This window comes from Lichenostomus cassidix, chromosome 5, assembly GCF_008360975.1.
Source record: "Lichenostomus cassidix isolate B80296 chromosome 5, HeHo_3.0, whole genome shotgun sequence".
In the NCBI taxonomy this organism is placed as follows: Eukaryota; Metazoa; Chordata; class Aves; order Passeriformes; family Meliphagidae; genus Lichenostomus; species Lichenostomus cassidix.
Window position 1 is genome coordinate 43,797,074 of NC_139486.1, and position 72,089 is coordinate 43,869,162.

The 72,089-nt window shown below is 38.4% G+C and overlaps 2 protein-coding genes across 8 annotated transcripts in view; one reads left to right on the forward strand and one right to left on the reverse strand.

The window, feature by feature from the left end:
* The first annotated feature begins 5,625 nt into the window (after positions 1-5,625).
* CPT1A (carnitine palmitoyltransferase 1A) lies at positions 5,626-44,312 on the forward strand. Of its 6 annotated transcripts, none has more exons than XM_085062693.1 (20): positions 5,626-5,763; positions 18,799-18,877; positions 19,019-19,173; positions 19,656-19,795; positions 20,200-20,371; positions 23,529-23,630; positions 24,291-24,428; positions 25,277-25,354; positions 26,021-26,128; positions 26,994-27,081; positions 29,413-29,608; positions 30,144-30,332; positions 31,341-31,446; positions 33,259-33,375; positions 34,251-34,415; positions 35,149-35,283; positions 36,365-36,517; positions 37,568-37,672; positions 39,530-39,622; positions 41,187-44,312. In XM_085062693.1, the coding sequence occupies exons 3-20, from the start codon at positions 19,033-19,035 to the stop codon at positions 41,271-41,273; spliced, it is 2,313 nt and encodes a 770-aa protein (XP_084918819.1). In that variant the 5' UTR covers positions 5,626-5,763; positions 18,799-18,877; positions 19,019-19,032; the 3' UTR covers positions 41,274-44,312. The 6 variants fall into 6 exon arrangements, with proteins under 6 accessions (XP_084918819.1, XP_084918822.1, XP_084918820.1 ...); XM_085062696.1 differs by having other exon boundaries at positions 18,799-18,866; XM_085062694.1 differs by having other exon boundaries at positions 5,723-5,743.
* Positions 44,313-70,748: 26,436 nt separating this feature from the next.
* The window catches only part of GAL (galanin and GMAP prepropeptide), an 8,040-nt gene continuing 6,699 nt past the window's right edge, over positions 70,749-72,089 (reverse strand). For both annotated transcript variants that reach the window (XM_085062700.1, XM_085062699.1), the window contains one exon: positions 70,749-71,063. In XM_085062700.1, coding sequence (XP_084918826.1) covers positions 71,011-71,063 — 53 coding nt within the window. In that variant the 3' untranslated portion in view covers positions 70,749-71,010. The remainder of the gene's footprint in view (positions 71,064-72,089) is intronic.

The following is a 72,089-nucleotide window of genomic DNA, read 5'->3' on the forward strand; positions in this document are numbered from 1 at the left end:
CAGCAGTGTTTTCATCCTGGTCTTACTGGTCAATATGTATCAAAAATAACGTGGAGAGACAGTGAATTGCTTGGAACATAGAGTATGCAGATGTCACTTAATTTCTTTTGCATTCTTCTGCCAAAGATGCTCAGGCACTTTTAGGAAATCTCCATGGGGTCTATTCATGGCTACTTCATTAAAAATTTAAACTTTCCTAAAAAAACTTAGGTACCTGCTAGGTTTACAGACATTTTGGTCAGTAGCGTATTAGATCCATATTTGCTCACTTCCCAATGGATATTGATTAGAGCCTGCATTCACTTGGTTCCCTCTTTGGTCATCTCTCTGGAGGTATTGTTACTCAGTTGTTCAACACAGTAATACCAGAGACTGGGAACTTAACCACGGTCATGGAGAATTATTGGAGATTTCATTTCTAAAGCAATAACATGCTACTTATTGGTGAAATGGCACCTGCAAGTGTTCATTTCCAGACAGACTGCAAAGCCTATTGGGTTTGACAGAGCACTGTATGCTTGTTATATTTGGATTTATAAACTCCAGAAATTGTGACATGTTCTGAGTGATCACTTTGCCATTCCTTAAAAACAAAATGCCTGTCTCACTCAAGAAAATTAATAAAATAAAAGTGTTCTTAAAAGGATACTGGTTAGGAGAAGAGGGACATATTTATTTACCCAAAACATCTTTCTATTGTTGCAATCACAGATGCACACCATATGTTCTGTGCTAGATCTGACTGTCACAGGGTAGTCTGATAACCCTGCTCACGACTCAGATGAGTCAGGTTAGTTCTGGTTAAAAAAAAAGCAGTGCAAGACATGGCAAGATACTCTGTCCTTCTTAAATATCTGTTGAATTGTTACTGCATCTTCATGAGAAAGTACTTAGAACGGAAAAAGATGAAGCCAGCTCAAATCCCATGCTGGCAGAGCTTGGTGTTACTCAGTATAACAACAGTGGATGAGATAGTTGATTCATACCAATGATGGCTTGGGAGAAAGGATTGGTCTGGAACACATAAGAAAAGGAGGATGTGGCAAGGCATAGGCAGTGTTTGTGGTATATGAAATCACTCAATGATTTTCACTGGTCAGTAATGCGCACTACACAGTCTTGCAACATTTTGACCCTGGCAAAACATCTTGTCCCTTTTGGACATTACATTTTGTAAGGACCTTCACAGAAGCATAGAACATGCTGAGTTGGAAGGGACACAACAGGATCATTGAGTCCAACTCCTGACCCTGTGCAGGACACCCGAAGAATCACACCATGTGCCTGACAACATTGTCCAAACACTTCTTGAACTCTGTCAGGCTTGGTGCTGTGACCACTTCCCCAAGGAGCCTGTTCCAGTGCCCAAACACCCTCTGGGTGAAAAACATTTTCCAAATGTCTAACCTAAACTTCCCCCAACTCAGCTTCATGCTGTTTCCTCAAGTCCTGTCACTGTCACTACAGAAAGAGATCAGCACTGCCCATTCTCTTCCCCTCATGAGGAATCTGTAACTGCAACGAGGTTTCCCCTCAGCCTCCTCCAGGTTGAGCAGACCAAGTGACCTCAGCCACTCCTCATAGATCCTTCACCATCCTTGAGGCCCTCCTTCGGACACTCTCTAATGACTTTATGTCCCCTTTATGTTGCAGTGCCCAAACTGCCCCCAGCACTTGAGGTGAGGCCACCCCAGTGTAGAGCAGAGCAGGACAATCCCCTCCCTTGCCTGGCTGGCAATACTGTGCCTGATGCACCCAGGACACACTTGGCCTCCTGACTGCCAGGGCCCTGCTGGCTCAGATTCAACTTGCCATTGACCAGGACTCCCAGGTCCCTTTCCACAGCACTGCTCCAGCATCTCGTTTGCTAATCTACACACACAACCATTGTGCCCCATCCCAAGTGCAGAATCCAGCACTTCCCCTGGTTAAACTTCATACAGCTGGAGATTGACCATCTCTCTGACTTCTCGAGGTCTTTGCAGGGCCTCTCTGCCCACCAGAGAGTTGACAGTTCTTCCAATTTGCAAAATTATTTGCAGAACAAATAAATTAGGACTTTTCCTGCATCATGTCACGAAAGGTAAATGTGGCCATTTAGTGACACTGCACCCATGTATGTGTGCACATTGTCAGGGCCCTGAGGATACTTTCTCTTCACCTCTCCTGGGCCTTTGGCTGCCAGACCTCTGGGCCTCCTTAGACAAAGGGTGCAGGAGTCTTGAAATGAGCTGTTGGGAGAATCTGCTCTGCAGGGTCCCAGTGGGGCTCTCTGCTTTCCTTGGGAGCAGCTTTTAAGCACAGGGTCTCATTCTCTGTGCCCTCCTGCAGCTGACTTGCTCCTGGCTGTTTTCCACCTTGACAGCCTTGGACTTGCCCTATTGCTGAAGACTTGTCCAATGATCTGGCCAGCCCTGTTTGCTGTCACAGGACCTGGCCTGCTCATCATGCCATGGGAAGGTGCCCTTGTCAGGGAGGGTCCTGTCCAACCTGCTCTGCCCTCACCCTCAGCTCCTGACATTCAAACAGACATACACTTATCTATCTACACAAGTTACAAAGTTCCACTTTTGAGCTGTTCTTCATTTCATTTTCTACCACCTTGTGTTGCCACTCAGGCTGTGGAACATTGCCTTACCTGTGCTTACATCCTAACTATGGAAATCTTCATTTTTACACACCACGAGAGATAACATGAAAGGAAAAAGGGGGGGGAAAAAAAAAGTGATCTTGGTCCTGTTTAAAATGAAACTGTGGTGGTGTTTTCAATAGCAAGCAAATTGGAAAAATATCTGCTCAAGCAACTGAGACTGCATCCAATAAATTTGTGCTCTGAAGGCCTTGAATAATTCCATTCCAATGAGCAGAATAATTCTGTTTCAAGACAGTGAAGAGAATTGCTTCTGTATATAAAATTGCTTGACATAAACAACTTGGGAAGTAATTTTTTTAAAAATACACCAAAGCAGAGAAACACAAAATTGTACTGGAGATAGCCATGCTTCCAGACCAGATACAGGCTTAGGGTACATCTTAAAAATAGACAAAACTAAAAATAATGAAAGATAGGTACACTGAGTAAGAAAAGTTGCTACAAAGAAGTCATCCTGCACATACAGAAACCAGGAAGTCTTGAAGGGCTGAGGTAAAATAACCAAATATACTTAGTTCAAGAGCGACATAACCATCCATCATGGTAAACTGACATTATTTCAGCCTGACAAAACACAGATAAATGTGACCTGTCATTGATTATTTTGATTTCTTTGGATTACAAGGATCAAAATTTATTACTAGAAGTCTTACATCACCAAGCACATGTGGTCTGTGCAGTTGATACTCATAATTATTTTAGAAATTAAAAATAAACCAATAATAGTGAGAAAATTGAGTTAACTTTGCTAAGCAGTGCAAGGTTGCTACAGAAGCACAAGGCCATGCTGCAGGCATGCTGACACTTGCAGTTGCAGCCACAACTGCAGAATCACCTCATATCTTATCACCTTCTTAGCTGAAGAAACAGTTAGCAGTGGAGATAGAGCATTTCAGCAGTGTGTGCTGCCACGTTAAAAGGCACATAATGTTCTGATTAGGTTGTTCTTACAGAAGTATCAAACTGGCTTCCATGGGTTAATGGGTGAATAGAGCCTGACCTAGATGTCAGTGTCAGGACCAGTAGGAATTACTCACAGGATTATCTGTGAGGTGTTCACTTGCCAGCTAAACAGAGCCAAGTCAGGTTTAGCTAAGTTGCAGTCATCACAGCTTTATGTAGCGCAATACTTTTCACATCTTTACTAAGGTTATCTGCGGGGGGCTTAACCATGTTAAAGTAAGCACTCTGTCTTCATGGTCCCTAATTCATGACAGCTTGCACAACTATTTGGAGAACAAAGTAATTAACATCAACACATGTTCTCAGCTGACTGATACTCTCCTCATTTCATGTGTAGATGAAAATGTGGACTGGGGACTAAGATATGTAAAAAGGTACTGATGGAAGAATGAAAGCAGATTTGTTATATATATATATATATATATATAAAAGTATCTTGATAGTAAAAAACACCTACAAGATACAATAAATAAATAAATGCCTAACAAGACATTTCTGGTTGCCTTTGTGCATGATGCAAAACCCATAGGTGATTTTTCCCAACCTAGTAATTACCTTCTTGTAACTGTCCACAGTGCATTCCTATCTGCTACAGCTAAAAGTATGTAGACATGAGTGATGTTGATGAGTGTAACTGATGATTTTTGTTTTCTTTCTCCCCCTGCTAATATTAATAGATCCAAATGCGTCTGCTTTTTCTTCTCCTCCCCCTGCTTTCTTCTAGGCTTTATGTTTCCTTCTGAAAGAATAACATCTTAAAATTGCATCATTAGGCATACAACACTAGATAAGAAAATTCTGAACAGAAGTGGGGTTTTCCTTTCATTGATGCTGCATGACCTTAAGTGTAAGGGAAAGATTTAGTCTATAGTGTCCAGACTTCTGGATTTAGTAACATTTGTGTATTTAGAAGCTTTCAGCCACATCCTGGAAATTGCAGCAGGAAGGACTGGGTGGCTGGGTGGGTGTGCCCACAAAGGAAAAATGTAGGAATCCCAACTCTCAGCTGTTCGAAGGAGACACTCCATACTGACACCACTGTAGTCAGACAGGCCATGACCACCTTTTGGGACAGAGAAGCCTTCCAGCTGTTGCCAAGCTAAAATCAAACAAAGCATCTGTTGTCCAAGCTCTCGAAAGTGACAAGTCCATTACAAATTCAAAAAGTAGTCATTTTCAGACTGAGCCATTCTGCCCTGAGTCTCACACCTCTGCTTTTATTTGAATTACTTTCACGATTTTCCATTTTTTAAAGAATGTAGTCACTTTTCCTCAGACGTATTGAGTGTACTTATTTCCCTCAAATCCCAGTATTTGCTGGAGCAGGAGGGGGCTGTCTGATCCTTCCCAGGGGGGCTGTCTTGGCTCCTTGCTGGCACTCCCACGCAGAAGGGGCCAGCACTGAAAGCTCTTGCTGACCCTCACTTGGTCAACCCTTGCTGACCCTCACTTGAGCTGCCTTGTAAAGATATCACTTGCCCAATGACTTGGTCCAGTCAGAATCCAGGCTCAAAAGAGAAAACTCAAAAGAGAAACCCTCCAGCCAGGGCTCGCGAGCAGAAAGAACCAGGAGGGAGAACTGTAGTTGGCCTGCGCCTTCCCTTGGCTCCTCCTTCCCACCCCCTCCTGCACTTGCTGTAAGATCTAACCCTCATTCTTGCCGGAGCCCAGGAGAACTATTGCCTTGGGCTTACAGAAGGGGCTGGGGGGCTCGAAATCTCAGTTCTCCTTGGCCACCAAACAAGTGTCCCACGCGCAATCCTCCTCCAAGGTTCACGTTTCCCCCCACGTTTACACCCTCGGATCCCCTGCTCTCAATCCCCGCAGCTTCTCTCCCGCGGACGGCTGCGAGTCCACAGAGACCGTGTTTCCCGGTTCCTGTTGCAAGCCCAGGACCGCACCCCCTCCGCGGCCAGACTTCCCCACGGGTCCGGCTGTGCCTTCCTGTGTTCCCGCTCCCCGTCGAGCGGCCAGCCCAGCCCACGCCACCCCATCCCTCCCGCGGCACCTCCCCGCCCATCTCCGCTCCGCCTCCGCGGGGCGTGCAGGGGAGCGGCCGCCGTCCCACCGCTGCTTGCCGAGCGGCCGCCGCGGCACCCGGCCCGCCCGCCCAGCCGGTCACCGCCCGTCGCCGCCGGTCTCTGCAGGTGAGCGGCGCGGGGCCCGCGCTCCGGGGTCGGGCAGGGGGTGGCCGTGGCCGAGTGCCCGCCGTGTCCGGCTGATTCACCGCGGGCTGCCGCTCCCCTCCCCCTTCAGCCGGGACGCGCCCGCAGCGCGCCGCCGGCCGCCTTCCTTGGGGCTGAGGAAGGGCAGCATCGCGGGCAGGCGGACGGGCTCGCTCGGTCCGGTTTTAGCCTAATTATTGTTTCCATGAGGTCGAGCCCCAAGTTCCGTGGTGTATGTGTGAGTGCGCCGGGCGCTGCTTCCTAAGCGGGGCTCGTCCTTGCTGGAGAAAAGGGTGGGAAGGCAGGGAAGGTGGTGGGCGCGGTGCTGGCGGGCGCTGGAGAGTCCTGGAAAGGCGCGGTGTCCTTGGCATCGTGCTCGCGATTTGCCCCGGTGCGAGGGGTAGTGCCCTAGTGCTGCAGATAAGGGAGGGGCAGGGGAGCGGTGTGACACAGGTACACCGGGGGATTAGCTGCATCTGTGCCGCCGCCGAAACAAAGGTGACACTGGTGACCCGCAACTCCGTGGGTTTGACTCGTAATCGGGAGGAGTTTCACGTCTGTGGAAGGGTGCACGCCGCGTGGCATCAGCGGTGGGTTTTCAAGTGCGGAAACGAATTTATTGTGTGTGTGTATGTGAGAGAGCGAGAGACAGACAGACAGACAGACTAGTCTGTATGTCCTGTGATTCCAGCCCGTAAAACCTATAAAAACCGCAGTCACTACAAACTGCTGGAACTACAAACACAGGAAATGTAACATCTTGTTCAAGGCGTGACAGGTTTACTGCATGAGAATGCTAATTAGACTTCTTATAGAAGGTAACTCAGGATTCTTGCAGCATCACAGAATTCCATTTTCTCGCCTCATATTCCCACAAGTTTGGTCCTTTGCGCTACGTTCTCTGATTTAAAATAGAAAACTCAACCTAAAATATTGCTTGGGCTGTAATCCAGTTATGATAGATCTGTACTAGTGTTGATGAAACTGTAACAGGAAGCACCTTTTTTGGAAAAAGGAAAGTGCAAAGTAGGATCAAGACAAACGTCTCATTCTTCCTCTTAACCTGGCAGTTTGTCAGCACTTAGAGGACAATCTGCAGTCAAAAGGAAATTACAGTACAGAAAACTACTCGTTTCCTTTTCACGTTTGTGTAGGGGAGTAGCACTGAAAATGGATCTCTAATCCCTTCGTTCTTCTTTCCTTATGTTTTCCCGAGTGTCTGACGTGTTCAATTTCCAAATCTGCTAACTCCTTTATGCTTTTTCTGACTATCAGGACTGGATGTTACTTAAAACAAGTATTGTGGGCTTCCGTGGTAATCAGCAGGTTCTTTCCCTGTTGTAAGCATATCGGTGTAAACTAATGATTGCCAGTTTACAATGGCACAGGTGGTGGTGCGGGGATGTCTGTTAGCCCAGGAAATGTAACTTCACATGGTTACACAGGTATCGGGCTCCGTCTCAGCCGTGACTTGGTTTGAAGGGTGAGTTGATCTGAGTGCTCTCTAAAATTATGGGGTTGAAGACAGAAGAGCTTCTTCCAGGAAGAAATCATTATTCCTGGTTCAGGAAAACTGTAACCTTGAACAACTGAGGCTTTTCAGGGCTGAGAACAGGGCTGGAGCCCGCTCAGCCGCGCCGGCTGAGCACACCCTTTTCCTCGCCGCGAGATGCGCTCGGCTTCTGCCACGGCTCGCGGTGCTTTTCCCTGGGAACTTTTGTTCGGCAGCGCCTTCGCGGCGCGCGTGGAAAGGCCTGGAGCGGCCGGGGGCGCGCGGGGCGGGGCGGGCTGCGGCGGCGCGACCTTTCACCCACTTCTCGGGAGCCGTCACGTGAGCGCGCCCGGCCGGGGGCGGGGCGGCGGGGGCGCGCCGGGGCGGGGGCGCGCCTGCAGCGCCGGGGATGGAGCCGGTCCGCGCCGGGAATAGCGGGGCACTGGAGCCGGGGGGATTGCAGCCGGAGCCGCCAAAGCCGGGGAGCGGCTCCGGAGCCAACGCCGGGCAGGAGGAGGGTGTTCCCGTGCGCCGCGGGATGCTGAATCCCAAGTCCTCTCTTAAAAAGCTTGGGTGAAAGGAGACTTGAGCAAGTGTTTGTATTAAAAAGACAAACAGATATCACCCCCACCACCCCCCCAGAAAATCCACAAATGAAAACCCAGCCAGTCAACAAAACTCCAGAACTGTGTATTTTTATTTTTTTTTTAATATTCCAAACTCATTGTCTTTGTCCTGCTGCATGCTGTATCATAGTCCTGAGCTCAGGATCCGAATGACTGAACCCTCTGTCTTCAAGTCTCGGTTAACTTTAATGTCAATGTCAATTTAAATATTTTAGTGAATCTTCGGAACCGGTTCTTCAGTCTTTCACTTTTTTGCAGGCTGAAAGACCTTATTGAGGTCTTATTGAGGTCTTTCAGCCTTATTGAGGTCTTTCAGCCTTGTGCAGTAAATGGTCACTGAACTACTGTGAAAGCAATTAACTCAGTTTGCTTTTGATCACCACACATTGTTGTCCATCTTCCAGGATCTCCTAACTCCTAAAATGTGACATCTTTTATGTCTCGTAAAAGTCCTGACGTTCCAGAAACATTTGTTGTTGTAGGGAAGATAATAATTCTTGTTTACTGCAAGAGCACAGAAGCTCATTAAGTTCAAAGGCAGGGAGAAGGGATAAACTTGGATAATCTAAATGCCTGGATATGTCTTTTATAGCAGCTAAACAGAAATACTTAGGTCTAGAGCCTAGTTTTTATGTGGTGGGGGAGGTTTCTATATGGTATGATAACTGTGCAGTGTTTTAGCAGAGTGTGCTTCTCTCTTAGTAAGATTATTCTGGATTTCTGGAAGGTCAGAGGATGTAGTTTGCTGGGATGTAGACAATATAACATGTATTGCAGTAGAGGCTGGAATGATCTAAGAGGCCTAGGAACAATACAGTATATCCTGTATAAAGAAAAAAAAATCCCTAGAAATAATCCAATAGTTGTAAAAGTTTCTGTTTTGATTTGGAGAATGTTGGTGGTTTGTGTTTGTTGGGGTTTTTGGGGGGGTTGTTTGTTTATTTGTTAAAGTGTACATTTTGGAACCATCTTGTACAGGACCATGCTATTGGGAAGAGAAGAGAGATCATATGATCCAGAAACTGTAGGGATTAATATTCCTTAGGGTTAGCCTAGTAATTAATTAACAGGCTGTTTGCAAATCTGCTCTACTTTGCCTGTTTCCAGATCAGGTGAGAAGACAACTTACTAACTGTGGCTTTTCTCCTTGAAGTGCTGGTGAAAACAGTCTGTTCTCTGAACACCTCTCCAATAAATCTTGATGGCATCTGTCTTGAGTCTAATGGGAATTTAAAGCCTGCAGACAAACACTTGGTTAGATGTCTTAAACTGAAAGCTGAGCCCAGCACTGGAGTCTGGCCCCCGAGGTCAGCTTGCTTGTCACAGTAGCTGGTGGTCACTGTGTGAGCCCTCAGGAATGACTGGTGAGGAGCACATGAGCTTTCTGTCACTCTGCAGTTCCTCACCATCTTGGACATGTTCAGAGTAAACAGTGTCATCGAGTGTAATGGAAAACAGGGTTTCAGAACTGCTGTCTGTGACTATTTTCTCAATTGGCATCAGTTTTTTTTGAAATGGTTCCAATCTGATCCAGTCCCTCTGAGCAGTTGAAAGCTGTTTGTGAATCAAAGCTCAAGCTGCTTTTCTTCATTTCTCTTTGAGAGCTACGGCTGAGTGTTTGCCATTGCTGTAGTGTAGTGTCTGTTAGGAGCTAGGAGCACTGGAATGAGTCTGAGTCTTGGTGTGTCCTAACTTATTCAGGATCCCAACTGCAGTGAGCTTCTGGGACAGAAGGTGTGTGTGTGTGACAGATAGATCTCAAGCCTGCTTTTAAGGAAGACAGGTGCTCGGGTATGTTTGTTTCATTCATTGGCCTGTTTGTCATTATCTTTCCATCCATATAGACCTGTTGCTCCAGTTCCACCTAGGAAGGGAATAAGAAAATTGGCCCAGGGTTCCAAAGGAGATATCTGCAGAGAGTAATGAATATATTCACCCACAGCTGATCTTGGAAAACTGCTGAGGTCAGGAGACACAGGCTGTCAGTGGGATAGCAAGTTACTGAAGACTTCTTAGTTGTTCTGATTTCAAACTCTCTTCTGTGGTTGGGGTTTGCTGTGGGTCTCAGGGTTGCAGTACTTGGGCAAATAACATGTATTTAGTTCTCCACCTTGGCTTGAACCACAGCATTTGTTCATCTTCTAGATGTGAGAAATCCTTAAAGGCATTTGCAATTCCAAGAGACCACACCTGTCAGGTGTAGGTGAGGGTGGGAAGGATTGGAGCCAATGATTAGCAATAACCAAATATGAGAACTTGTCCTAACTAAAGTGTCATGAAAATACTTGTTAACTTTGTTTTCATCAGTGCTATGGTAATTCAACTTTTAAAGTAGGGTGACTGTTTGGTTTCTGGTTTTTTTTCTATGCCATAGCCATTGGGTTCACCTGAGGAGCCTTGAGTGAATCTAATCCACATGGCTAATTTTTGCACAGATATGATTTGGCTTCACTCTTCTCATATTTCTTGTAAAGATTTTGTGTCTATAAAATATGATTAGTCATTGTAAGATAGCTGAGTTATTGGTAAGACTTGAAAGCAGCAAGTATCAGTGTCGTCCTGTATGCTGAAGCATGATTAGACATTATTGAAGGTTAGTAGGCAAGGAAGCAATTTAGAAATAGAAATTCTCAAGCCAATAACTGCATCTGGTTAATCTTTATAGTAAGTTCAGAAGTCAGTACCTTGTGGAATGTCACATGAGCTAAGTATAAACTCAATAAACTGCTCTTTTTGAGGCTTTGGTATCTCAATACCTTTTTGCATAAGTGCAGTATACAGGAAGCTGCCATTACCTGATAAAATATCCAAAAAACAGATAGGAGGGAGACTAGACAGCCTTTTTGTTCATATGTTTAAATGTTTGAGCTGCATTTTTATACTGGTTACTGCAGATTTTATAGAACAAGACCTGAATTTCCTTTGAAAGGTATAAAAATCTAGACAAATTTGCTGTTTGTTTAGAATTCTCTTAAATGGAATGCTTTTTCTATAGCTTTAGTTTTAATTTTGTTCAACTATGCATCAAAAGAGCTCCACGTGCACACAAGGAAAAGCATTTTTGGCAACTTTTTGGCATCTTTTTTGGCATTCTCTGGTTAGCTGCCTTACTTAATTGATCCTCTTGCAGTAGGGCAGAGTTTTGGCATTTATGTGAGTGACTGCCTTGCCACCACTATCTGAGCCAAGAGTGGATGGGACCTCAAGTTACTGAGTCAGTGCTGGATGCTGCTGTACAGTTTATACTTCTGTGTCTGAATTTATTGTATTTATAGCTAACTCCATGAAAAACCTCCATACTGAAGTCACATCAGTTTTATTATTGATAATACAGGTGTTTTTAATTTGATAAAAGGAGTCAACCTCTAGATAGGTGTATATACATGTAACATTGAACTTCAAGCTTACTTTTTATTAGGAGCTTGCATGGTTTCCCACTGTATCACTGCAAAATATGAGCACTCAAAGTCAGCTCCAGAAATCTACCAGCTGCCTTAAGACTGGCAGGCTTTCACTGGACAAGGTTTAAAATACCAACATACATTTGAAAATCTTGCATAATGGCACACTGGTGCTTTTCAGCGAAGGCAAAGATACTGGAATGATGCTGAAAAACTGAGATGAATCATTTTCTAAAGAGTTCATGATGTGAAGTCCAGCTTCTTTTATCATCCAAACTGATTTTATCATCCAAACATTTTTGTCAGTTGCAGGAAACTCGCTCTTTTCAAATATTTGACTGCTACTACCAATTTGAATTTTAAGATACACTGTTCATTTAAAGCAATTGAAGGACAAGATTGCATGTTTAGGCCTTAGTGCTCTGCAAGTTTTTTTTTTGCAGCAGATGTCTTATGAAAACTCCTACATTAAATTTCCTAAAGCATCTCTGCAGGTTTGATGGTTCAAGCCCTTAATCCTCTTACTGGCTCTTCACTGGACTCTCTCCAGTAGTTTAATTTCTCTCACTGGGGAGCCCAGAACTGGACAGAGTTTTTGAGATGGGGCCTCATGAGCACTGTGTGGAAGGGAAGAGTCACTTCCTCTTTGCAACAGTCCTCCTAACACCCCCCAGGATTCTGTCAGGATCCTTAGGAGCCTTTGCTGGAAGGGCACCTTCCTGCCTCACGTGCAGCTTGCTGAGCTTTGCTTTCCATCCAGTCTCTGGTGTGTGGGGTTACTCCTTCCCACGTGCAGGACTTTGATCTTCTTGTTGAACTTCACAAGGTTTCAGCCTGTTGCTCCAGCCTGGCAAGATCCATCTGGATGCATACCTTTGATTTATCAGCCACTGCTCCCAGTTTCAGTCCCTGTACTTGTAAATCCATCAGCAGTTTCAGTTTAGGGTTTTTTTTCCTCTGCTAGGTGGGCTTTCTTGTTGGTTTTATTTTTTTTTAAATTTTTTGCATCCACTTCTGGAATGACTGTATAGGTCAATTTACCTGTAGTAGGTGGCAAAGTGTGGAAATAAACTAACATGCTAAGAAATTACTTGAGGATGTTGGCACTGGCTTTGCTGTTCTGTGCCGTATATCATTTCATTGCAAGCACAGTGTCTAAGCAAAGTCAGCTGCCATAGGCTAGTCTGAGTACTTTGTGTAGGTGGTACTGAAGGCTTGGACTGACAGGACCATCAGTAACAGAAATCTAAGTGAAATGTTGGATAATGCCTGAAGATACTGGATAGACATCGCAGTGTTTAGAATTCTCTTGGTTTAGTGTCTGGTATGAAATCAACAGATTTGAGCATATGCAGTTATTTTGTGATTTGTATAAAACAAAATGCATTAATAGTTTTGGCTTTCTGGGAGATGGAAAATGCAAATTTCCATGGTGTTGGCTTACACAGCTAAAAGAAAATACTTGGTCACTGTCTCAGCACAGACACAGTGCCAATGTTCAAGTGTTTAAATACTGGCTTTGATTGCAATAAGTCGGTCCTCAGACTTAAAATTCAGTGGTCTTCCCTAAAGTGTCAAAATACGTTATCAACTAAACATACAAAATAAACCTTTTGGGTGTCCGTTTTCTTCTAAAAGCTGTAACAAGCTCACTTCCTGAAGGGAGATCTGATGTGTGGACAGCAAAATACTGGATAGAACTTCTTCAATATTTTTGATATTTAAAGAGGTTCCAGAGTTAAAGTCTTTTATGAGTGCTTTTGGGAACTCCAGAATTATTTTTCAGTTGTCTGGCTGCTTTTAACATTCAAACAGTAACTCTTACTGATTTGCATGTTAATAGAAATAGATTCCCTCCCCCCTGCTTTTCTCTTTTAAATAAACTGGTTTGGGGTCAGACTAAGACTTTGGGGTACTTGCTTGGTTTTCCGAAACCATTCTTCATTCAAGGTGTCTAGCTTTAAATGGAAATTTTAATGTAGTTTTAAGTGTGTTTACCAATTAGGGTTTAATATACTTTCATCTGATATTTTCCTCCACTTCCCATCTTGAAAGCTTCCTTAAACAATGTCATTTTAAATAGTTTAGTATCACGCTTTTCTCATCACCAGTCTTTATTTGAAACTGGAGTGCCAAGCTAAAATCTGAAGTTGTAAGTTTATTTTAGGAAAGGAATGAAGAATTCTTCAGGGTCAAGTTTCTGTTGTGGTTTGTTGGTTTTTTCGTTATGTCTTGGGGGTGGTTTTTTTGTTTTTTTTTTTTTTACTTCTAAGCTTGCCTAGTAGGAACTTGTTAGGAGTCAGAAGACAAAGCCTATGTGATAAGATGTTTCTCCTTGCTCTGTTGGGGGTACCTAGTATCTGCATGAAGTTATGAGGGCTTCCAGGTAATTCTGAATTCAGGAATGCCATCATTACCTGTAATGCTGCAAGTCTACCCACCATCTGTGAATATTCTGTGGCTTGGGTGCCAAAGATGTCTGTTTGAGAGCTCTGAGAGTATCAAACTTGTGTGTGATGGTACATAGCCAGGTTCTCAGAGAAACTGTATGCAGCAGCCGTTGCTTTTTGAAGAAAACTGTTAATTTCTGATTGTCCACGTAGAATAATTGGGGGAATAGTTTTGTGAGCTTGGTTTGGTTACTGACAGTTGTGTGTCCTGCATATAAAAGTTAATCTACAAATAGCTGTCAGAAACCTGTGAGGAGAGACTCAAACTAAATTATCAACATGCCTTGAAAGTGGGAGTCATACAACTAAGTCTTTTATTGAGGTTTTAGCTGTTCAGGATCATGTGAATAAGACATCTTCACTTTTCCTCTACATTTGTTAACTTCCTTTGCAGGAGAAGGAGCTATACATGTGAAAACTGTGTTTAAGTAATATATCTCTTTTCGTTAGATGTTTAAAATCCTGACAAGGAGCAATGGCAGGGGTCTTTCTATTCAAGAGGAAGAGGGTATGGGAAAAAAGTGAATTGCATGAGCCAAACAACCTATGGATAGATAGCAAGTGATGTCCTCTTAAAGCTGAGGATTTTCTTTTTTTGAGGTATAGGTGATGACTTTACTCTTTTTAGCACTATCATTTTATCCATGTAAAGCTTATGAAATCTACAGAAACACAAAAAGATTCATATTCAGCAGCATTCCCAAGAGTAACTGCTTCAAGAATTAATGCCTTGTTTTGTTCAGTGTACTTACTGTAATGCAATTAGCTGTTGTACCATGGCTTGGTGCTTTTTAAAATGCACTTGGTAGTTCTTCCACTGTGCTTCAGAGACACATTGCCAACCACTAGTAACTTCCTGCATGCCTGACTTAAACAGAACCATCCTGCACATGGGACCTCTCTTAGCTTCGTATTTTCCAGAGCTGAAGCCCTTATCTCCTTCTGTTGCTGTAGGAATATGTAAGCTCTAGCACAGTGTTCAGTGACAGCAACCTGAAGTCATTAGGTCTGTGAGTTAAACCTCAGTCTTTGTAGTGTAAATGTCCTGAAACTGCAAAAATAACAGTCTGAGGATGCTTTATGCATAGTAGATGTAGCAGCATCGTTTTTCAGACCATCAGCACGTAGGCTTTCTAGTGTGCAATGTTTTCTTGACTTAAAAGTGACATCCAGTGTAGCAGTGCTTGTTTATAACAATGGGGAAAAATTGTGCTGAGTTTAGTTTGGCTCAAGCAGAGGTTTGAAAAAGGAAGAGGAGAAACATCTGCAGCTGCTACAGCATGTTTGAATTTAGTAAAACCAGATAAGAGCAAGGAACAGGCAACTTTCTTCTTTAAATAAAAGAAAAAAACTCGCAAACAATCAATAAATCAAATTTGAAGTGGCAAGTGTGTTTTTTTTAAAGATACATTAATATTACAAAAGAACACTGAAAGGAATGAAAACAGCCATTTCAGTTTAGCTTTAGAAGTTACTGTGCTGGGGCTTTTTCCCCCCCTTTGAGTACAACTCGGCCAAGCTGCTAAGAAAATCAAAATCTGTATTTTATGTCTCTCTGTCGGGAACGAGGTTAATTACTCTGTGCTGTGCAGAAATGCGCTGCAGCCCCAAGTGCCCGCGGTGAGGAGACGCTTTGGTGTGAGTGGTGCTGCGGTGATTGATGTGGTGCTGCCGGGGAGCAGCAGCGAGTCAAGTTGAAAAGTCCAAGGCTCCGCCTGTGCCCTTTCACCCAGTTCGGCGGCGAGCACGTGGCGGCGCAGGAATGCAGCGAGGGGAAGCGAGTGCGGCTTATGATGAATTTGGCCTTCCAGGAGGAAAACAAGTGCTCAAAGGAGCGGCTTCGGGAAGCCTTTGGTATTCCGCCATCGTAATGCAGGGCAGTCTTAAAGGCTTATGGTTTTCTTCAGGAAAGGAGGAGCGTATGGAAAGAAACAAGCTGTTTTATTGTTGCACGTCTTAATGGCAAGCAGTACAGTCCTAGAAGTGGGGTGTATTTGTATTTGATTTGGGATTAATTCTTGCTGGGTTAATATTTTTTTTTTTCATGTGGGAATCAGGAATATTTTCCTTATTGGAGCTTATTTAATTTTATGAGAATGCTAAGTTTTAATTCGTTGAAATATCAGGTTGACTGTTAACGATTAATGCTATCTATAGTATTTTTTCTGACGCGGACTGTAAAAAAGCATGTGCTTAAAAACCTAAAGTGTTCCTGAAATTCTTTCCATTCGGAAACAAAGAGGACGTAAATTACAAATTTCCAGGCTGAGAAGTCCCAGGGGAGTTGAAGGGTAGCAGAAATGAGTCGATCTGGTACTTAAGACACTGGCATTCCAGAATACAAAATTCCATGAGTGAACTGAGCAGAGCCTGTTGGACAAATCCAGGTACCTGATCCTCTGTATGCAGATACAGCTGGGGTTTTTGTATGTTTGTCGGGGCTTTATCATCTCAGCCTTAGTAGTGCCACTAAACACAGGATAAATTCTTAACTTGGAATACTTTCTGCTTTTGCAAACCCTTGCTGAGTCCAGGTTACACCATGTATTACTGCTGCCTCTGCCTGTTTTACTGCTCTCTTGCCAGCTGGTGATGAACAATTTAAATGAATGAATGGACAGCTGACTTGGACTTCCTCATACTTGCCCTCAGCAGGGCGCATATAAGTAGTTGTTAGTGACAGTCATTAAGTACTACAAATTGCAGTTGTTACTAGGGCACACAGGGCTTGTGTTAAAGCTTTTGAAACTGGTGTTCAAAGCTGGTTTGCAGTCTTCTAATTTGTTCTTCTTTGTTATTCTAATCAGATGCTGCACATAATTTGATACATAAATCAAATTGCGTACTATCTGTAGGATACTGTGAGCTTTAGCTGCCCTGATTCATCCGGCACACAGCTTCTAAAACTTGAGCAGTGATTGATGGACTCAGGACTTATGTGAATCACAGAAATATAGCAAAGAATCCCTGCCTGTCAGTCAGCAACCTTAATAGATGATATACAACACCTTGTTCATCTCTGCAGAGTATTCATTCTCTTTCTGTACTGTGTATTTATTTCCTAAGCCTACTGTTATTCCTGCATTCCAGTGTGTATATTCCCTGGTTGTCTTTGCATACACCTTTGCACCCATTCTTTGTGTCTCAGATGACTTGGATATAGCAGAGTATTTACAGACTAGAGGAGCAGCCCTGTGGTCATAATAAACTGCTTTTGAAATGCCCCCCTAAACTGCACTGGTTAGTCCTCACATGATGTTCAACAGGGGATGACAGTTTACTGGAATTTAATTACTAGCTTCAGGCTTGCAAAAGAAAAGTAAATTTTAGCTTTCAGGATTCAAAACAAGTAAAGCAGTTGTACTTTCTTTTGATTTTGCTTAATTAGAAATGCCAGTGCAACCTAAAAACACTTGATATTGGTAACGTGTTTTGTACCAGTGAAAATCTGTCTAAAACTTGCCCTTGAATCCTGACTTACATATGGGATAATAAATTCCACTACCATTTAGTCATACGTCTAGGAGGATATTGTTTTTAGTGCTATGCATGAAAGTTTTGGTAAGCTGATAAGTTAAAGTGGACAAGAGACGAGCTTTGGAATCATGATGGTTTCCTCAGGAGTACAGAGTTTGGACCATTTCAATGTTATACATAGAGTCTATCTGCAAAAATCTGTGTTCTAATTGTGAGTGCTCAAACAACATTAGTCTGAATTAATGATTAGTAGTAGTAACTTCCAGGATGTTTATGTACAAATGCTGGTTATGGAAACTAAGAAAAGCTACGGAATTACCAACAAGTGTAACAAGCATTCTGCATTTGGGCTGGGGCAACCCTGGGTGTATGGACAGACTGGGGAATGAGATGCTGGAAAGCAGTGCCTGTGGAAAGAGACCTGGGGTACCTGGCTGATGGCAAGTTGAATCTGTGTCAGCAATGCCCTGGCAGTCAGGAGGGCCAAGTGTGTCCTGGGTGCATCAGGCACAGCATTGCCAGCCAGGCAAGGGAGGGGATTGTCCTGCTCTGCTCTGCACTGGGGTGGCCTCACCTTGAATATCAAGGGCAGTTTTGGGTGCTACAATATGCTAAAAGGTATAAAGCTATTAGAAAGAATCCAGAGGAGGGCTAGAAGATGGTGAAGGGCCTTGAGGGGAAGCCACAAGAGGAGCAGCTGAGGTCACTTGGTCTGTTCAGCCTGGAGGAGACTGAGGGGAAACCTCGTTGCAGTTACAACCTCCTCATGAAGGGAAGAGGAGAGGCAGGCACTGATCTCTTCTCTGTGGTGACAGTGACAGGACCTGAGAGAATGGCATGAAGCTCTGTTGGGGAAGCTTAGGTTAGATATTTGGAAAAGGCTCTTCCCCCAGAGGGTGTTTGGGCACTGGAACAGCTCCCCAGGGAAGTGGTCACAGCACCAAACCTGACAGAGTTCAAGAAGTGTTTGGACAATGTTTTCAGGCACACGGTGTGATTCTTGGGGCTACAGTGCATTTACATTTCTGTTTCAGTGTGCTGTGTTTTTTGTTTGAGACTTACAGCTGCCCGGTATAATTGTCTTCTGACTGTATTGGCATGGTTGTTGATATTTGTTTGGGCAGTTCAACTGAGTTCCAATTGAATGAAATTTCATCATAATTTCAGGTTTCTTTGGGAACGTACTTTTTCTGCTAGTTGCGATTTGGCTTCCTCGACTCTGCATAGTTTTGATTTTTGCAGTTATTTGCCAGGCAGAATGTGGAGCCACAGGGACTAGACTTTCTTATTGCTGTGAGTAATCAGCTTAAAATTAGGATATGAAAAACATTTCAGGAGAAGATACAGCCAGAAGCAGCCATATTTTTCTAGCTGAGGTGAAAACGTTAGGTACCTTTTGTTTCAAAAAAAACATTTTCTGAACCTTCTTTGAAAGGTAGAATGCTTTTTCTAAATGTTATGGCTTTCACTTTCTGTTCTGGTCTGATTTTTTCATATATTGCACATATATGTGATACACAGCTATCTGTGATGCTGCCCAAGTTACAGAAGTGTTTTGTTTCTGTTTTCAGCTGCTGTGGTTAGAAGAGGTGCCTTAATTATCCTTCAGGACACTCAAACTGAAGTGCAAACATAGCCTGTAAGGAAAAGGCAAGTACTATATGTAAAGTTTTCATACCTGGAAATCTTTGCCGAAATTATGGTGTAGAAAATACCTTTCTAGAAATGGACTGGCTCCTAGTTCCTTTGGACCAGAAGGAAATACTTATTTTTAACTTTGTTTTGTGACAGAACTCTCTCTGAAAATGGCGGAAGCTCATCAGGCAGTAGCTTTTCAATTCACAGTAACTCCAGATGGGATTGACCTGCGTATGAGCCATGAGGCACTCAAACAGATTTACCTCTCTGGTGTCTATTCATGGAAGAAGAAGTTCATCAGATTCAAGGTATGCTGAATTAGTGAAGTCCACCAGACTTCAGGGTTTTTTAATGTTTTCTGAATTTAAATTGAATGAATTTCTGAACTTCTCAGAGTCTTGTTCAGTAGAATATTTTTGCCGCGTATTCATGTAGAAAGGTCTAACTCAGTGTAAGTTGGAATTATTGAAGTGTCATTTGTTCTAGAGTTGTTAGTTATTTTCACTATTTTTAGTAAGATTTGCAGCAGGATCAGTGATATCTACAAAAGAATGGCAAAATTCCTTTCATTGTTGATATCATTGTAACAATTTTCTGTAGTAATCAAACTTAAGTAAATCCATTCTCTTCTCCTGAGATAATCATGTGTCAGAAAGTGTTGGGTAATCTTAATCTTAGCTACGTGTTTAAAACTAAATGACTTAAATGTGTTGATTTTTGTTTCTTTCCATGGTAATATGAAGTCAATCACTTTGGTAGGAAAAAATGATGCGAAGGCTTTTCTTTCCAGAATGGAATTATCACTGGCGTTTATCCTGCTAGCCCATCTAGCTGGCTTATTGTAGTTGTGGGCGTGATGTCAACAATGTATGCCAAAATTGATCCTTCCTTAGGAATAATCGCTAAAATCAACAGAACACTTGATACAACGTAAGTAGACTGAAAAGATACAGTTCCTCTAAAGGGAAATCAGTTTTATTTGCAGCTACTCCTAAAGCTATTGCTGGTAAAATGTATCGGTTTTGGAACAGTACGTTTGTGACATGGTAAGCCAAATGAACACATGTATGAGGGAATGAAATAGGGAGGTTGTTGTACCAGTATTGCTGCATTGCTTTCTGGGTATTTGGGAAGCACATTTGGCAACTTCTGTGGCCTTTGATGCTGCTGCATGAAAAGGTATTTGGAAAGGAGCTTATGAAAGCAGGGTAAGCAGGCAGAAAGCTTGTGTAAGGCCTGCCTGTAGTACTATCAGACTTGTGTTTGCCATACCAGCTTCTCTTTGGCGCTTAAATGGACACTAACTGGTGTATGCTGGCTTTTGTTTTAAATAGTGGTTATATGTCAAACCAAACACAGAACATCGTGAGTGGAGTACTTTTTGGCACAGGGCTTTGGGTTGCCCTTATCGTCACAATGCGCTACTCCCTGAAAATGCTGCTCTCCTACCATGGCTGGATGTTCTCTGAGCATGGCAAGATTACTGCTGGCACCAAGGTTTGGATGGTAAGGCTATGTTGGCTTCATTTCATCTTAACTTCTAACTGATCAGTATTCAAAGCCCTAAAAGAAAATGTTGTAGATTTTTCCTTTCTTGTGTTTTCTGTGTCATGGTACAGGAGGTTGTTAGGTAGCTATTTCTAGTGTCACCCTTCTAGTGCTGTAATTAAACTATTCATTGGGGCCTTCTAGAAGGAGGAGTAAGCACGTCAAGAGTAACTTCTAAATTTGCCACCACTTTGGGCCTGTGTGACTCAATACCTGCTTTTTCTCTATGTGTAAGAACTTGGGCTGCAGCACCAGAGAACCTTGTCCTCACCGAAAGTGTTCCCCTAATTTTTTGTGGAAACATTAGGATTTCTATTCATCCGCTATAAAATTATTCTCTTCATATTGAAGAAAATATTACGGAATGTCCTTTCAATTGATTTATTGGTATGGCCTCCAAAATGAGTTAGGGGAGAAGCATAAGGTGTAGGTAGTGTGTGACACAGTTTTCAGGTAAGGATAAGGTGAGTGTGGTATGTCTCCTGTGGATTTTTGTGGTGCACTGGGAAAGGATTCTTAAGGGATGTGATAGGTATAAAGTGAGGAAATGTATATGTAGGTGCTGCAAGAAATGAAGTGAGGTTTTGCTACTTGGACTCAGTTGTTTCATCTCACTTCTACCTGTATTGGTGTAGAAATAGCCTAATTTCCATACTGTGATAAAAATAGTCTCTGCAGCCTCAAAAATTAACGGATGTGTGTTAAACTAAGCAGATACCACGATTTCCTATGAGAGATGTTCAAGGACAGGTATCCAGAATGGTACACTAAAATAGAGTTTAATGTTTGTCTGTTACAAATGAAGTTTCTAATTGATGGTTTCTCCTGGAAGTAGTATCAGCCTCATGGCTCGAATTGGTACAGTCCAGAGGCTCTGAATGGTAAGGCTTTCTGTCCATTGCTTGGAGCTGTAGCTGCCTTGGTTTTCAGCATGTCCTGCCAGATAGATACTTTAAAGCTCTTAATATTGCCTTATCAACCTTAAAGCAGTATGAACTGTAATGCTACTTACCATGCTTCATTGCATATTGTATTTATAAATTTTTGTCTATCATATATGTTGCATACGTATTTTGTTGTGTATTATATATGTTTTAAACATACAGAACACTAAAGCTCTCAACGCCCGACAGTCTTGTTTGTACTTACTAGACCCAGCAAAAGAGAAGACTGGCTTCTCTAGTGAAACAGCTCCAACTACCTTAGATTTCTACATTTTTATAATACTGTTTTCTCTTCAAACAGTCATGAAGATCAAAAACCTGAACTCTGATTTCAGTCACAGTATGAAGTGATTTTTTCAGGCTGGTTGGAAGTCTGGTGGCACTTTTAATCAGCATATTTCACCTTGTAAAGTCAAATTTCCTATATCAGTGTTAGGGGGAAAATACAAATATTAGTTGCAGTTTAAAAAAAATTAATTTAAAAGTGGTAACTGTGTGTGAACAGATGCAACACATGTTAGAATGACATTATTTTCTGTGTCTGCATATGAAATATGTGTGTCAGATCACTTTATTAATCTCAAACTATTATGAATTGTCTGTTACAAGTTTTCTTAAGAGATTAATTCTGAGATATATGTTTGCTGGTTTTTGTCAGTTGAACAGGTATTATCCATGGGTGATTTAAAATTATTATTTATTATAAATATTTATATTCTTTAAATTAAAACAAATATTTAAATTATTATTTATTTTCAAATTATCTATAGATAATTTTAGCCTTTTCTGGTGAAAGAGTTCTGGAATTAAATTGTCTCTAAGTATAACATTAAATTTTTCACATGAAAAGCTGAGCTTTTTCTTTCCCACCTGGTTTCAAAATTACCTTGTCATGAAGCACAACTAGATTTCATTTGGCAGATCACTATGGTTCATCCCATGTACATCTGATGGCTCTGGTACAGATCCATTTGCAGGGAGGTCTTTGTTGCTGGCAATACTTTGTAGTCCTTACTTGTTTTGTTCTACCTAAAATTACCTTCTCTAGGTGTGCTGACCCAGGAAACTGAGAGGGAGGAAGAACTCTACATTCTAACAGTTCTGTTAGGAGAAGATTTCAGAATTTAGTAGTGGAATGACATCCTCTGTTTCGCTTTATTTTGTCTTGTCTGTTGGCTTATATATACACTATCCTGTTTATTGGACTAAGATTGTATTCTGACAATAAAGGTTCCACTGGATTGTTGGTATAACACTTGACCTCACTTTCATGCTGAAATGAGGTGGCAGTGTCATAATCTTTCCATGAGTAGCCTAGAAGATGCATGGTCTACGATTTCAGCTTAGTGTGTGCTGCAGCTGAGCAGTAGCTGTAGACAGAAATGCTGCTTCTGTTTTCACTCTCCTGTGGAGCACAGGAAATGCTGTAATATCTGAAGCTAAGTTGTCTCTGGCTTTTTTGTTTCGTTGCTGGGGTTTTTTTATAACACAAGCACTGAGTATAACACTGGCATGCTTGCACAATTTTGGTTTGTTCAAATCTTGCAGTAGGCTACCTGAGATTGATCCATGCTTAAATTAACTCCCTGTAACATCAATCCTATTATTGATGTTGAGCTGTAACTTTGGAAAACATTAAACCATGATAACAAAGCATAATTATTATTTTTAAAGATTGCTGTAGTTTTCTAGAAACTTCAGCTGAATCACAGGTTTGATAATGACTGTGTTTTGAAGCACAATTTAGATATGGTTCTAGTATCTACCACGTAGTATTGTAAAAGATCAGTTGCTAGACTTGGTATTTTTAATCTTTACAGAGGGAAATGTGTGAAGAAAAGAAGTGCTAGGTAACTGTCTATGTTGAGATCAAGGTGTGCCATACATGAACAGCAATATTGTCTATGACAGGAAGATTGACTGGGAAGTCAGGAATGATCATGCCTATCTTTCTCTTCCCCTGACATGTTCTTTAACCTTTAGGAGGTTAGTTTCTGTCAAGGCCTTTTTTCACTTGTGAAACAGTAACAAATATGGTATTTTCCTAAATCTAGTGCAGTATAATTGACCAGTGAAAAGGAATATGAGCTACATTACACATTCATTCTGTTATTTTACTTTTGTTGAACCTAATAATTTGATGTGTGTATTTTGGTTTTGCTTTTCTTCAGACCCTTGTAAAACTCTTCTCAAGGCGTAAACCCATGTTATACAGTTTCCAGACATCTTTACCACGATTGCCAGTTCCAGCTGTCAAAGACACAGTTACTAGGGTATGTACATTCACCAATTTGTTTTTTTCAGTGGCATTGAATCCATACTTAGATGCCTTTTTGGGTGTTTTCACAATGTCTTATAAAATATTGCACGGTGGTATTAATATGGTACAACAGATTCAAACTTCTGCATGGAAATTAAAATAAAGGCTGTGACAAACCAGTGGAACTGGTGACAGGCTGTGCCACAAAGTTTGTTTTTCCAGGGTTTTTGAGGCACACCACTTCTGTTATCCTCCCCAGGTTGTACAGTGTGTGTTATTAAATACATGTGTTAGGACACGAAACCTTGTAGCAAAGTGTGTAAATATGACAGTACGTCACAGAAACTGAAGGTTTGATTTTTAGAGAAGAAAAAACCAAATCTCTCTCTGCTACTGAAGAAGCAGCATGGCTTAGCCGTTGGAGTGGAAAATCTTTAGAAGAGTTACCTCTCCCACTTGTGTTTTGCTGACAAATGTCTGAAAAAGTATTTTATTTTAAAGTTTGCAGCAGACCTTTAGAAGAGCATAAACTCTTATTTTATAAACATAGTATTTGCAACCTTATGGATTGAGACTGCATCATCTTTATTTATTATCAAAAAGTTTTTCAGAGGAATGGTGAGAAGCTGCATACTAGTTACTCTACTGATGCTGATTTTTTCCTGTATTCTAGTATCTGGAGTCAGTTCGACCACTTATGGATGATGAAAAGTTCAAAAGAATGGAGGGTCTTGCCAAAGATTTTGCATTTAATTTGGGACCAAGGCTTCAGTGGTATTTGAAGCTGAAATCCTGGTGGGCCACTAATTATGTGAGTAGATAAGTAGGAGGCTCAGTTGTTCAAATTACATAATTTATTTCCTGATGCTCTTTTTGTTGAAATTCCATTTTTTCTTAGGTGTAAAACAAGGAAATTGCTTAATATTTTTTAAAGTACGTGGGACTTTGCACATAAATAATTTTGTGATTTGCTGAACAGTGTGGTGAATGAAACTTGAAAAAATGAATCCTTATTTTATGTTTTGTTATTCTGGAGCAGGTGATTTAGCTTTTGCTGTTAGGATTGCTTTTGGAGTCTGTTGATTTGCTTGTTGAGCTTGATAATTCAACAATAGACCTGGCTACCCAGGTAGTTTTTAGAGGGATGATTTATTACAATTTTTTAATATAGAGCAGCTAATGCATATGTAAGAAAAATATTGTAGCGTTAGAGTTGTTGGTCTGTTTTTTCTTTTTTTTCTTACCAAAAAGAATACCCAAACCCCAACATCACAGTGACAACTGTAACATAATTCCTTCTTGATATATTATCTAATGTAGCTATACCCAGTGACCCTAAGCTGCTCTGGCAAGGCTCTAAAGCGTTCAGGAGATCTGACACATTTTAAATATTATGCGAAGATCATGGCTTCTTTGGAACCTTATCAGAGAGCTATGGCTGAATTTAATTTATTTTTTTGCCCCTTTTTTTCCCTGTTTTCTGTGAAGTTTGATAGAAATTAGCAGGGAGAGGGGGTTGTTTTTTTTCAGTAGGGAGGCAAACTAGCAGTTTCCTTCCTGCTTCTGTATGGAATGTTGTTTTGTGAAGCCATCAACATGGAAGACCTAAACTGTGGAAATTATCAGATTTTACTACTTTTGTTCTTCTTCCTGCTGCAGGTTAGTGACTGGTGGGAAGAATATATCTACCTTCGAGGACGTGGACCAATTATGGTTAATAGTAACTATTTTGCAATGGTAGGTAAATCATATGATCACCTTATGCGACAAGCACTGTAACATGTCTGGCAGGTATCTTGCTTCATGCTTTCTGCTTGGAAATCCATTGCCACTGAGTGTGTAACCTTTGTTTTCCTTTCTTCTAGTATAGCCTGCAGCCAGTGTCTTCAGGTACCTTTGAGTATGTCACATACTTGAAGTACTTCAGTGCACCTATCCTTAATAACAACCCTAGCGCAGCTGCCACTTTGGCAAAATCCTGCTCTAATGACTTAAACAGTTTTGTGCTTACTGCCACAAGCTGTCTTGCAAAAGCTCTGTGTAAAACTTGGTGGGTAACACAGTTCAAGGAAGGGCGTGCTCATACTCACAAGTGTCTGTTCAGGAAGTAAAATTGTAAAAGACTACAAGATAAAAAGCAAAAAAGAAATATGATGGTCTTGGTTTAAGTTTTATGTGGCATTGTCTTTTCTACTCAGATAATTTATAATGTTTAAGGACATTGTGACTGTTGAAGAAAAGTTTCATTAGCTCACTGTACTAGTGCATTTCATGAATTTTAAAGCCTTTTCTATATTGTCCAGGATAAACTTTTAAGAACATTGATGAGAAGTACTATCAGATTTACTTTTTTTAAAATGTAGTCTGGTAATCATTAACTTACGATTCTTATCTACTTTACAGGACTTCCTTTCTTTACGTCCCACAACCCTGCAGGCAGCTAGGGCTGGTAATGTTATCCATGCCATCCTGCTCTATCGGAAAAAACTGGACAGACAAGAAATCAAGCCAGTATGTATATCAGTTTAAATGGCTTTTGATCTTTTTTCCAGCACAGCCTGTGAGAAGTTGATCAGTTTTCAGAATGGGAGAGGAGAGGAATGTCCTATTGTTACAAATTTTTGTGGTCCTAGTCATCTTGCTTATCACTTGAATGGCACATGTACAGAAACTAACAACTATCAAAAATACAGATTTGTATAGATACAGTACAGGATGATTGCGATAAAGGACTGGAGGCCAGTTGGTACCAAGAAGGGGCTAGTCTAGTGGGAGCTTAAGATGATGATAAAATCCTGAGTTGCCCTAATTTCTAGGTAGCAAAGATAGGCAAGGTAAATCCCATTTGAGTTTCTGTACTATCCATTGGCTATGTATTGAAGCAAACAAGTACTGTGGAGACAATTAAGTAGTTTTATTAAAGCTCATGGAACGGATGTGATTACTTGTATGTAACTACAAATCTGAGAAATGTGAACTTCTGTTCCTACACAGTCATAAATAGCTTAAAAGAATGAATTAAGGGAATGTGCTTAATGAATTAAGTGCATTCTTCATGTGTAAGTTTTGCATCCAGACCAGCCATGGAGGGCTCTTTGGATTTCAGATGCTGCCTGGCTTCAGTCTTCCCTCCTGAAGGGTGAGCTTTTGGTAGGAGGGGAAGAAACAATGCTACTGGAATGTCTGTGGAATCTCCCACATGTAGTTCAAGGAAAGACCATAAACAGGGAGGAAAAAGCTCAACACTGCATTAATCTATTATAACTGTTATTACTCTGAAGCTTGTGTTTAACCAGATCTTGGTGTTTTTTTCTTTACTTTTTAATTTTCTAGTTGTATATGCAAAATTACATTTTAATATACATTTACATCACAGATTCTTCTGTTGGGATCTCTTGTTCCACTCTGCTCAGCTCAGTGGGAAAGGATGTTTAATACTTCCCGGATCCCAGGAGAGGAATCAGGTAAGCCAGGCCAGCCAAGGAGAATAACCACCTTAATGGAATTCAGGGCTTGGTGTCTTTTCTACTAAAATTCTGGTTTTCCAGATAAAGATCTGACTGGCACTGGTGCACATCAATACTTTGTGTTCCAAGACTTGGGATGTAATGGATTGCTGTAGACTGCCTAAGATGTTTTTAATTTTAGGGAGATTTTGAAGCTTTTTCAGTGGTTTTTCACCTTTACTGAAATGAAAACGTAGCTTCAAAAAGCTGTTGTCTGCCCTGTTTTCTAATTTATAAATAAGCTTTACTTTCCTCCATTTTTCCAAGCTCAAGATGATTTTTGAGGTCTTAATGTTAAAAGTGGCATTTTTTCATTGCTTTTTTTTTGTTGCTTTTTGTTGTTGTTTTTCCTAAGTTTTGTCACTGTGAAGGGAGTCAGATTGCATCTAGAAGGACTTACCATTTGTAATCAGCAGATGGAAGAAAACATTGCTGTTCATTTTCTTAACTCTTTGAGAATTTCACAGCAGATTTTAATGGAGACTTGTGTTGTGTTTTTCTACAAAAGCTTAAGCTATTGGTTTCTCTGGTCTGTTCATGTTCTGAAGAGCCTCTTGGAACTGAGTTCACATGTTTACCCACCACTGCATTGTTATGGCAGCATGACAGTGAAATACAAACAGGCAGCATGACAGTGAAATACTGTTTAGTCACCTCCTTTGGTAATGCATGTACGGGCTGTCACTTGAAGACAGGATATGTTTTTTTTACTTTCTGTGAGACCTATAACTCACTCTTGCATTTCAAACTGCCTTTCAGTATTACTCCCACTCAGCTACAGAATTCAAACCAGAGAGTTTCTAAACAGACACAGGGATGTGCCCACACTTCCCTGCTAGAGGTCTGACATTTGCTGTGCTGTGAGAAGTTGGATAAGGGGAGAAGTGGCATTGGGTAGTGGATAAAGGAGTAGGTGCATGTGTCAGATAAGGACTTTGCTCTCAGTTCTGCTGCTGCCCTTTGCTAGATTGGTGAGTTTTTTTCCAGCTATGTCTCAGCTGGCTTTGTCTGCAAATGAAGGAAAAGACATCCCTGGTGTGATTACTCCTTGTCATGACCAGTAGATAATAATAGATGAGCAGTTTTTTAAATATCTGTTATACAACTGTAGTCTATGAGCTACTGTTATTTAGAATACTTCAGTACATCAAGTACTAAGACTTTTCCCCTTCCCTGTCCTCGTAAAATAGAAGGTGTAAACAGTTTACATTTAGCCTTGGATTTGGTGTTCATTCAGTCTAAAATGAGTTTTGCACAAAAGTGTAGAAGTAGCTCATTCTAACCAGCACCTGATTAAAATACATCCTGTATATCTTAGTGGTTCTCCTCAGTTTCTCCTGCTTAAAGACTTTCAAATTGTCAGTATCATAGTAATTATCTTATTTTCCTCCTAAGCACTTCAAATTTCCTACTTTTCCCATTTTTCTTTGTTTCTGTTTCTCTAAAGGAAAAACAATTGTGTCATTCTGTGTATGTCTAAGTGAGTTGCAAAGACATTCTTCACACATCCTCATGAGCAGCTTGATTCCTCACCCCCTGATTTCAATTATTTTGTGTATATTACTGTTCCTAAGAAAAAAAAAGAAGAAAAAAAATTGGTGAGATGCCTTTATATTAATGGCTGGTAAAATCTTAGTGAACATTGTATCCTGCCACTTGAGCAGCTGTTAAATCTTCGTGAATTTTAACTGAATTAAAACATACTATGGAGTAAACCACTTCGCCTGTGGTTTGATACACCTGCATGACTAAATTCGGGCTTATCCCATTTAAGCCGTATAAACAATAAAATGAGGAAAAAATTATGGCATAGCTTTCTGCTTCACATAACATTGCACATTTTGGCCTTCTATGGAGTATTCATTCTGCCTCTGGCAGGACAAATGTAAACAAAAGCTGATGGTATGAATGTTGGGTTTCTTAAGACTCTCCATGAGTCGTCCAGCGCTTAAATGCACGTGACTTAAAAATACTTTTCCTTATACTCATCTAGCATGTTCTTTGCTGACACAGCTTCATCCAACTACATAACTAGTACTCATTTTTCAGATACAGAAATACAGATTTAGTTGCTTAACGCAGGCCTCCAGTGTGGAAACTGGTGGTGCTATATACACAAATGATTGTCAGGTCGGGGTATTTGACTGTTTCATGCAGGGAATCTTTGTGATGAAATAACATGGGGTGCTGAAATACCTTGTAGTGCATGCAATAGGCATTGGATGTGATTTAGCACATTAGTGTTTTGAGTCTTCAGCTTTGTGTTCACATAAGTGATTGCATTTCTAGATACCCTGCAGCATGTGAAGGACAGCAAACACATTGTTGTGTATCACAAGGGCCGTTACTTCAAAGTGTGGCTGTACCATGACGGCAGATTGCTGAGACCCCGAGAAATTGAACAGCAGATACAGAGGATTCTTGAGGATGATTCAGAACCTCAGCCTGGTGAAGAGAAACTTGCAGCTCTTACTGCAGGAGATAGGTATGGTGGTAATTATTTTTTAAATAAGTTTAGAGTTCAGAAATTATTGCGTAACGTAATCATTGAATTTTGACTAACATTTTCAAATAGTCTGCAAGTCAGTTCTTTAGACCCTGGTCACTGATTTTGTATACTGATGATGTGTAACGGTGCTTCAGCAATTCGTGACTGTGTGGAGTTAAAGGGAATTTTGCAGTGGCAGCACTATATGTGGATTATTGTTTTTATTGTTGTCTTCATCCTTATAAGAGATACTTTATTTTGTTTAGTTTCAAGTGTAGAAGATCTATGCTGTAGGTATTGCATGTGCAGAAATGTTGAATTTCTGAGGATGAAGTTTTGCATATGTTGAATTGGTGCCTAGGATTACACTGTGCAAGTATTGTCAGCTTTTCTCAGCTCCCATAGTTTAAATGCACTGAAAGTAGTTGTGTCAAATTCCATAGAAGTAGGAGGAATGTCTCAGCGATTTTAAGTGTAATAAAACATTGACAAATTTATGTAAGCTGGCTATAAACCAATTTTTTTTTTACAGAGTACCATGGGCTAAGGCTCGTCAGGCTTATTTTAGCCGTGGAAAGAACAAGCAGTCCCTAGACGCTATTGAAAAAGCAGCATTTTTTGTGTCATTGGATGACGTTGAGCAAGGTTACAAGAAAGAAGATCCAGTGAGGTCACTGGATGCATATGCAAAATCATTAATACATGGCAGATGCTATGACAGGTGCAGTATTGACTGTGGAAAATATCTTCCTTTTCTTTTAGACTTTGGCTAATACATACAAATTAGTGATGACTTGTAAGTTGGTAAATTTCATAGAATCACAGAAGGGTTTGGGTTGGAAGGGACTTTCAGAGATGATCTAGTTGCAAACCCCTTTGCAACAGAAAGGGACAGCTTTCACTACATCAGATTGCTCAAAGCCCAGTCCAGCCTGACCTTGAACATTTGCAGTGACAAGGCATCCACAACTTCTCTGGACAATCCGTTCCCATGTCTCACCAGCCTATTGCATAAAATATATCTCCATTATAACACATCTAAATTTACCCTCCTTCAGTTTTTATCTGTTTCCCCATGTCCTGTTACTATGAGCCATGATAAAAAGTCTTTCTCAACTTTTCTTATAAGCCCTCTTTACATATTGAAAAGCTGCAAGGAGGTGTTCCCAGAGCCTTCTCCAGACTGAGCAAGCCCAGCTCGCAGCCTTTCTTCATGGGAGCAGTATTCTAGCGCTCTTGCCATTTCCATGGCTCTCCTCTGACCCAGTCTAACAGCTCCATGTCCTTCCTGTGCTGAGAACCCTGCAGCTGGACACAGCTCTCCAGGTGGGCTCTCCCCAGGGTGGAGTAGAGGAGCAGAATCCCATCCCTGGCCCTGCTGGCCATGCTGTTTCTTAAGCAGCCCAGGACATGATTGATTTTGTGGGCTGCCAAGTGCACATTGCCAGCTCATGATGATTTTTTATACCCAAGTCCTTCTGTGCAGGGCTGCTCAATCCATTCATCCATCAGTCTGTTGATCCTGGGCACAGGTGCAGGGCCTTGTATTTGGCCTTGTTAAATTTCATTAGGTTCAAATTTCTGTCTGTTTATTTAAATGTTATTAAATAGAAAAAAAATGATAAGAGCTAGTGGATTTGAATGTGAATTTTAGAGAGCGAGGAAGTTACAATATAAAAATGCTTTTGAAGTACACAAAACCATAAAGAGATACTGATTTCTTTTGTAGGTGGTTTGATAAGACCTTCACTCTTATAGTGTTCAAAAATGGCAAAATGGGTCTGAATGCAGAGCACTCCTGGGCAGATGCTCCTATTGTTGGACACCTGTGGGAGGTAGGTGTTTTGGTACAAAGAACTAATGCAGAAGATAATGTGATATGGTATTGAAGCAGCCCTGAGGGTCAGCAGCTCCTTTCAGTCCCTTGCATTCACATTGCTGATGAGTGACATGGGGCCTATGTCTATAGCAACTGTAGAATTTCAAAAAGATCCCAAATCCGTGCTTAAAAGGTTATTCTTTGAAGGATAGCATTTTAGTGACCGTAGATGTTCTTCACAAAAAAGTGATATGACTCCCTGTCTAACTTGGTTATAGTATTTTTTAAATAAATCCATTAAAAAAAATCCATAGGTTGTTGCCTCTTTGATATGGCATTGTATTTTTTGTACTTGCTCCTAAAGCTCTTAAGAATTCTTGTGCTATAAAAATCCCATATTTACTTTTAAAATTTAAAGAAGTTGTACAAGGCTTAACCTTTTCTCTAAGCATTGTTTGATAAACTGCAGATTTATATGCTGTTGACATTATCTCTTCTATTTATTTGTAATGAAGGGAATAAATGCACTTTGCCAGGTCTGTTCATCCTGAGTTTAGTTTATTACTTGAAATCCTATTTGATTTTTTTTTTTTCTTTTTGGATGTTAAACCTGTAAACAGCTATGTGACTCAAATCTATCAAAACTATTTCATAAATACTAGTTAATTCTGATTTCACATGTATTTGTGCAAATGGGTCTTGGGTCTGTTTGGTCCCCCAAGTAATTCCCTAGTTTTATTATAGAAGTGTTTCCATGTAGCTTTTTTTTCGCAGAGGCCTCATTGTATTCTCCACCCAGGGAAGAAAAAAGGCCAAACTGATTTGAGACTTGACAATGCAGTGGAGACTATCTCAATGAGAGGGGGTTAATTTTTTTGCTTTTAATGAATGGTATTATATGCTTTAGTTCATATATCTGTACTTAATATTAGTTGGAACATTTGCTGCTAAGAATTAAGATGACTGAAACAAAATAAGATCTAATTTTCTAGAAAGCTATCTGTTGTTAGCTCTTCACAGATTGTCTGTTTTTAGAATAGAATGGACTAAGCTTTATTTCATAGTTGTCATGTTCTGACCACTAAGTGAAATGAGAAAATGAAGAGAAAATGGAATTAAAATAAGGGATTAGAAATAAATGATCAGGCTTTTTCTTTCCATATTGAGGAGATTCAAATCTCTTGGTAATTTTTTGTTGTTGTTGTTTCTGGGTTGTTTTTTTACATTAATGCTTGATATCTTGTAAGACAGAGCCTTTTATATCTGGTCAAGTTGTGTTGTTCATCTTGGAAACATTTCTTCTTTTCCACCCAAGAGCTCAAATGCTCGTGTAAAATAAACTGCAATTTTGAAGGGGATACAGATTTTAAAAATAATTGAATTCTTGCAGGGATTTGCACTTTCTCTGAAATTATTATTTCTTGATGAATAAGTTTTGACAGATAACAAACTTGAATAAATTCTCTAGAATCTGAATTGAGCAAAGATTGTGAAATCTAAGACTGAGTTTAGTTTTTTACTTCTGCTTAGTTTGAGGTGGGTTTTGAATTGAAAATTTTTTTATTAAATGAATAGCATCTAACAAAATGCACCAGTGTAATTGAATAAGTGTTTGGTGCACATCTGTTGTTTTCACAAGTGAAAATACCTTAAAATAAGAGGTAAAACTGAGGGCTTCACTTGGCAGTTGTTTTCAGTATTTGGAAATGGATTGTATATTGTATTCCAGTGCATAGTGACAATAGGTTATATTGAGTTCACAATGCAATCCCAATTCCACAGCAGTAAGTAGTGTGTTGCAATTCTGAAGAAGTATCATTCTTTGCAGAATGTGATGGCAACTGAGTGTCTTGAGCTGGGCTATTCAGAAGATGGACATTGCAAAGGAGAAACCAATCCAAGTATTCCTCTTCCAACCAAACTGCAGTGGGAAATTCCAGTAGAAGTAAGTACAGAAGACTTAATGGTTTGAGGAAGAAGCTTTTATTTTCCTCATCAGTCAAATAATTTACATGATCACTGATAACCCTGTAAATCAGCTTTAAATTCCTTTGGGTCCTGTAGGTTGTGTACTGCATGTGTAGACATTACTCAGTTTACTTAAAGTCAGGGGCTTTTAATATCAATCTTTAAAATTCTAGCTGGGAAATGCCAACATTTTACTAGAAGCTTTCTTGGCTGGCAGTCTGTCATAACTAAGTGGCCACCTATTTAAAATAGTGACTGTATTAAAATAAACTTTTATTTGCTGAGGTTTCATTACTGTTGTCACAACAACCACTTTTGTCTCATAATTCCTTTAGACCAGCTGTCTATTTTTTTGTGTTCATAGTTCTGTATGCCTAATAATGTTTGATTTTTTTAAGTTTTTTTTTTTTTTTTGCCTGAGTTCAAGAAAAACTACCCCACCTTTTTGAATTTTAACTTTGAATAAAAAGATAATGGTTGGTGATGTATTTAATTAAGCAGGTGTGGCAGCTTGGAAGCCACACTAGCATTGCCATTCTATAACTGTAGGTCATTCTTTTATATTCTCCTGATCTGAACAGTTTTCATGCTGGTGGGTTTTGTAAGTGTTATTTTTGGATGTGTAGTAGCTTAAAATTTTTTTATTAGCTTTTTGAATTCTAACATCCTGGCAAATACAGCTTCTCTTCTTTCTCTAAAGGGAGATTATTTAGGTAATGATGTTCCTGGCATGCATAGGGCAGCATTTCTTATTGATCAGTTAAAAATACCTGCAGTTTCTTAGTAATTCTCTCAAATGCTATGAATGCATGTGTATATATTTACAGGTGTTTCTTTGTTTATTTATTTAAGTGCCAAGAAGTGATTGAGAAGTCTCTGAGCACTGCCGTAGCTCTAGCAGATGATGTGGACTTCTATTCATTTTATTTTGATACTTTTGGGAAAGGACTAATAAAGAAAGCAAAAACCAGCCCTGATGCCTTTGTGCAGCTTGCCCTGCAGCTCGCTCACTATCGGGTAAGAACAGATTGTTTCTGGCTTACAGAGCCTCATTAAATTGGGTGTAACATGGCTGTGACTAAAACATGTGACTCTGTAGAGAAGTCTTGCACTGCTTGTACAAGGTTATTAAAGACATTCCCTGGAAATTGATACAAACCCTCAACAGATTACTAGCTAGAAATAGCTGGAAATCAGTTCTCCAAAGGTTCACATATTGATAAATTTCTAAATTTTTTTCTTCTGTTTAGTTGGTCTATCCCTAAGCATTTTGGACTAGAAAGAAGATACGACCCTTCTGGTAGCTGTGTTTATAATCTAAACAATGTTAAATTTATCTTTTAGATTGGAGTCACACATAATTCAGTAGTCATGGACACTCCCTAACAGGATTAAAAGAAATGCCTACCTGTGTTTTCTGTTAGTTCACCTTTTCTGTAATGTGCTCTCAGAAAAGATCAGTGTAGCAACATTCAGCTTCTCTTATAAACTGAAGAAGATTGAACATGAAATGCAGAGAGCAGTCCTTGCTAGTTTGGTTATTCTGTTAACATTTATCAAATCCTGCTGGTAATCTAATTTTTGTCTTTATCGTCTTCAGTTGGGTGGTCTAATGGTGGGCTACTGAAAACTTAATGTTAAGCTTAATTTGTGGACTTCCATATCCTGTGTGCTTAGCTTGGACTGTTGATTAAGAAAGAGGGGCTAAGTCTGGCTAAACATTTAAGCTCTTATTTTTCCCTTTTTCAAGGATATGGGAAAATTTTCTCTAACGTACGAAGCATCTATGACACGCTTGTTCCGAGAGGGCAGGACTGAGACGGTTCGCTCGTGCACTGTTGAGTCCTGTCGCTTTGTTCAAGCCATGGGAGACCCAAATGAAAGTGTAAGTTCGTGGTGTTGGTGCCTTATACAATTGGGAGAGGAGGTTTGGATTGGATATTAGGAATAAATTCATTACTGTGAAGGTGGTGAGGCACTGGCACAGGTTGTCCAGAGAAGCTGTGGATGCCCCATCCCTGGGAGAGTTCAAGGCCAGGCTGGATGGGGCTCTGAGCAATCTGGTGTAATGGAAGGTGTCCCTGTCCATGGCAGGGGGATTGGAAGGAGGTGATCTTCAAGGTCCCTTCCAACTCAGCCAGTCCATGATTCTCTGATAATTCATAAGGCACATGAGTTACCACTAGACAACCATGTAAGTCCCCAAATAGCTTTTTAAGCACTTAGAGTGATGCTTTTGTGGTTTTTAAGAAGGAAGAGCAGCATAAGGTAATTGTCCACATTTTTCTGTCAACAGAGCAGAAATTCTAGGCCATACCAAAAGAGAATGGCAGCACTTAACCCAATATACCATTATTTATTGTTCCTGAACTCCAGTAAACTGTGATTACCTGGGTGAAATTTTTGTGACTTATAAAATTCAAACACAGATTTGTAGAGCAGCTGATCTCATACCAGTTAGGCTTTCCTTTCTCAGAGGGAAGCAAGAATCATTCACCAGAAGGAAGTAGTTGCTCTTACATGTTCATTTCACTGACCAGCATTTATGAAACCCTATACCTTCAGTGTTGGGAGTTGGCCTTCTAAAATAGCTCTGGCAGTTAAAGCTTTTCTTGAATCACATTGAGATTTGCTCTCTATAACTCTTTAAGACCAGTATCTCTAGAAACCATAAATAATGCAGTAAACTTGAGTTGTAATCATGTTTGATTGTGGGGTTAGATCACACTTAAAATACAAATTAGTCTTCATTATGCAGTTTACAGCAGGTAATAGCTGACAATTGCTGATGCCTGAAATTGAATACGAGGTTGAAAAGCCAGAGGATCCTATTTGGGGTCAGTTGTCTTGTACTTGACCCTTAAGTGCTCAAGGCCTGAGAGCCATTGCTGTAACTTAGTTTCTGCACCTCCATCCTTAATGCAGTTCACTTGACTGAGTTTTCTTGACCTTTTTTTATTTGTTAGACTGAAAACAAGGTGAAGTTCTTTCGGCAGGCAGCTACCAAACATCAGCACTTGTATCGCCTCGCCATGACTGGGGCTGGCATTGACAGACACCTCTTCTGCCTGTATGTTGTGTCCAAGTACCTCGCTGTAGATTCTCCTTTCCTCAAGGAAGTAAGTGACTTCTGTTGATAACTCTTCATTGCAGTAAATAGTCCTTTAAATAGTCCTTTAGTCACTTAGTGTTTTGTGGGATCTGCTCAAGATACTTGTACACCTCTGGCTTAAAGGAAGAAGGTAAAATTTCAGCTATTGTTGTGTAACATCTGCTGATAGATTGTAAGTTATATGTAAGTTCCTTTATGTATACATTTATTGATGGACCTAGAAGAATGCTTTCAGTGAGCTTTTTAGCATAATACGTGTTACTAAAAATTGCAAGAAAGATATAGTCAGTATTAAAAAAAATATTTTTTGCTTTCAGGTTTTGCTCATTTTCAAGGGAGCACAACAGAGGCTGTGTGTTTTCTCTGAGACTTTTCTTTTTAAACTGTGACAAATTCACTTTAAGTTACTGTTAGTTGAAGGAGCTGTATATGGCATTAATGTCACTGTTTATTATTGTAACAAATTATTACTTAAACCTAGATTTTAAGGTTGGATTTTATACAAATAATTACATTGCACTGGTTCATTTTTTTCTGATTAATAAAAAATGTGTTCCAGCTTGCCTCAAAATTAAGCTACTCACATTTGTCTGCTTGCTCTCCTAAATGTGGTTAAGTCAAGAATAAAACAACTTCCGCAGTTTCTACAAACTTTCAAGATACATGTGTATTGTTAAGAGATTTTACAAGTTTCTATCTTGATGTAAGATCTTCCTGGGATTTGAATATGACTAGCAATGATCTTGTTAAAACAAGACCTGTTATGCCTAAGTTATGAGACTGTAGACCAGATCATCTTGTTTGAGGTTGCATTTCTATGTTTTATTCTCTTTGAGGAGTTGACATCACTTACTTATGTTAATGGTTTCCATATCAGAACAAGTTTAACTCTTTCTTCTACTTCTTCGTTGTTCATTCCATTGGAATGGGAACTGGAGTCATGCTTAATATTGCTTTATCAAGTGTTTTCTAACTTAAGTTGACTAGTTTTTGAGCAAGTTGCGTGTTACTAAACAGAATTTTATATATTTTTGCATCTCTTTCATATCTAATAAAGGTTTTGTCAGAACCTTGGAGGCTGTCAACGAGTCAGACACCACAGCAGCACATTGATCTGAAGAAGAACCCTGAGATGTTATCCTCTGGTGGAGGGTTTGGACCGGTGTGTTTCCTAAATACAAGTACACCCTAAAAAAGAGTTTTATTTTCAATTTTCCAGTCTACAGATTTCAGATCTGTAATAGCTTAATGCTGCATATCAAAAGTGTGGCTCATGCTTTTAAATGCATGAATTTAATGCTTTTCCATGATGTGGATGTGCTCAGAAAAATCTGCATCACCTTTTTCTGGTATCCCACTACAAGAATGGATTATTTTTAAGGAAACACAGTTATGAAATGTTGTACAGGGCTCCATGGCAGAGAGATCTGATGAAATTGGGGCTTTTGTCACATTACCTGTGCCCAGAGCTTCTGTACATCAAGCTGTTAGTACAGGGACAAATGCCTTATTATTTGAACTAGATTTTAAGGTTGAGATTTGTAAAAAGGTGTATACTTGACTTGTTCTTTATATTTCCTGCTTGATAAATAAATGTGTTTATGCATTCCTCCAGATTAAGCTGCTCATATTGTTCTGCTTGCCCTCCTAAGTGTGAAGAGTGGCCAAGTCAAGAATATAGCCCTGTTCTAGAGCTTCTGTAGACTTTGCAGGAATCAGTGTATTGTTAGAGATTTGACAGGCTGCTTACTTGCTGTAATGTTTTACTGGCATTTGAGCTTGGCTATTGGTGATAATACTGGTGTTAACAAGGTCTCTTAAGTAGCCCTTGTGGGGCTATAAGAGTAAATTAATCGGTTTTCAAAAAGCATTTCTGTTAAAAAAAAATGGGAGGCGTCACAGAAATTAGCGTGATGAGTCCAGTGTATTTTGGCTGGTCTGTCAGGCTGGAGACAGGGGAGTTAAATTATTATTATTTATTCATGTTTCTGATAAAGCTTTCAGTAGTTTTCGAAGTTGGAATGAGTTTGAATTGCAGTATCAAGGAAGCCTAGCTATTGCAATATTGCTTCTTCTTGAGAAACTGGCTTGCTCCAGCAGATTATTTAAGTCAGTATTCAAAATCCCCAAAAGGGAGTGGTCTGGCAATAGAATAGGGTTTCAGCTGCAGGAATTTCTTATATTGTTTTCCTTTTGTTTTTGTTTACAAAAACTGTGCTTTGGTTTGCTGAAGTAGCGCAGAGATTCAGTCCATCAGCTTTCCTCACAGGTGTTGTTTGTTGGTTTTTAAGCATTGTGTAGAATTTATCCCTGTAGCACTAACAGTGAGAAGACGATGAGGCTGCTTAGCAGCAGTGGCAGCAAAGAGCTGGAAAGTTGTGAATCCTGTGAGTGAGGAAAGAGGGGTGACATCAGGATAATCTCTGTTTGCCAAGCATGGTTTGACTATAACATCAGACTGAAATTTGGGACAGTTATTGCTACTAATGTTGACATTGGACCAGACCCCTGCTCATGATAGAGGTGTTCAGAGTCATGTTTGCTGCAGTCAGATGAAAAGTTGCTTTTGGGCAAGTTTTCGTAATACAAGGCTTTTACATTGTATTTGTTTACATTTGCAGAATGATCCCAGGAATCTGATTGTTTAGGTATACAACTGACCTATCTTACTCCTTGCTGCTTAAGCACTGAAGCTGTATTGCTGTTTAGGACCAGGCCTTCATAAGAGAAGCTCTTTGAATAAGTATTTTATTTCAAAAGATTAAAGCTAGGAAACACTACAGACAAATATGCAGAAAATGGTAATTCCATGCGCTTCAGATGAGACGAGAACTATTCCTTAAGTGGCACCAATCTTCAGAAATTATGCATTAAATGTAGAAGCTTAAGTTTTACTTGCAGAGAAATTGCAACTGATTTTAAAAACCATAAGAACGTTTTAAGTGTGTGTAAGTTGATTGAGGAAATGAAGGAGAAAGAAGAAGTTTAAAACTTAATTTTCTCTTCTTTCCTCCCATAGGTGGCTGATGATGGTTATGGTGTTTCTTACATTATCTTGGATGAAAATTCCATCCATTTCCATGTCTCCAGCAAAATATCTTGTTCTGAGACGGTAAGCCAGTACTTTTCTATGGTTTACTAAAATCTGTTCTGATGTCTGCTTATAGAACTGTTCTACTCGTTGTCTAAAAACTATCGTAGAACTTGAAACATACTGTTACAAGGTGTTTTTTCTTACTCACTATATGCTGTTTTGCGGAAGTTTTTTGCTTCCACTTCTATAAATTTAATAGTTTCATGATATTCTATATTCATGATATTCTAGTTTCATGACTAGTTTCATGATACCATATTCTATTTCACTTACACTTTAAAGCATAAAGAAAACATGTGGCATGGGTCATCTTTACACATGTGTAAGTTCCCTGCTACTCATGCAAAATGGTCATATGTGTCCCCTAAACAGTAAGATGGGCATCTCTTGGGTTTTGTTATTACAGTTTTTATTTGATTTTTCCCTGGCTGCACTTGTAAAGACAGAGTAAAATGTATGCTACCTATTAAGCCTTCTTGGTTTAAGTAATACTGAAAGAAGCTGACCCAGAAGTTATAATCTGTGCTTCAGAAACATTATCCATTGAAAATTTATTAAAATAACACCCATTATTAGAATACAGTCGATGTGACATGTTCAGTGTCCTGCTGTTGTGGAAGCCTCTGTGAGTGAGCTTCAATTCATCCTTCCCCTTTATATTTTTATGACTTTACTAAACATATTGAGTTTGTTTAGGGTTACATAGCTGACCTAGTTTTCCTCTTTTGACCTTAACATCCAGGAGATCATAGTGCCTTTGGTTAATCATTAAAGATTAGGAAATAAAACCTTGTTTTTTCATAGCTGAAATTGTTCTTCAGTTGCCTCTTAGCTTGTACTTTAAATTTCTCTCTTGTTCTTTTCACCTACTACTCAAGTCAAAGGTCCATAAAGAAAAGGCAGCATTTCATGTGTGCAGCCTTGACATTAGTAGAGTCACTGTAGTAAGTGCTGTAATGTAGCTAATCATTTGTATTTTTAATCTTAATTTCTTTCTTGTAACATTCGTCTAGGACTTAGAATAAACAGAATGAGTTCCTATTTTGTTTACACTTTGAAAATGGTTAGATTCATTTTCAATACTTTTTTCAATGGCAAATGATTCAGCATTTCTGATAGGAACTCAAATGAAAAGCATTTTTCTTCTCTTTCAGTACTTCTTGGTCATTAGTCATACACTCACTGAACTTGGTCATTAGCCATACACTCACTTTGTTTTCTGGAAATGAACTTGTGCAAAATCTTGTAGGAAAAGCAACATCAATCCAGTGATTTTTAAGTAACAGAAAGCTAGGCAAGCATCTGATTTCAAAAGGATATGATCTAACTGTATATAATTTCTGACTGTAAGAAAGTAAATGCATGATGAATAACTCATTAGTCAGTAATAGCATTAACTTGGATTCCTTTCTGTAGTGTTAAAATTTCTGTTACTTAAATTCCCCATTGTATGGTAAAATACATGCCCAAATTCCGTAAGCTCCAAAACTACAAAATGTTAGAAGGCTTCTTCTTTTGCCTGAAAAATAACTGTTGATGGACAGTTCACGTATTTGGTTTTGTTGTTTGTTTGTTCCTAAAGGATTCTCATCGCTTTGGAAAGAACATTCAGAAAGCAATGGTTGAGATCATGAGTTTATTTAACCTTACTAAAAACTGTACAAAGTGATTTCCTTCCTTGGTGCCAAGCAATCTCCTGGTGATGGGGTGAGAACTCTTCTGCACAGTGAACAAGAGCAAGGTTTGTCAAAGAGTAGCTGGAGAAGAAACTGAGTCAACACCTTCTTGATCACCTATTAAAACCTTAGCAGTATATTAAATGTGTCTTTTTTGTTTTGGTTTGTTTGGGGTTTTTTTGGTCAGTAGTTTGGAAGAGCTTATTTCCACAGAGGATGACTTTTAAAATCTTGTATGTTTCTAGGGGATGACGCATAGTATCATTGCATGAAGTCGTGTATATTCTAACCTCTGCAGTTTTCTCCTAATTTGTATACACTTGCTTTTTTTTTTTTTTTTTTTTGCTTTAAATTAGTTTACTTGTTTCCAGAATCAAAGGGATAAAACACACCAACTTAAATACTAGAGAAGGTTAGATTTGCTATGTATTAATAGCAGAATGTTCTTCAGTGTATCTGCTGCTTTATGTAAATGAGTGACAAAACTTGTGGCTGTTTGCCTTGTTTGGTTTCTTTTGAGAGGTAAATTCTGTAAAACATACCAAAAAAATCCCTGCTCTGACCCACCTTAACATACTAAGTTGCAGAAATTTTACGGGTTTTGAAATTAAAAAAAAAAAAAGAAACCCAACCACTGGATAGTAAAATGTGTCCCCTCCTTAGCAGGTATCACATTTTTCTTACTGCTTACAAGCATGTTTGTGATGTTGATGTTATTTCTGTATAAATAAATGGACCTGTGTGCTTGTTCATGCAAGTGCCTTAGAAAATGAAGATCCTTAACCCAGGAAAAAGGCATATGCTGGGAGTTGTTTCACTGGTGAGGGAGGTGAAGTTGTAGTAATTCAGATCTGATTTTCAAATTACAGCTTGGGCTGAAGTGGCATGAGCAGCTGTGAATAGGTTGCCAAATGGTGCAGTTAGGTTTAAAGGTCTAATGAAGTGCTCCCATCTTAAGCAGGGAAAGTCAGTCCTTAGGAAGTGCAGGACTAACTTTGTTTCAGATTTACAGATATTCATGTGTTTGCTTTGGTGAATGGAGTTGGTGGTCACTTGAGTTTCTGGGTCGTGGGAAATGTTAATTGAGTTGAATGCAACGTATTGGAAACTCCACAAAGCACAGCTGCCTGTGGGCTGATCCAGTGCAGTTCTGCTTTCAGCCTGGAAGGACCACTGCTGCTTTGGCAACCATCTGCATGAGGAGGGCAACCTGTTAAAGCCATGGGAAATAGCTCCAGAGGGGGGAAATCATGGCCTTCTCAGCCCCCTCTTGGCAGATGCTCCTGGTCAAGCAGTTCCTACAGGATACTGGGAGAGGGGGGAAAGCTGTTTCACTCCAAAAGGAGCACGATGTTTCCAAGTGCAGAAATAAAATGGCTGCTACCAAATGGAGTAACTTTTGCATGATGCTTCTCTTCCCCAGGCTTTATAGGTGTGGTAACTTTTTTTTTAATGTCCTGCAGTGCAGTAAAGTGTACTTGTTGGCGCAACCATTGTTTTATTTTTGTTATTTCATATAAGGTACATGATGGTTACTAATACAGTGAATGATGCTTCTGAGCTCTGCTGGGCTTAAAAGACCCTTGGGGTGGATATAAAACTTCTTGTTAGACTTTGAATGTTTTCTGGCCAGTATTTCTCACTTTCTATGCCTCTTCATGTTTGTTTTTAGTCTGATCGAGCTATTAAAATGCCTGTGTATGTATGTATGTTTGAGGTGGGAACCCTCAAAAATCCAAGATGCGTGCTTACATAAATGTACAAATGCTCACAGGAATTGATCAAAGACGCTCTCACGATTTGATTAGGGTACAGTTTGTGGGAAGGGACACTTGGAAATAAGCCTTACTGCATCTGCCAGGCCTGGCACTTATCAAGCTACTGCAACAATTTTATAGTGATCTATTTTTGGAGCTGCAGAAATAATGCACTGGGGTTTTTTGGGGTTTGTTTTTGGTGTTGGTTTGTTTTTTAATTGACCACTGACCAGTCTGTGTTTAAATTAATGTGAGGGCATATTAGCTTGTAGGATTTTGTTTAAAAAACTAAAAGGTTTAGATTTGACTCTCAGGTCTTAAGTGTTTCTAGTCTAATTGTAGTTAGTGCAGTTATCAATGCAATTTTACATTCTTGGAGAGTAAGTATAATTGGCACAGAAAGCTGGTTTTTATTGTAAATGTTTAAAACATTTTGTGGTGTTAAATGTATCTTTTAAAATTTTGAAATAGATATAATTCCTAAACAGATATTTTATTTCTTTTTCTTTAAAATGTCAGCAGCATGTAAATAAAATATGTATGCTTTTTGGATGTAAATCTTAGAAATCCACGGTGAATGTAGGCTATTAATAAATAATTTAAATCTTGATGTTCAATATTGTGTACATACAGTGAAACTGCTTGGGATGTTTTTGCTCAAAGCCTTAGGAATGTAACTGAAATTACCTAGATTCAAATGAACCTTCTAGTACAGTGTACTTTATTGTAAAGTAAAATGTTCATATGCCAGTAAAACTACTAATTTGATACTAAAACCTTGAATCATTAATTCTCAATTAGTGATTTAGGAGATCAAACTTAGGGTTGAGGAGGTGGTTAAAAGTCAGGTTGGATGATAATAAATTTTTCTGTTTATTAAATAGCAGTGTGGAATTGGTGGAATATACCTCCAATGAGATTTTTCGAATTTATTCTTTCAGCTGTCTTGTGGCAGATATTAGGAAAGCATTAAGTCCATTTACAGGGTACCATTGTTCAGGATTAATACCATTCCCAGCTGAATATTCTTTTAAGCCTTGTGTCTTTTGCAGGACTAGGGAAGTGTGTGCCTGACCTTGAAAATCATTATTCTAATTCAGCCTTTGTACCAATTGTTTTCTCATGTAAAATATATTAATTTAAGTTAGCAGATTTTTTTTAATCTTGTTTAGTTACTTTACATCTATTGTTGGTTATTTACATCCAACACTTTGTCTCTATTTTCTACTTTCTTCTGTGACTTCAAAAAATGAAATAAAATTTCACAATTACCACCACTAAGTACAATGTTTAATACCTTTTGTATCTTCTTCCCAGCTCCCTTGCCGTAGTTGCTTGAAATTTAGGTCTTGTGAAACTATTGCTGTTAAATCCAGTTAGGAACAGTGGCAGTGAACTATTCAGTTTATTTTATCAGTGATTTAAATATGTGTTCTAGTTAATAGGGAATGTGTTAATTCCTTGTAGTTGTAGTTGTTCATGAAATCTCCCAAAGGAAGCTGAACGTAAGGATTCACCCTTGTCTGCCATCAGATTGTGTCCCCTTCTTTTTTCTGTAGTGATGCCACACAAAAATTTCAGTGTTCTGACTTCAAGCATTTTCTCTCTGGAAGGAACAGTCATACAGATAAATACAGATGTGATCAGATGTAAGAGTTGCTTTCTTCAAAGTTGAAGATAAAGAAAGTTTGTTAGTCTCTGCACCAGGACATAAAAATGAGATTTAGAAAGATCTTTCTTACCAGCTCACTTCCTCATATCCTTACAGTTTATCACACTAAATATGAATGTTTCCTTTATTTGCCCTTTTTCTTGAAGGTATTAGAATGAAATTCTGATCAGGTTAAAAATAATTTTATTGAAATAAAACTGATTGCTTGTTTCTGCACTGCTTGCTTACCTTCCTAAGCTGCTGTCTATATAAAGAGGAAGCACAGCACACACTGGTGAAGAGCAAATTGTTGAGTTCAAACAATTTAAATTCTGATTTGAAACTAGAAAACCAAGCTATAGTTGGTTCGTGTTTATGTTCTGTTTTCTGTTCGTTTGGTTTATGTTTGAAAACACCAATGTAGGTATTAAGTGTGCTGCTGTTATAGTTGTAAAAGCATCTGAACCAGAACTGTACACTGAACAGAAAAAAACAGAAACAATATTAATAACGTAGTATCTGTAGTAATGCTGAATGGGCCACAGCATATATATGCCTTCTTATGTGATGAAAATGTATATAGCTTCCCATTTTCAAGGTCTCTAAGCCATGGTTTTTGTTTAGTCATTTGGCTTTTAAAAAATGAGTAATACATAAAATAGTTAAAAGTAAAGATTTCTTCAGGTGTTCATATCATTCGTGTCTCCAGTTGTAGGTAAGAACAAATGTTTTTGAGGACCTCAAACACCCAAACTGGAGTCTGTTTCTCCCAGCAAGTCTGTTACAAAAGAATATTAATATTTCTTTCACAAGAATGTAAAGCTGTAGTGGCATCAAAGTCCTTTAATGATGTTGCAAAGTTCTTGGTATAAAACACTGATCTTTTTATAAACAAGACATGCTTTATTTTACGTACTAGAATCTTTCAGTGATATCTGTGGTTTACCTCAGACTAGTGCTCCTGTGTGTCATTAAATATTAAGTACACAGGCAAGGATATATGACCCTAGCATTCCCTGCCTATGGAGAGATGTTCTTTGCAACTTAATTGTTCTCTCAACATTATTGAGTTTTTCAAATAAAATTCCTAGGTATGCGCAAGATGAGTTACAGAAATTTGGGGTTTTCATGAAAGACATTTCTGGAAGGTACTGGAATTTTGTAAACAGGATTTTCAAGGTTGTCCATTCAGTGGTCAAAGTGTGTACTGAGTGGGGCAAGGCTTAGTCTGAAGTGTGACCTTTGGTAAGATGACACTGTAGTCATAGAACATGCTGAGTTGGAAGGGAGCTGTCAGGACAATCGAGTTCAACTCCTTGTCCAACACAGGACACCCCAGGAGTCACACCATGTGCCTGAGAGCATTGTCCAAACACTTGTTGAACTCTGTCAGTCTTGGTGCTGTGACCACTTCCCTGGGGAGCTGTTCCAGTGCCCAACCACCCTCTGGGGGAAGAACTTCTTTCTAATGTCCGTCCTAAACCTCCCCTGACACAACTTCAGGCCATTCCCTCTAGTTCTGTCAGTCATCACAGAGAAGAGATCAGCACTGCCCGTTCTCTTCCCCTCAGGAATCTGTAACTGCAATGAGGTTTCCCTTCAGTCTCCTCCAGGCTGAGCAGACCAAGTGACCTCAGCCACTCCTCAGGTGGCTTCCCATCCAGATCCTTCACCATCCTTGAGGCCCTCCTTTGGACACTCTCTAATGACTTTGTGTCCCCTTTATGTTGCAGTGCCCAAACTGCCCCCAGCACTTGAGGTGAGGCCACCCCAGTGCAGAGCAGAGCAGGACAATCCCCTCCCTTGTCTGGCTGGCAGTGCTGTGCCTGATGCACCCAGGACATGCTTAGCCCTCCTGGCTACCAGGGCCCTGCTGGCTCATATTTAATTTCCATTAATGCATTCATGGATTGACAAGGTAGGTGAAAAATTGGTTTTCAGTAAGTGCAAGTGGCACCACATCTATGATGGAATGCCCACAGCACACAGTAGTTTGTTTTGGAGCAATGTGATTTATGGTACAGCTGAATTTGCAGTCCAGTTTCAGTTGACTGCTTCTTAGACTAAATCCCAGTTATCCTCAGTCAATTTATATAATTCAAGATTAAGTCTTGTTTTACGTGCTTTGTTGTGACTATTGCCTAGCTTCTTCAGGGCTGTTTTAGAAATAAGAGGATGTTCCTGGTGTTGAAAACCCTGAATGCCATTGTTACTGTGAAGTGTGTTATTGTTCATTGTCATTCTTGAGGAATATTTTTACTTGAAATGCAAGCAAAAATCAGTCTGCCATTGACAAATTAACTATTCTCAGTGTTACACTTGAGTACAATCCTTGCTTTAAAAACATGATTTATGTGGAAAAATTATAAAATTTATTGTGTTTGGGATTTAAAGTAGGTTTTAGAGCATGCCTGCTAAGATTTAAAACTTTGTATTCCAGGCTGAGGTAAGAGAAACAGTTAATATTGTTATTGAGAATCACCAAGACACAGCAATTCTTCAGAATTCAAATGTTTATGAGTCTGACTGCAAGTTATCAGCCTTGCACAGTGTAGCAGAGGAATCCAGATGTTCACACAGAATTCATTTAAACCCTGTGGTAATGATATGCTGTAGCTGACAGCAAAATTATATGCTAGAGAAAATTATCTAATTTGTAGCACACTAGCATGGCTAGCCAAGCTGGAAACAAAAAAAAATACTTATGTGAAGATTGTTTTATCCAAAGGATAACTCTCAATTTATCAGTCACAACTATATAGATGAAATGAAACATGAACAGTTACAATGAATAACAGTGTTAGATCCCAATAGGTGCTTCCAAAAATAAATGAAAATTAAGGGTTAAAAAGCTAACATCTTAATGCACAATGGTCCTTTTGTTTGAGAGATTCCAGTCTGTGATTATGAAGCTTTATAGGATAGGTGGTACTCCTGTGAGAACCTTTAAATTTATATGCTTAGAATTACAGTTTAGTAGATTAAAACTAATCATTAGTTATTCATTCCAGGTTATCTGCCAGTTGGAAGTAAGCACTCAAATTCTGTGTATAAACAGTTGTAGCACACAGGAGCTAAAATTAGCTCATCTAATTCCTTGCTTTCATGACCAAAATAATGTACAGGTGCAATAAAAATTGAAATTGTCTCTAGATAATTTTAGATTATATAGATTTAGGTATATTTGTCTAGATAGCATCCTCTCAGATAGTATATCATAGATTGTTAATGTGCAGCTGCATGTGTTTGTGTTCTTCAGCAACAACGGCCAGAGGAGCCAAAGGTAATGGAGACATCACCACTTCTAATTTCAATATATATTTTTTAACTGAAAAATTTCCAGGCACTCCAGGGACATAAGAGTGATGGTTATATTAAAATTATTGGAAGTTTTAATATAGATTGCTTTCCACATAAAGCACATTTAGTGCAAGCCCCTGAATACTTTTGCATTTACCCACGTTTGCCACCAAGTGACACTGTTGCTCAATAAATGAAGAGCAGCACTGAGGGCTATGGGGTTTTCTTTAGTCTTGGGATTCAGAATGTCTCAGTAATAATTAGATAATTATGTGAACTTGAAATGCCATCAGGTTGTTAAAAAAAAACCAGTTTTTTTAGGACCTAAAATTAGTGCTATTTAGATGGAGTAGCACATTTTCATTTCAGCAACAACAAAGTATTTGAGTTTAAGTACATAAGTATTTCTTAACCTAAATATATCTTCCTAAAAACATTTTTACAAGGTTAATTTCATTATTTATTATTATAATTTTATATGGTCTTTTATTATGAAGGAAGTTGAAAGACACAGCCTTTTAATATTAAGCATCATACAAGCACAGATATTGCTCTCAATAGCAGTGAGTGCTGATTGTGAAAATCTCTCAGCAAATACTCCAAGTACTGAGCCTGTTTGCTTTTATTTGTCAGAAGCCATCAGAAGAGTAATAGAGACACATTCAAGTTAAAGGTCATCTTCCTTTATAAAATTCAAATTCTCATTTATTTGCTGTTATGGTAGGGTAGAAAAACCTGAGGGGGTTGTAATCTTACAATGTTAAGTGCAACATACACTCCTTTTCCTCTTTTTAAAATGGTTTGTTAAGGCTGTGTTACTGGAAAGTAACAATTGTATATATTTTCTAGGTGGTTTGGTTAGCACTCACTATACTTTCTGCATATAAAGGTTTCTGGTTTCAACATTTTCTAGAAGGAACACCAGAACTGAAAATATAGTTTTCAGTCAGAAAAATATATTTATTTCACTTGTGAAACTTTAAATTTGGCATTTCATAGATTATGCTATTTCTGAGAACCCTTTTAAGACTCTTTTGGGGTGAAGAAAAGCACCTAGTTTTCACCAAAAGGAGAATGTTTTCTTCCATTGGGATTTTTTACACATTTGTCTTTTGATTTAGGTTTCTTAGTATCAATGGAATTATGCTGTTCATTTGCCTCCAAAACATGTCATTATCTTACTTAATTGATATGTTTCTAAATCTAATTAGCATGTGTTTAGCCTGCATTTTTAACCCTAATGGATTTTCTTTAACAATATTCAATTGCAGATCATTTTTAAGTAAGAGGCAGACTTGTTAAATAGAAGCAATTAAAAAAAAAAAAAAAACCAGATAAAAGCGGTATTTATTGTTTCAAAACAACAGAATAATTTCATTGTATATGTTTTTTCCAGGTTTTTTTCTTTTTCAACCTGTGTAGCTTACCTTTTATTTTAGGGGCTACAAAGTCTAAGAAACCATGTAACTGCACCAAAATCTCAGTGCCTTAAATTGTAAGTAAAAATTTATCAACATTTAATGGATACTAATAGCAATGTGTAGATGAAAGGACAAACATACAGGACATGTGCTTTAAGACAAATATATGTGTTAAAAAGTATTCATATGACATTGAATTAGAAAGATCCACAGCTGATGTAGACTTGTGTCACACAAGCTCAGAACTTCATGAAGGGGTGAAGATGACTGCATATAACCATAGCACAAAAAATAAGAAGTGAAATAGAAATATATCTGGAAAATCCTATGTGGAATGCAAATGCTCTATACTAAAATTAAATTTCGCTGTCTTTCTGCTGCTTTCATACATGAATAATATGCACAGAGATGCATATATAATAATGAAATTTGATTTTTTGATGGACTAGGTATATTTTACAAAATGTAAAGTTGATACAGAGAAGCTCTTTGTCTAAATTTGGATGTAATTAAATTATGCAGTAATGAGCTTTTTTCATTAGTAGAAACTGAATATTATGCCCAAAAGTAGAACTTAAATTTCAAAACTTACACTTAAAGCAGTTAAATTTTTTAATGTTATTTTCAATGGTTAATCATAAATACTGTGATTGCTTTCCCAATGGTGTTGTTTGCAAAAACTGCAACTGCAGCAATTGTTACAGCGAGTGAGTTCATGAAACTGAGTAATTAAAAGCCAGTAAGGTAAAAAACAAAAAGAAAAATATACATTGGTATCAGCTTCATGTGTAAAAAATATAGTATTGTTTTTTCCTTTAGTTACAGTATTTGGAATATGATATTTTTAGCCTAAAGAAAGCTGAGCATTGCCTCTGTATTATTTTTACATGAATTCAGGGATGTCATTCATCCCCAGTATAGAACTTTGGATTAAAACTAGCGATGTGTTAACTGGATAATAATTTTTGTTCTTTGCAGGAAGTATTCAACCCCAAATGTAATTTCAGAAAGTTTTCTACTTGAATGGAAAGATACTGCACCCCAAAGTCAGACAATAATTAAAGGACGTGAAGCAGGATCTGACTGTTGCATGCAGATGGAGTAAGAGACTTTCCCTGTCTGCAGCCATTGAGCAGAATTGTTACAGTTTAATTATGTAGTGAGAACACAGTCTTCCCTGTGATAAATTAGACAACACTCAGAAGGAATCTGTTAGAAGCAGAAGCTACTCTGTGTAGAACAGAAATCCACTCCCTGAAATTCCCAGTAGGAGTGAATTTCTGTAGGATTAACACGAGTAAACAAGAAATTAGGGTTAGGACCAGTGATATAAACATGGATTAAATGCAGAAATTAGGAATAGAAATTGAAAATAAAATCCAAAATTATTGGGAAGAGTAGAAAAAGATAAATACATTATAAGATGAACTTAGATTTCTTGAAAAACTGAATTTCATGTGATACACTCTTGTAATCAGATGCATCTTTATTTGAGAACACACAGCAGGGGACAATGCCATAATATAAAGTGTCAAGTTATTAAGTTCATAAGAGAGATGGGCTCCAAAGATGATGGGAAAAAATAGGAAGAAAAATCATAGAATTTTGACTAGTCAAGAGGTAGGAAGATAATAAAGAGGAAAAATCACATGCAAAATTTAAAAGAAATAATACAGAGAATTAAAACGCAATCCACTTCATGAGATATTTACATAACAATTGAAAGCTGCTATTTGCTGCTTTCCCTGTCAGTTAGGTTTGAAGTTACTCCCTGCTTGGGTAGATCAGGTGTCATCAAATTTAGTCAACTATACTTAAGGTTCTTAGGGATTAAATATTTCCCTTTCAGTGTAGAAATTATAAAAATTGTAACACATTCTGACAGGAAACCCCTTCTCTTTTTACACTACGTAGTCCATTTGAAAAGCTAACACATATGGATAGAAAAAGAAAAGAGCAAATATAAAAAGAGCCCAAGTTTTAATAAAAAGCAGAATACAGAGGAACATAAAAGGAAATGGAAATATGAGAGACACACCTCAGGAAGAGTGTAAGCTGGAATAAAGTAGCAAGATGTGCGAAATAGCTTCTAATACTGTATTAGTTTTGCATTGGTTTGAGGCAAGGGGAGGTAAAAAGAAAGATGTGAATTATATGGTGAATCAAAAGGTCACCATCAGCCACCACTATTTGCTTGTATCATACAGCTATGAAAAAGCTTTATACTGTTCTAGGGAACATTAGAAATCATATTTTTAGTAGGGAAAGGAAGTTGTTTGTTGTATTTAAAAAAATGCTGGTAAATCTCCATTTGGAATACTGTGTACTGTTCTGGTCATCTGTGCTCAAGCAAAAGAAACTTGATTTGGAGCAGATGCAGTCTTCAAAGTCTCCTGGGACACATGAGAGAATGGAATATGTGTCTTCACTGGAGAGAACAGAGGAGGTTGATTTAGTCTAGGCAAATTAAGTCTGAGAAGATATATGCTTCCTCTTTATAACTAAATTCAGGAGATCAATATTGAAGAGGGCTAGAAGCTGTTAAATATAAAGGATACATATCACTTAAATTTAGAGTGGAAAGTAACTTTTTTTAACTGCTCAAAGAGTAAGGTTCTGCAATGCTCTTTCAAATAGGATCGTGTGAGTCAGGAACCTAAACTGTTTAAAAATGGAACTTCAAAGATTGTCATTAAAACATTTCCTGGAGACAGTAAGTCTGTGGTACAAGGTTTTGAGTGTCTATACAACTGGCATAACCAGGGGATTCTGAAAGGAAGACAGCAGATTATGCCATTTTTCCTTGCATGAATCTCATACTTCAGGACTTTTACTGGACACCCATGGCACCCAGAAAAATATTTTTCCTCATTGATATGTCCTTTTAGAACCCCTAAATACTGAACACTAACATATTCCAAGGCGAAATGCAGGCAGTGTGTGTTCACATTCCTGGAGATACTGAATAGTCCTGTTTAAATGCTGAAGCTTGAATTGTTCAATCACACTTTTGGATCATTAAACAATTTTCAGCTGTGAGATAGGAATTTTATTTTAGATTGTTCTCTGTGAGGATAATTTTTTTTTTGTTCTGCCAATTTAAAGATTTACTTGCTGTTGATGCTCTCACTTTCTGATTCTTTCTGTGGCATGGTACTGATTTTAATCTCTTGATTCATGTGTGAAATAGACAAAATAGTGCTGGGGTGTGTTTGGGGAATATGAAGCAGATGTTCTGTGGTTTGTTTCCAACTGGACACAGATGTTGCTTATTGTCAATAAGGGACTGGGTTTGAAGATGCAGCCCTGTATGCCTGAATTCCCCCCAGTGAACTGCACGGTACCTGAGCAAGCAGAGCAGAAGAGCTCTGGTTATTGTGATAAGATCAGTCTCAGTCTGCTCGTTGCCAGACGAGCCCACAGCAATGAGGGAGATGTGATGTCAAAGCAGGAATTGCAATCAGTGAGCGAGGATCAGCAGGGGATGGAACCAGGCACAGATCTGTCTGGGAGGCAGCTTGGGCAGGAGCAAGGCCTGAGCTCCATGCAGCTCTGGAGTGAAGGGAGGAGGCACCACCAAGGCTTCCTGAGGCTCTTTCTCACACAGGTCTGACTCAAGGCTGCAGGGATGCTCTGCCAGAGCTGCTCTCCAGCACAGGCAGCCAAATCCCAGCAGGGGAAGGAGGTTTTAGGGTCTGTTGGTGCCTTGGAGTCCTGAGAGTGTGGTGAGAACCACAGCTTTGTTGTGCTGCTCCAGGTTCTGCTGATGAGGAAGAAACCTCTAAAGCAGGTGCCTTTTTCTCTCCCTCTCTAATAAACAGCTCATCCCCATTTCACACTTTTAACACACCCAGTTTCATTAGGTTTTGGGTTTAGTTTGGGGTTTGGGGGTTGTTTTCCTTTTTTTTATGTTGTTGATTGAAGAGTGGCAGGGCAGGGGGTTGCATCCTGGCTTGGTAGTTTTAGTATTTTGTCAGTGACCCCAATAAATCTTTTCATTCTTCACTCAAAGGAAGTTCAGGATACTCTCTTTAGGTATTTTTAATCTAGAGATTTTCTCATTTTACTGTTGTCTTAATTAATTACCATACCTGTTCTGTGTATGTTTGGTACTCTGTGTATGTCTGTGTTTCTGCTTCTGCAGGAAATCATGGTAAATCAGCTCATTGTATAGAGCTACTTGTAATCAATTGATCTTTACCAAAATCTTCACTCCAGCTGGTGCAGTGTGGCAACCAGCTGTGGCATATTTTATGCTGTTAATTAATTATGGTATTTTTTTACAATCCTAGTCAATAACTAATCCAACTGTGTCAGACAAGCCTTTTGAGAGGTGCTAATAAGTTAAAAAAAAATTACTAGTTGTTTGCACACTACAGACAGAAATTATGTGGTTTGGGGCTAAGGAGCTAAAGAAGAACTTTGAAGATCTGAGTTCACTTCTGCAGTGTGTCACATGCTTCTGGGCTGATCTTGAGATACTCACTGAATTTCCTTGGCTTTGACTCAGGAAGATATTTGAGTGAATGCTGAATAATAAAGTCAATTATGTTGTCAAGAGCCTTCTTGAGTTAGGACTCTTGGTAGTGGGCTGACAGGCCCCTACCTCCACCTTATTTTTCTGTCGTCTGTCATTCATGAGTCCCAAAGTCTCTCCATTTGCTTCAGCAAGCTCTGATTCAGGCTTTTAAAAGGGTAAGGAATACCAGGTCCTGACCAGGTACCTCTCAGAAAGGCACCCTCAGCCCAGCTGAGATCTCAACTAGAATGTAAATTATATGTTTGGAAAAAGAAGAGGTGTACAGTTAATTTGCAAAACCCAGTAGCCATCCTGTAACTACATGCCAAAATAATGCTTTCATAAATCTTCATTACAGAGTGGATATTTGCCATTCAGTATTACCCACTTCAGAGACCAAATGTGACTCATTATTAAATTACTTCAATCTGTGCTGATGTAGAAGCACCCCTGACACATCTCTTTGTGAGCCATTTCTTCAGAGTAATTGCATTAGTAATAGCCGATTACACAGCAATCTTATGTTCCTACAAAATTAAGGTAATTACTGTAGCTAAAAACACATCCCTCTGTATTCTGTCCTAGCAAGGAAGCTAGTAAAAGGCAGTGTAATGCTTCAATTCTTTGTAACAAGAGAAACATTAAGGTATAATTATATTATTAATGTAGTGTGGGAGAAGTTTTCATATTTGAAAGGAGCATGGAAACAAAATCGTAGTTAGAAGCTATAAAATCTTAGTCTATAAAGGGGAAAAAAGAATCTTTTGCATTTAGATGCCTTAACAAGTATGGAGGAAATGTATTTGAAATGCATGAATGAGCTTGTGTTGTTACTTTGAAAGTATTAAATGTCTGTCTTTGAAGTAGATTTTATTATGCAAAAGTGCATTTTTCTTTGAATCGGGTTTCAGAGAAGCTGATCTGGTTATATTTTTTTATGCAAAATAAATAGGTATTCATTTTTTAATTAAATGGCAAACCTCCTGAATACTAGGGTCAGATTCTAATTAGGCCACGTGCTATAGAATTTTATTTGTACATTGATTTTCACCTTTCTTTATGTCTTTGAGAGAAACTTGACATTTCAAATTTTCTTCAATACATAATTTTTAACAATAATTTTACTATTGTTTAATACAATAATAGAAGTTTAATATAACAGCTGAAGGAGAACAGACAGGCAATTCCCTGTAAATGTAGCAAAGTAATTAGGTTTTACTAAATATTCTAGTATTAGTTTTACTAAATATTTAGAATTTACTAAATATTCTAGAAGGGATATTGAAAAATTACTCTCTTCAGAGACATTATGCAGTCAAAATTCAAAGAGAGAAGGTACCACTAGGTCATGACAGAGTGGCAGTTTGTGTTTTGGTGAGGGCTGATGAGAGTCTCTTGCCTGATGTAATTACTCCTTGCAGATTTTACTTTTTGTTGGATCAATGTGCTGTGGTTGAATTGCTGATGGCCCTCAAGTAGAGAAGAAATGTTCAGTTGTGGAATGAATCTTGGAATGTATAATACACAAAACTCATAAGATCAGCATGGTGCTCCAAATTGCTTTGCTTACAAAGATAAATCCTAGCAGCTAAATATGGATTGTTCAATTGACACAGCAGAAAATGAGATTGTGTCAGGTTAAGCCAAATTCCTTTTATGCAAGTACCTTAGCAACTGTTGTATATAGTTGCCATCTATTAGGCATGAATGAAGTGGCTAGTCTAGACAATTTTGGAAATGATAAGGGGAACTGTAAGCTTTTCATTTACTTACACTGTTGCATGCATAATGTAAGGAGAAGAAAAGATGAGCCATATTAGTAAGCCTTGAGCTTTCATAACTCTTAGATGTAACTTTAATGAGGTAAAATGAACTTTTTTCCTGGAATAAACTAATTTGACACTTGCTGGTCTTTAAAGGAACCTACGCTATGATTTCACAGTAGAAACATTCAGTTGATTTTTAAAATTATTTATTTTCAGCATGAGGAGAGGTTTGCAGCAAACAGCAGTAAATCTTGTTTCATTAAAAGCAGCTGATATATGTATTTTTTGCTGTAAGTCTTGTTTTGATGTTCAGAACATTCATTGGTGTTGAACTCAGTTTTTTTTTAGTCTAAAGCCCAAATCAGGAAAAAAAAAAGCCAAAAATGCATGTATTTCTAGGGAATTCTACAGAAAAAATGCTTGGTATCTGTGGTTAATTTTCCTAACCTATTCTAGCTGCACTGAGAACAAGAACTTTCCTCTGGCATTTGCAGGTGTTGGGTTTGGGTCCTACACCTGCCCAGCAGCTGCTGCAGACGTACAGCTCTTTATCTTGCAGGCCTGGAGTGTTTTCTTTCTAAGCCTTGAAAGCATCTACTTTTCTAGTCCTATAGCAGGAGTTGAAACCCAAAACTTTCTGTGATTCTATGGTACTGACACTATTTCACAGCATCCTTATCTTGTCTCTATGCTCTGCTGTCATCCTGCTGCAGTTCTTTTGGATGTGGGAAATGCATTAAACTGTTGTCAGCCTTTTCTCTACTGCAGATATACAGAAAAATCACAAAACTTCTAATGTGTTGGGGTTTTTTTTCCCCAAAAAATAATTGAATTCTTAGAATACCACTGGTTTTGGAGAGAGAGCAGCACAGTGTGCCTAGTGAATTATGCTCTTAGAGAATTTAAATTGGTACAGGCAGCAGAGACAGAGTAATTCTGACCACTTTGAAAATCCTGACCTCCCTCTGTTATCCTGTAGATTTCAGTCAGCATATCAAACCAAGGAATGGATTCTCTTTAGTATAAATAATCCCATGTAGTTAGAACTACTTACACCAGCAGAAAAGTATTTTACTTTTAATATGAAACAAGCAATGTATCTCTTGCTAGTATAATGGTAAATTATGTAGAGTTTTTCTTTAAAAACTGCTTTTGAAAAGCAAAAATCCTCCAGAATAAGCTTATAATATTGTCCATCATTATCAGAGGCATATCTTCTGCCATCTAGTAATAATGACAGCAAGAAACAAACAATTCAGGAAAACTATTCCATCAACAGAGCACCCAGTTCAAGGCAATAGGTATTAGACTATCTGCTGTTGGCCTGCACTAGTTTTCTGGCAGCAGAGATGATTCAAAAGTGTGGGGAAGATATAACTTGCTGCTTCCATGAAGTTTCTCTGACACCTGGAACAACTGTGGAAGAATCATTTACTACTTATCTTGTCATTCACTGTTCCAATGAGAGAGAAGCAACTGGAATATGGCATTGTTAGCATCTCAGTTAGAGCCAAAAATTATCCTACTTTGAAGAATAATCCTGTGGCTGGGTAAATTCACCTCAGGATCAATGTATATCCATCTTCAAAGTATTTTGATTTCAATTGAACCACTCCAAGATCATTGTAATAATGTCTCAATCTAGAATAAAATTTCTTAGGTGAGACTGACTTTTGAAAAACCAGAGGATATACAGTGTTACAGGGATGATTCCTAGATCATCATTCACTCATTTAAATTGTTCCTGAGATATTGTACATAAATCTTAAAAGTCAACAGTAGGTCAGATATAATCCACAGTCTCTAGAGATAATGCCACCTGAATAATATCTGAAGACACTGAGTAGGTGTAGCATTCTCTGTTCTTTAAGTGACTTATTAATTCAAATGTCTTGGTCTCAAAGATATTTATAGAGGGACTGGCTACTCAGTGACATTCTCTTGTCAAGCAGCAGCGAACTTCACATTCCACTCAATCATTACTCACAGGTATTTGTCTTTTTCAGTTCATATAAGAATCTTCTTAATATAAGAAGATTGCATACCATGTGGATTCCTCTAAGTGTCAGTAAAAAATAAGCTGCCTCTTTACTAGGCAGCCTTAAAAATAATCAGAACTGGTGTTTAAAACCTGCAAAAAGGTGCATAGTTCAGTTTCCTGGTAGAAGAACAGGTAATTATGTTTGTTTTTGAAAGCTAGACTACAAGCAGAAACATAAGATAAAAGGTGTGGTTTAGCTGTGTGCTAATGGTAACCTTACCATTCTGTCACATCAGCTGTCACTCCCTTCTGTTATTCAAATACTGTCCAAGTATTTAGCCTGTAAAATAGGTGAAAATCATAAAATATATAAATCTCAATTCAGTTGGTTGTGGTCCTTTCCAGCCTTCTGTCTCACAGTGTTTGTATGTAGATTAGTTTGTGAAAATTAGGTATAAAATACTGACCTACTTTTGTGATTAAAGCTAGAAAAATATGTGTCAGGCTCTATTATATCAGTGTAATTAATGGTAGTTACCCCCAGGAGATCTGGAAATAATCTGTACCTGAAAGAAAAAAAATCACAAACACAAGTTGACTAAATATCAAGCATCATCAGAAGGTGGTGCAAATGTGATCATCTTCTTTGGTTCTTTCTTCTACTACAACAAAAATGGGTTATAAGAAGGGATTTTTTGAAAAAAGTCTCCTTTCTTAACTAACTCTATTTATTACCTGCACAGTTTTCTGTCACATTATTATTTTCAGTTTTTATAGCTTAAAGTTGTATCTGCATTCATTCCAGCCATAATTTATGTTTATATTGTTATCTGGCTTGTTATAGAAAAATACATTCTTATTCCACTTTTTAATTTATATTCTTGTTTCAGGACTTTGATAATTTGATTGCGAAAGTGATGCCTGTATGCATTTAGGTGACTACTAGAGTGGTAGAATTCATCTGGAAAAGTAGCTTTTTCCTGTTTAAAGTCACCCCATTGTTCACTTGGGGTAAAAGTAATTGTGCTGCTTTTGTTATGCTTTCTAAATTTAATAATGATGAGGTGAAAAAATCCCAAGAAGTTATTTAACATCTTACTCTTACATAATGATTAAAAATTAAAGTGTGCTTCAGCCACAAAAGAAAAATTGCTCTTTGTATAACTATACATGCAAATGACATTGTGGCAAATCCACAAAGCTACACAGGAGGCACACAGAAGCAGGCACACTGATGGGGTTACAGTCTTTTAAAGTACTAGCATATCTCACTTAACTCACTGTTTGGCTGTCTTGCTATTGGCTCATCCTTTCCCTACGCTGATTTCAAGGCATAAAATCCTAAGAACTCATGGCAAATGCTCAGCCAATAATGTTCTCCTTGTGGTGGGGGGTGCCTGAGCAAGGAGTGTGGTTTTTACCATCATAATGAGCAGAAGTTCATTGCTAGGCCAAGTTCTCACCAAAGAACCAGTCAAAACTGGGGAGCTGCAGCTTGTCATTAAGCATTCTGGATAAGAAGGGTGTTACCTATTTTTGGTTTCCCCATTCAAGGTCCTACGCCATCAGTTTTGTCTTCTACATTCCTGTGGTTTTTGTTTCCATTACTTCATCACTTTGTTCTTTATCTTGGTATTTAGAACTTTGCTCCTGTTGTTCACCAGTACCCCTCCCTAAAGTGCTTGGCTTAAGGAATCCCTTTGCCTTATTTACAGAAACCTGTGCCGCACTAATATGAATCACATTGACAATGCAGGGCAATTACCTATTTTCCCATGTGTTTCAAGGATGATGTGTGCTGATGTACCAGGTGACACTTTATCACTTACAGTGATAAAACACTCGTAAATAGTGAAAACAGAATCACTTTCTATGTCTTAACTGCAGCAAGTGAAACTCAGCACAGCTTATATTTTCACTCCTCTGTTAGCAGGCCTGCCAACAGAGAGAAGATACCAAAGGTAAGATGAGGGAAATACAGGCATATCTTCCTCCCAGATTTTCCACAAAAGTGTTGTCTAGCTGAAGCTCTGAAAATGAAGAAAATATTTTTTTTCCTTTCCTGTCTTTTCTTAAGCAAACTGTAACAATCTGTAACAACTTGTGCAAACAAGCTCCCATAGGTCCTTTCAGTCACAGCTTTGATAATTCATTTCAAATTTAATCTCATTTAAATCCATCCCACACACTAATGATAACCTAAGTATTACAGGGAATTGGCAGGACTTTCCTCTGTAGCCACTCATAAATTCTTCTTTAGGTTAGACCTCTTTTGATATTCTTAATGTTCAACTGAAAGGAGTTTGATTATGTTACTGTGATGAATACAGATGAGCTATGACAAAGGAAGACACAACTTTTTAAATTGGTTTCTGTGAACTAGCTCTTTCACAGCATCTCTGTTGGGATGACCATTTCAGGACAATAAGAACCCTAATAACATAATGTGGCACAATACCAATGTATTCACTGCACAGAAGAAAGATGTGGCATTTACCTTTACAGAATATGCTTTTATAAGGAAAGAGCCAAGGGCATCCACATCCCCTGTAATCTCTGTGAGAAATGTTGCATCTTGAATGGACTCTGCAGAGCTGTTGTTTGTTTTAACCTTTTCCAGGTAGCCTAATTTGAGAATGTATAGACACAGAGAGGAATAACATGTGTGTTAAAGGAGAAGCTGCTACCTGAGCAGCTGCACACAGACCACCACAGACTCTGCCTGCTATGACCTGAGTCCCCTAGCAGTGCACAGCTCCATGGGTGTCCCTTTGGACTCCTTGCTCACACACACATTCACTCCCAGGTGTGCTTCCTCCTTCTACAGACCTGACCCTGGCTGCCCAGGAGCAGAATCTCAGGCGCTGGATTTATAAAACTAAATAATTTAGTAGTGTGGTACAGCAGCAGGTCAGCTCGAGTAGGGTGCCTCTGTGGAAGGACCCAGAGCAAAGAAGGTATTAAGGCAATTATACCCTTATAACTCAGGTAGCCACCCCTCATCTGCTTCTCAATCACCTTGCATTTACCTCTTGGTCAAATGGTAATTTTGGGGGTCTTTTAATACTTTGTTGGATTTTTTTTTTCCTCTGTGTTCATGCAGGCAGGTAATTTCCTGTTCTTGTCTTGTCCAGTTGCAGCTTCTGCTGGTGGTTTTAGCCTCCTTATCTTCTTGTTTGTGCTTCTGGTGCACCTACCTGCTTGTAGAGCATGGGAAACTAAAAAAAGCCTTGGACTCAGCATAAACATTACTTAGCAACAACCAAAACGTAAGTGTGTTGCCAATTTCCTTCTCATACTAAAGACAAAACACAGCACTGTACCAGATACTGGGAAAATTAGTAAGAAAATTAACTATATTCCAGCTGAAAAAATATCTAGGTGTGAGCTCACAGTTTGCAGCATAAGGTTTCAGCAAATCCAACTACTCCTGCTGAGCAAGGAAAGTTTAGCAAAGAGCATAGTAAATCACACATTATTAAAAATCTGTGTAACTCATTCTACTTAAAACTTACTTATGCTAAACATTTTTTATTTCTCAACACGTGGGCAGCTGTCTTATTAACAAGCCAAGGCATTATATAGGCTGGCTGTTAACAATAACCGAGGGAAGAACTTGGTGGGCCAAGAATTTTTTTTTGCACCATCCCTGAAAGTCAATCCATGCAGTGCAACTCTGCATGCCCATTGCCCAGTACTAATGTGTGACTCTGCCTTTAACCTTTCAAAAAGTTGTTTATTCTTGCTGCAACTGACACTCCTGAGAACTAGAGGTCCTTGTTCTGAGAACGAGTTGTGGAGTTCAAGTTCAGGTGTTGGACACCACACAGGTAGTGTGTTTCTCTCTGTTTACAGGCTTGAAAGCCACTGCATTGTTACCTCTTTTACAGGCAGAGGTATTGTAAAACATAGAGTGTTTAAAAGCAAGATCTTTAAATGGGTCAGTGAAGTCACAAGAGAAAAAAAAAGTTACAAAATTATAATTAAAACTTTAAAGAAAAAATATGATTGAAGAAAAACAGTATATGTGAGCCTTTTTAAGGAGATGAGGAGAAAAAAGAAAGCCTTGTGACAAAGTAGACTAAATGCTGTCTTATTATATGCTTAAGTGAGAATCTCTTTGTACCAAGACAAAAGAAAATTGCTGTGGGTCAAGGTAGTGTGATTTACTTTTTTTTCCACTGACTTGCTATCTTCTGCAGAGATGACAAGCATAAAAGTCACATCATTGCAAAGTCTGTTTCCTCAGACTAAATGATCTCCCACACAGATGGGCCATGATTTATGAGCTGAGTCTTTTTGGTGAAGGGTGTGAGAAGAGCATTCACTAGCCATGGATTAGACAGCTGGAAGATGAGAGAACTATTGCTAACATGATTCCATGAGCTAAATATCACAGGCAATTGATGCCATCATTCTTCTTCCTTTGGTCAAGGACAAAAGGCCTGATCCTAATACTTTTAGTGGAGGAAATCTCTAGTTGTGGAAATAGTGCCTTGACTTTATGTGGGATGATTTAAAAGTCTGGACTCAGAAGTGATGGTAGAATTTAAATTCGTAATTTTCCTTTTGTTCCACACAGAACAGCCTATGTAGAGCCCTGTGCTGTAAAGTCTGCCATGGCTAGCAGCATTTAAGTGGAACACAAGAATTACAGATCCATTGTGAAATACATTTTAAATTGCATTGCAATAATATTCTCCAAGTATCATCTTAGAATAAGAAAAACCTGGTTATGAAATTGCTTGCCCACATAGTAATTGCTGAGCTGTATGATTAGAAATTTAAGTGTCACTTTGCATATGTCATAGCCTTTATTCTGCGTGAATATAACAAACATCCATTGTCTGGAAATTTTTTTCATGCAGCTTTAACCCCAGTGCCCTCCTCAAAGCCCACAGACATCTGCAATATTTTAGAACAGTCTCCTAAATCAGCAAAGTTTCTGTTGATTTATGTGAATGATTGGAAAATTGATTTATGCCCAGGACTGATACACTGTCTCTATGCCCAAGTACCCAAATTTATTACTTTCTAAATTAATAGATTTGCCTTACATAAAAAAAATAAGTAAATAAATACATATAGATAATTATATTTTATACATATAGGATTTTTTTCCTGTGCTTTGAAGCACTGAAATGTGTAAGCCCTGCTCAGCAATAACAAAAACAGCTCTAGATTATCAACTCCGTGTTCAGCAGAAATCCAAAACACAACCCCATATTAGCCACTGGGGAGAAAACCAACTATACCTCAGCTCAAATCAGCACAGCTATAATCTTACCTATTTCTAATGCAGAACTTATGAGTGTTTTTTTCCCCATTATTTTTCACGAAAGCATTGGCAATTTACCCAGACAATCACTGCATGACTTGTGGATTTTAATGCCTGACTTTACTCCAGTGATGTCCTTAACATTTGTCATGCCACTACGAGAACATTTTTTAAATCACAGTTTGCAGTAGGATTGTATCACTGAGCCAGGACATTTCTCTCTGTCAACCAGCACACAGTGTTCTGCTAGAAGTTTCCACTTGCCCATTTCTAAAGGCACTACTGTTGTTTGTAATTACAATTCTTAGTAAATCAGACATCTCTGCAGAGTTAAACCTGCTCTGCTAAACGTGCCTGAGTTTTTCCATGAAGAGCACTATTACCACCTTGTGGCTACTGAGGCCATCTATTACAATCAGAAGAATAGTGCTTGAGTGTATTGCAGCCTTTCAAATTGGCAGCCTTTGAAATTGGCAGCCTTCTCTGCTCTATCTTTGCTTTTATGCATAAAAACTAGAGAACTGAAGCATTAAGAACAAACAGCCCTAACATGTTCCACATATTATTTTAAAATCAAAGCACAAAAAAAAAAAAAGCTGTAAACCTTGACTCTCCGAATATCTGAAACTTTTCTTCTGGAAACCCCTACCATGTTTTCTGCCAGTTTAGCAAGCTGTGGTTGTGTACCTTTAGAAAAAAAAGTCCAAAAGGCGTGTGAAACAGGGCCTAGTAACTTGCCTGAAAGATACTGCTTTAGTAACAGCAAAGGGAAAAATTATTCTTATGTCCATGGTCAATAAAATAACTACTTAGTAGAAAAGGCACAACTGCACAGAAAATGAGCCCAGTAATGTAGAGTATCTGTCCCCTCTGGCTGTGATTTTGGTGGGAAGTGGCACTAGGGAGCTCAGAAGGGAAGTGCCCTAGTACAGTTAATGAAGAAAGATTGTGCCTGAGGGCTCTTGTCAGAACATACATGTATATTCAGTGTTCATCTTTTTGTTCATCCTTTCCTTCTTCTAAAGGAAAGTCCTTCCTGCTGCAAGACATAGATTTAGCTTTTTATGTGATCTTGGAATTATTAATCTTAACCTGAACTGAGGGTTCTGCAAAAATGTTTTGCAGGTTGGATGCATAAGGGTAAGATTTTCAGAAGGTGATGCAAGTCCCTAGCACAATGTGAAGCATTATGGTGCCAAAGTCTTATAATATTTCAAAGGAAATTCAGGTGATGCTTGCATCATCCAGTCAAACCTCTGTCACCTGAATTTGGTGATGATTTGGGGCCCAGGCACTGCCACAGCACCTCCCCAGCTGAGTGCCTGTTTGTGCAGGGCAGGGTGTCCTGCACTGTGTGACCCAGAACCTGCAGCTACATTGCTATGGACTTACCTTGACACTCTCCTGGAAGGTTTTTGGCCTTGAGATGTTGGTGAGTTCTTTTTATCTGCTGGATAACATCGCATGTGTGCTGAGAAACAGGTAAACCAATAGTAACAAAGGTAAAACTTTGATAGCATAAGTTACTAGTGCTCTCCAGGCTTTCACCTATATAAGGAATTTCTTCTGGCATCCTGAGATTGAAATTTGTATAAAGTTGGATTTAAAAGTGCACCTAAGTTCTTATTTTAATAATGGTTCATATTGCATATAAATAATTAAAATTTCAAATCTTGCTGGTAATTCAATATTTGACTTCCTTGCATAGTCCTATAAATCCAATCAAGTCTGTTTCTTCAGCTGAAAATAAATTAACAGCTCAAAAAAGTGTGTCTTCAAATCACTTTAGAAAGTCAGGGATTAAAATCCTTAAAAGCTTTAATTCTTCTCTGAATGTATCTCAAATCTGTCAACAGGTGTGATTCTGCTACGAATTCACAAAAGGAAAATAAAAATATTAGGGTTTTTTCCCCACAAAGGAAAACATCCTTTTATATCTGGCTGAGGCAAAGAATAATGTTATGCTTAATAACTACTACAGATGATAGAAGTAAAAAAGAGGTTATATCTTCTTCCCTTTATCCAGTCAACAATATCTGGCTTATCAACACTGTCACAATTATTAATTATTGGTAATTACCATGTTTTATGCTAATACATAGTTAGAATGGGGAGAAGAATGTCAAAATAATGATTAACATTACAAAATTATGATTTGTAATTAAACAGATGTTTGAGAGCTCTGGTGAACAATAAAATACCATGCATAATGTGCACTGCAAAAAGAAAAACAAAAATGGGTGAGAAGACAAAGAAAAATGTAAATATTTTGGGGAAAAGAAGTGTTATATAGTTTGAACTACATAAAATAAATAAAATTTCACAGATGTGGGTATCCTTCTAAATAATACACAGACAGAGTATCATTTCCTTAAATGTTAAAATCAGTGGATGGTTCTGATGGCACAGCGACAGAAGGAATCAATGAACAGCATGCTTTGCAGCAGGTGGGAAGGAGGAGTATTGCTGATGGCATAAGGGTGATTATAGTTTTACTTCTGAAATCATTTTTTACATAAGATCTGAGATTTGTTAAATTTAATTTCTTTTAACAACGTTGCTCTGCTGGATGAAGCCAAACCTTAGGTGGTATAAATAGATGTACTTTCAAGGTCAACAATACCACTGCACTTAGTTTCATAGGTCAGGATTTAGCACTTACATGCTGTACTTGATGAGCTGCATTTTTAAACAGTGGCTAAGTGGGTAACCAGCAGGAAAGCCAAGCAGGCACAATTTGCAAAACTGTGTTTTGAAAAGTGGTACAAAAATGTAACATTGAGCTGTCAAAACATGGTTATTTTCCCTGTCTGCTTCTACTGGTTCTCTAAGCCTTGGGGCCTGGGTTCATTCTGCTTGATTTGAAGGAGGAAATCCAAATGCCTGATTTAAAGGGTTGCTCTGGATTCAGAGCTCTGCTAGGAGGGAGCAGATTCACATCTTCCTTCCTCTTCAGTTCCAGTGCCCAGAGCGCCTGTGGAGAGTCCTAGAAGCTGTTACTCAATGTAAGTGTCCTCAAACACTGATGTGCAGAAAAGATGCATGAAATTCTCGCAGAAATCTTTGGGGAATACATTAAGTCGTTAATTGCTGCAAAGAAGAGTAGATGTGAAAACTATCAGAAAGCTAATGATTCCTAAATCTATTACCATCTTTATAGATTAGAAATTGAAGAACAGGATAACCTTATCAAATTGCAGAAAAATCTTAGGGAAGCAGGGTGTGATTCCCCTGCACTGTTATCTGAATAAATAATAAGCAAAGAATACTCCTTCTACATATATAACGTGGGAACTTATATTGATGTAAATAATTAGAGCATCAGTTTTAAATCTTGTCAAGAAATGCTACCTTTATTGTTGATCAATGTAGATAATATCCATTGTGTTCATAAATCTGAACAATTATTTTCTGATAGAATGATTTTTAATGGAATAGAATAAATTCAAGGAAATATATTATTAGCATTTTGAAGGGGAATTTATATAAGCATTACATTCTGAAATCATTATATAAGTGTTTGTAAGTTATAAATATTCAGCATTTATTTTAGAAACTAAAAATATCCAATCTGGATGGTAACAGGTATTTTAGAATTTCTCCTCAGGCAGACATTCTGTTTGAGACTCATGTCTCTCAGCACTCAGAAAGGCTGTATGATTTATATATACTTAAATAGTAGAAAATCTGTGGTGATCAATTAAATTATAAATGTATAAGTGGAATCTCAAGGGAATTTGATAAAGTTTTTGGGAACAAGCTTTTTGATAAAGTTTTTACTCCTTTACAAACAAGGAGGTAAAATAATTCTCATCTTTGGTTCAACTCTGGATTTTTAAACCTCATTTCCAGGAGGTTCTGAGTGTGGCACATGCATTGACAAATGTCCAGTGCTCTGAGGTATTAAAAATCTTAACAAATTGGTTTTTGTATATCCAGCCACTGAATCTGAGTGGTAAAGTGATCTGTGAGTTGCAGTTTTCTATGGCTCAGTCCTAACAAAACTAATAATCAGAATTATTATATGCTTTTATTTAAAAATAAATTATAGAACACAAAATAGTCGCAGAAGTACTGCAGTGTTAATGTACTCTGAGAATTCATGAAAAATTGTTCTGCAAATAACAGTCAACTTAAACTTTATTTTAACTCTCATACCTACCCTGGAAATCTCTTGAGTAATCTGGACAAATTGCAAAGTACTTTTCTAACTTGTTGCCATTTTGTGTCACATATCCTGAAATAACCTAAAAATACTTTTGCCACTTTTTGAGGAGTTTTTTATGTGTTTCTTCACATGCTATCTCACAGCAAATCTCCTCCTCTCTTTTGAAACACAAAAGAACACTTCAGAATATGTCAGAATCTTTTGCAAACGAACTCCCACCAAGCTTCTCTATGACCTCAGGCCAAAAGAGCTGTCTTTTGAACATTAAACCCAAAAGCAGGGTTATGTCAACCCCCAATATCAAGCCCCCTCAAACATCCTCAGAACTCAGAGTCCTAGCTAATTTTTCTATGCTAATATTGCAGTCTGACCTTTACATGAGTAGACAGGTGGGAAAATGCATGCATCCTGTCAGCTCCCTAATGACTTTCTAATCTGTATAGAACCTTCTGAGCCAGCTGTGCCACCAGAAATTCCCCTTTTTATGCTGAACTGATTTGCATTTAAGCAAGTTTTAATGAGACTACCTGACAGGTGAAACATTATATAAAATTAAACTTTGTTGTTGTTGTTGTTATAGGTAGTATTCAGAACTTGGTATTTCTCTAGAGTTTTCAGCCAAAAATACATAATTTCCAAGTTTCTTTTGTAAACTGGCATCAAATGCTGTGCAGCTGAAGGAGTCCTGTTTGATAATCCCTGGATCAGGTTCTAAGGGCTGTTTTACAGCTCTGTGCACACAAGTCCCTAATTTGGTGAAAGAATTTAACTGGACATTTGGACTTCAAAGGACTTTTCCTCCACGAATATAACTGTTTCAGAACCCATGGCTTCCACAAAGTCCTGTTCCACGATTTCATCATGAGATGTATGGAAAAGGCTTTCTTCTTTTTTCTGGGTGTGGAGTGTAAAAGTGTTACTTGACAATTTTATCATCATTTAGCATTTAATCATTAAATGCTAATAAATGAATTTGCGAAGCACCTTTAGCACAACATTTAAGATTCTCACCTCTCACCTATTTAGTTTCTCTGTGTAGGAAAATTACTGTAAAAATATTTGTCACTTTTCCCTATGGCTTTTCTGGCCCTACAGTGCTTTTCTCTTCACAGTGAACTGCCCAGAACTGCTGCTGCCACCAAAGTTGGGAATGGTATATTTTCTTTATGTTTCCTAGCATTACTTTTGCCTTTCTATCCACTGCTGAGGTTTAAAAAAAAAATAAATTTAGAGGACTGTGTGCAATGAGTCTGAGTTCTATTTCCAGGCACAATTTGGAGCATCAGTATACGTATGCAAAATTAGAGTTGTTTTTCTCTGCGTACATAATTTGCTTGCATCAGCATTTAATCTCATCTTCCATTTTATTGTCCAGTCATTCAGCATCATGCAAGCCTTCTGCTCATTGTCACAGTTAAATTTGCGTGAAGGGTAACTTCATATGACTGACAAACATTACAACAAAGTTTTACTCTTTTTTTTTTTAATTTGGCTTTTGTCTGTAGTGTAAACACATTTTTAGCTAACCCTACACAAAAGTGGAATATAATGTCTGCAAATTAGCAATAAATTATATAATGAGATGGAAACTGATTTTTTAAATTATTATTTTCTACTGCAACTTGTCACATCCTTTTATTGTCTATTTTCCCTGTTGAAACTTACTTTTCAAACTGTGATTTAAAGGCCATTTTTTCTCAGGTGTTTGTCCAAGAGGTTGATTATGGAGATGTTGTTCCAAATATTTGCAGAATGTGTGTCTGAGATTAAGTCTTTCATGACATATTTTAGATGAGTGTTAATAAGATAATAGTGTCATTGAAATCGTGAAATTGATCCAGAAAAATGGCCCTTTATTGTAGTTTTCCTCCTCCCTATTGCAAAGGTAAGAAATGTTAGAGGGTGAAGAAACAAGCTGAAAATTTTTCCTTTTCTGTATTCTGTAGTATTATGTGTTTGAATGCAGAAATTATTAAGTGAAATATTATGTGGACTGCTTTTGGTAATTAGATTTTAATAATCTGGTTTCTATAATATACACATAAAACAGTGCAGCACAATGTAAAACCTTGTGGGCCTCCCTGCTTAGACAGTGCTGTAAATCTTCCTGATCCTATGAGTTTTCCATTATTCCAAATAATCTCAAATTTCAGAATTTCAAATAAACATTCTAACACCGCGACTCCAACTCCAACTGAGGATATGCTAAACTGATTAAAGTAATAACTGTTCTCTAATTCTATCCTATTATTTCTAATTTCTTATCCTTTTTCAAAAGGAAAGAAATTCAATGCTAGGATGAAGTTCCTTTTATTTGATCACAGATTCAGCTGCTTTGCCTAAGATGGTTTGCTACTGAATTCTTCAAATAGATCCTGGATTTTAGCAGGCAATGAACCAAAGTCCATGGAAAAATGAATGAAAAAAACCTCATGATTTTAGTGAGCTCTGCTTCAAGGTTATGTGAGAAGTGTGGACATTACCAGTGGAAATGAGAGGTTGGACTTACTGAACTGTACTAATGTAGATGTTAAATTTCGCTCTGTTCTTTTTGTCACATTTTGGGAAGCCCATGAAGTTACCAAATAATGTTGAACTAGCAGCATGTATACTAACAGTGTATACTTTTTTCATCAATTAAAAAAAAAAAAAGAAATCCAGTAAACCATTGTGTGAAGGGTTTGCTCAGAAGCTCACTGGATCTGATGAAGAGTGTACTTTTCACACTTTGGAAAGTGAAAGCAGCAGACATGAGATCAGAGGCTGAGTGATTATTATAGGAAGAGCACAGCCAGGATGACAAGGTGGGATGGTTATGTGGGTACAAACTAGACACCAGTGGCTTGGCTTTTAGAATTCAGCTGTGCTGGAAGTGAAAAACAGATTAGGTAATAAAGGTCTGCAAAATTTCTGTCTGTGCACTCCAGTGCACGTCAGCATTTTGAAAGGATGGTATTTCATTGCACTGTACAGAGGCTGAAAGTCATCTGAATAGGAAAAACCTTTATGAGGTTCTGCATCCTCTCAAACCTTTCCTCAGCCTTGATATGACATTTATTGTGTGCAGACCTAGCATCCTGGTCCTGTACATCAAAGCTGCTTTGCATGGATTAAACGTGAATCCAAGTTCTTTGTTAGACTAAAGCATCTCATAAAATACATTTTTAATCTTGGAGCAGCTGGGAGCTTTTCTTCATTTGGGAGCACAGCCCCGATGTTCTCAATGAAATAAGAATCTTCCCCATAAAATTTGTGTAAACCTGCACAGAACAGTTAAATTTGCATTGCATCAAGGCATGCTGCAGCTGATGGGCTGGGGTAGTACAGGGCAATAATATGAAATTTATTATGAACATGCATTTATTTCATGCCTATGAAAATATGAACAGGAAGTAATGTTTCCATGAAGCACAGAAGTTTAGACAGATCTGTGACCTAAAAAGATTCTTCAAGGCAGCACTTTGAAGTCAGTTTTTATGTTATCCAAAGCAGAAAATATATGGTATTTATGATTTATTTTGCTCTGGTATTGCAGAGTATAGATGCAGTGTAATCTTACAGTTTACCTTGGGCTTCGTATATGATGCATTGTGTGTTGGTATGTATGTAATTTTAAAATGAAACAAATTAGTTGCTGTTTATTTTTATTTTATCATTTACCTACAGAAAAATATTACCAAGGCAAAATTATACACTATAACATTGCAGGAGAGGGAGGGAAGGGGAAAAAAAAAAAAGCAAAAATAATCCAACAAACCAACCAGAGGGCAGAATGCTGTTTACCATTTATCAGATTAATGCAAACAATACTTCTCAACTTCAGATCATTTGGGTCTTTTGTTTAGAATTCAGTCTAAATCTACACTGCAACAAAATAAAAATGTATTCTTCAAGACTGGTTCATTTCCTCTGGTGTAGGTAGCTTGTCAAGTGCTCCTGCCTCTGCCAAATAAGAAAAAAAAATAATTAGAACATATGTAAATATACATATTTATCTTAGCGCATAAGTAATGAGATCCAGTTTTGGTAATATAAATTTTTTAATACTTTTCTCAACTATAAGAGGCAAATCTTTGAACTTTTCATATTTTAATTTATAAAATACTGGGGCTTTTTCTTCTGAATGTCAATAATACCTTCCTGATATAATTTCAACATTTTAGAAACAGCAGTGACAGAACAGCAATTAAATTATATTAATTTTATTATGTCAATTGGTATTGCTGGATCCCAGCATCTGAAAAGACTTAATATTATCTGATTACAGCTGCCATTCTACATGTTGCTCTTTATGAGAAGCATTTAAAGCTGGAGGGAATAATTTCCAAAAAGAAGAGCTGAAGGCCACTGTTTGTTATCACCAAGGTACTTTTTAGCAGTAAAAATACTGTCTTTTCTTGCAGATTAAAATGTATATTTAATCTGAATAACTATTCCCTGAATGTGAATCCCATGAGTGAGATTTTTCCCCCTTCCCCCACCAAGGAACATATCTAAACCAATGTATTTAATGTAGTAAAGTTTTATTTAAGCAGAAGTGTTAAAGGATTCCTATCATTTAAAAATATGGTTTTCACCTGCTAAATCTACAGTTCTGGTTTCATGTAAGAGTTTGTACTAAGCCTTTCCAATAAAGAGATAATATGTGATAAAATTCTGTGTCTTTTACAACCTGAAAATACAAGGAGTATGTCTGGGTAAAGCCAGATCTGGAGATTCATTTTTGTTTTTCATGAGGTCATGGTAATACCACCACCTTTTCTGAATAAAAACAATTGTTTCTCATCACTGTCCTAAGAAGGGAACCTTTTCTGTTCATTTGTTCCAGGGAAGAAGTAATTTGTTGTTCTGCATTTCATTTTATTGCCTGATTTAGCAGCTTTTACCCTACTCAGAGAGTGTGTGCTTGAGTTTAACTCGTTTCACACCCTTTTTATTGTGTCCAAATATTGATTTTACTTTCTAGGC

Coding starts and splice junctions, on each gene's coding strand:
- CPT1A (XM_085062693.1), top strand. CDS start 19,033: ATGGCGGAAGCTCATCAGGCAGTAGCTTTTCAATTCACAGTAACTCCA. Junction 30,333..31,340: donor CATGGCAGATGCTATGACAG/GTGCAGTATTGA, acceptor TTTCTTTTGTAG/GTGGTTTGATAAGACCTTCA. Junction 35,284..36,364: donor TGGGAGACCCAAATGAAAGT/GTAAGTTCGTGG, acceptor TTTATTTGTTAG/ACTGAAAACAAGGTGAAGTT.